The 51653-nt window shown below is 30.8% G+C and overlaps 3 protein-coding genes across 9 annotated transcripts; all 3 read right to left on the bottom strand.

The window, feature by feature from the left end:
* Positions 1-23286: 23286 nt before the first annotated feature.
* On the bottom strand, positions 23287-25108 carry U2B'' (U2 small nuclear ribonucleoprotein B). The gene is made up of 5 exons (XM_079021450.1): positions 24952-25108; positions 24205-24377; positions 24039-24132; positions 23884-23954; positions 23287-23801 (listed from the first exon to the last, which is right to left on the bottom strand). Exons 1-5 carry the CDS (start codon positions 25022-25024, stop codon positions 23523-23525), a joined length of 690 nt encoding a protein of 229 aa, XP_078877576.1. The 5' UTR covers positions 25025-25108; the 3' UTR covers positions 23287-23522.
* A 4926-nt stretch (positions 25109-30034) lies between these two features.
* EMB2735 (embryo defective 2735) lies at positions 30035-32506 on the bottom strand. Of its 3 annotated transcripts, XM_079021411.1 has the most exons (5): positions 32280-32505; positions 31913-32076; positions 30820-31036; positions 30567-30729; positions 30035-30412 (listed from the first exon to the last, which is right to left on the bottom strand). In XM_079021411.1, the coding sequence occupies exons 3-5, from the start codon at positions 30955-30957 to the stop codon at positions 30201-30203; spliced, it is 513 nt and encodes a 170-aa protein (XP_078877537.1). In that variant the 5' UTR covers positions 30958-31036; positions 31913-32076; positions 32280-32505; the 3' UTR covers positions 30035-30200. The 3 variants fall into 3 exon arrangements, with proteins under 3 accessions (XP_078877537.1, XP_078877539.1, XP_078877538.1); XM_079021413.1 differs by lacking the exon at positions 31913-32076 and having other exon boundaries at positions 32280-32506; XM_079021412.1 differs by lacking the exon at positions 32280-32505 and having other exon boundaries at positions 31913-32230.
* A 5808-nt stretch (positions 32507-38314) lies between these two features.
* Positions 38315-41810, bottom strand: LOC145076672 (putative ubiquitin-like-specific protease 2A). Of its 5 annotated transcripts, none has more exons than XM_079022481.1 (7): positions 41688-41810; positions 41048-41227; positions 40664-40831; positions 40426-40560; positions 39866-39926; positions 39667-39780; positions 38315-38619 (listed from the first exon to the last, which is right to left on the bottom strand). In XM_079022481.1, exons 2-7 carry the CDS (start codon positions 41212-41214, stop codon positions 38548-38550), a joined length of 717 nt encoding a protein of 238 aa, XP_078878607.1. In that variant the 5' UTR covers positions 41215-41227; positions 41688-41810; the 3' UTR covers positions 38315-38547. The 5 variants fall into 5 exon arrangements, with proteins under 5 accessions (XP_078878607.1, XP_078878611.1, XP_078878609.1 ...); XM_079022485.1 differs by having other exon boundaries at positions 40664-40816; XM_079022483.1 differs by having other exon boundaries at positions 41048-41222; positions 41688-41793.
* Positions 41811-51653: the final 9843 nt, after the last annotated feature.

Genomic DNA, 51653 nt, shown 5'->3' with positions numbered 1-51653 from the left:
TTGAATAGGCAACAATGGGGCTTAGGGTTCGATGTTCTGGGTGAAAGAGGCAATAAAGGAACCCTAGGGGAGAGAATGAGACGTTTAAATGGGCTCCAAGTCCCGAATTTAGGGCTTTCCTCGCACAGACCAGACTCGCCGAGTCCCCTTGGCCGACTCGCCGAGTCGGTCACTTCCTCATCGACCCGGATCCCGCTCAGACTCGCCGAGTTCCTCCTTGGACTCGCCGAGTCTCCCCTTAAAGTTAGGGTTTTCTTTCCTTTCTTGGCCTTCAAAACTTTGGGTGTTACACGCTTATTTTAGGATGTCAGAGTGTACCATGCGGGAGTGTGTGTACAAGTTCTGCATAGCGATCTGTTTGGTTTATGGGCAACGATATTTGCGCAAACCAACTATGAACGATATCCACCAATTGTACATGGTGCATGAAGGCAAGCATCGATTCCCTGGAATGCTAGGTAGTATCGATTGCATGCATTGGAGTTGATCATTATGCCCCAACGCATGGCGTGGTCAGTACATGAGAGGCGACCACAAAGAGCTGACGATCATTTTAGAGGCTATCGCATCACATGATCTTTAGCTATGACATGCATTCTTTGGTCCAGCTGGGGCAAACAATAACATTAATGTGCTAGACCAATCGCCGATATTCAACGATATCTACCTTGGAAAGTCGCACGATGTACATTTTCAAGCAAATGGGGTAGCATATATAAGAGTGGATACTATCTTACTGACGTTATATATCCTCCCTTATCTGTTTTTGTTAAATCGTTTACATGCCCTAACGACCAGAAAAAGGAAAAAGTTTAAAGAGGTGCAAGAGTCAGCTAGGAAGGATGTGGAGCGAACATTTGGTGTACTTAAGAGATGTTGACAAGTACTAGCAGTCGGGGAAAGATCATATGAAGTGAAAATGTTACATCATGTAATGTATGCATTTATCATATTGCATAACAAGATTTTTGAAGACGAAGGAAGAGTGATATGTCGGTACAACGAAAATGAAGTTTTGTCAAATGTCGAAAGAGTAGCCGTTGGTACACAAGAGTATAGGGCAAATAGAAGAGAAGTACACAATCGCGACATTCATCACGCCCTTCGTGTTGATTTGGTGAAGCACGTTTATATGACTCATATTCAGTCGTCGATAGAGTTTTCTCACGATGATTTGTTTGACGAATCAGACGAGGATTCTGATATGTTCGTCGAGAGCGAATATTCCGATGACGGGAATGACGTTCAAGAGAATGATGAAGACGATGAGGTCGATGACGAGGACGATAATTTCGAGTGACGTATTTTGTTTTTTTTTTTAAATTAGGATATTAATTATGTTTTCTATGTTGTGGTTTGTTTGATTTTTTGTTTGCGTTTTTTTTTAATTATTTACTTATTTAAATATTAGGTTTAATGTAATTTTTATTTTAATTAATGAAATGTTTTTTTTTATTTTTAATTACATTTTATGTTTATTATTAATTTAAAAATTATAATTCATAAAAAAATTAATTTTATTTAAAAAATAAAAAAAACAAAATAGTAAGGGAAACTTTCCACCCATTCCTTGGGTTTAGACGAGAGGAAAATGAAAATGAAGGAAAAAATGTTATGGCCCACACAAAATAAGGAAAGTTTTACACTCAGACCCTCGGTCTAATTGTTTTAGTGAAATATGTGGCATTAAACATATGTTCGGGAGTCCACCTTTGTAAATACGGATATATCATGATCTTTTTTTTTCCAAGATAGATTTTTCTTTGTGCCGGTTGTGCTTTGTATTTCCAACGTACGTTTGTATTTTCTCACACATCAAAAAACAATATTTGTTACGTACGTTCAATCTTTACTAAGCGCAACTCTTCCTATAATTTCTTAGGTTGGTTTCCGCAAATCACAACTTTGTGAAATATTGTTTTTCAAGTGTTTTACATGCAACTACCCACGGACACCACTAGAATTGCGTATTGCACACAACTTTGTGAAGTGTTTTACATGTGCGAAGTGCAACACAACGTAACACACAGTTACACAGCCACATATTCTTCCAGGTTTGATGTTGCAGTGTTGCAATTTCATGTGTAAATTAAAGGACATGACATATGGTAACAACAGATCATATTGTGCAATGTGCATGTTTGGGAATACCTTTGCAACACGAACTAAATGTGTATGAGCATAGATGCATATATCTATTTTGGTGATAGATCCTTTACAATACATATAAGTTATTAATATTAGTTATTATTAATATTAGGTCGGTATACCAGTGACCAAATCAGTGGCGGACGCAGACTGTTTTAGTAGGGGTGTCCATCGTACTTCAAGCCGGTGCACCTAATAAAAAAAACAAAAAAAAAAAAAATTTACACTACGTGCCGGAAATTTAGCAGTGGCCCGGGACCCCAATACTCCACTAAAGTCCGCCACAGGACCAAATGACATGGCCACCATGACACCTCCATGATCGTGGCCTCATGTGGTGTTTACCATGGAAGAGGATGTCCAATCCATTTGCTTTTCTTCTTAATGTGCTCCTATATTCCTCCGTCTTCTTTCTATAGACCATGATGGTGGGCTCATGTTGAAGGTAGCCAGGTAGACCACCAAGGGTATGGAAGCAATGGTGTTGACTGTTGAGGCCTTATTAATAATTTTCGTAAACAAACTTTTCACTGATTTCAAGGACTATGATATATGTATATTTATCTCGATAATTTTATTTTCTTGATATGGGTTCCAGTTTGATAGTATCCCTACTTCAGAATACCACACTTAGATCCATTTTAAAATTTTAAGACTATTCTTTATTAAATTAAAAAACAAAGTAAATAGTCCTTTCTTCATTTCATGTTTGTGACGGATAAATTGTGATTATATTTAACAGAAAATAATGGAATAAGAATAATACTTGATAATTAAGCAGTTGTGTTTTAAAGAAACAATTGGAATCACTTTTTATAAATTTTAAACTTGATTATGATATATTACCAATTTGGAAAAAAGAAACTCTGCATTAACGACTATTTCTTTATATAATTGTGATTTTATTTTATCTTTTCATCTTTCTATGTATTAAAAAAGCTTCTATATTTCTATTACAAAAATAAACAAAAAAAATTCTACTTCAACGTTATCAGGTGGTTTTTTTACTTTTTTAGTTCAAAGGTTCAAATGATATGGTAGACATAGATGAAATTATATTATAGTTTAAAAATAGATTATATATTTATATTTACCTGTTAAAAAAAATAGAAATAGAAAACAAAAAACGTAAACATTGACTTACAGTTTAATTATTATAATCAAACATTTGTATTTAAATTTTACAATGTAATCCTTCAAATCAAATCGCACGCAGTGTAAAGCAAAACGCGTTTTATGAACGCTGTCATTGTCTCGGTGTACGACTTTTCTCCTCACTTTGTTTTTAACAACCGTAAGACAAAAATAATGTTACCTTTTTATTTTATAATAACTATTATATTTTAAAACTTAAAAATACCGACAATCTAATCTTTTTTTTTTCCCGCTATTTAACAGGTTACAAGTTTTTAAACATAACAGTCCGGTTTTTTTTGCCACTTAAAGTGTTGGGTATGGGCAACGCCCTTTGGGAGTTTTTAGGCGTTACAACACACAAACACCGCTCCCTTTCACTGTTTTTGGGCGTTATGCGTCTACCGTTGCTTCCCGTTGCCACCTCCACCTTCGTTTAATGTCCGTTTCTTTGTTTTTAGCTAAAGACGTCAGTGTGGGCGTTGCCCATACCGACCAGCCTTAATAGGTCACAAGTATAACATTTGACTCATTTTCTTTAGAGAAATTAAATATCTTTGTACTTTTTATTCCTATAAAATTCTCCTACCAATTAAATAGTGACATATATAACATTTAATGTCCTATTTTAACATATTAATATGACACATGTCATCATTTAATTAATAGGAAGATTTATAGAAACAAAAGTAAAAGAATATTTAATTTTTATAACGATTTTATTTATTTATTTATTTGACCTGTTTTAAAAAAAAAAAAAAAAAACAACCGGAATTATCTCTTTTTTATACATAACTTGAAATTGTCACACATATTTGATCATCAATAATTCTATTATTATTATTGTTATTGTTATTATTATTATTATTATTATTTTGCATTTTATCCTAATTAAGGGGTAGCTTAAAATGGTAACTCATGCTTGATGCATCCCTGTCGTATCGTATGCACAGAAGATTGAGACGTTTTCAGATTTTGGTGACCAACCAGGCTTTGCCAAGCACCATCATAAACCGCAATTGGGTGCTTCAATGTTGAAAGAACGCTAGCCGCTAGGAGACTTTTTGTCACGATCTCGTGTGAAGATGAAATGCATAATCGATCAAGAATTCAAGATAATGATTGTTTCAGTTTAGTCAAATATGGAGAGCTTCATTTAGTGTGTTTTCATTGTAATCTAAATAGTGCAACATTTTTATCTTTCGCTCGAAACTTCCTTGACACAGAAAATCTCATAATTGGACCTCGTCGTAGTTAATATCAGTACTTTTATTTATTTTATTTGGAATTGCTCGGATTTAAAAATATAAATTCATCACCACTAAAAGTTATATACATTAAACATAAATTGTTTAGGACTTTAGGTTGTGTTTTATATATAGGTTTCCTAATCTTATTTTATTAAAAATTATCTTCTAATTTTAAGAGTTTTAATGGTTAGTTAAATGTTTTAGAGTAAATTACAGTCTTGGTCCCTGTCGTTTGATCATATTCGTACTTTCAGTCTAACCTTTGAAAATTTAAAATAATGCATCCATGTGGTTTAAAGAAAATTGCACTGTACATCCTTAGTCCAATTAAAAAGACAATTTTACCCTTATTTTTATACTTTTCTTTTTCTTATATATATATATATATATATATATATATATATATATATATATATATATATATATATATATAGTTAGGTTATTTTGTTTCTAGTAACTATTGTGTGCCAAAATGCACAGATCTGAACCATTGGATGGAATATAATCAAAGGTCATGATCTGAGGGTCTATGATAATAGAATAAGATAACATATACCATATAATCACATAAATTTGAGCATAAAGGCATTTTAGTTAATTAACCTATATTAAAAAAGGAAATTTTCGAATTTTTAGGAATAATTAATTCATTTATTTTTAAAAATCTGAATGTTTTAAATTAATTTAAAATTGAAAATCCGATTTTATTTTGTCAGAATGATAGAATTTTAACCATAAACTAGTAAATATATTTTTCGATTTTATTCTGTCGGAATGATAGAATGTCAACCATAAACTAGTAAATACATTCTGAAAGAATACACAAAATCGATTCTTAAACTAATAATATACCAAATAATTATATTGTATGATTATGATTCATTGAATAACAACAAACATTCTGAAAGAATAACAAGTATAATTCTTAAAAAATAACAACATTCTTAAACAATGAGCGTGATCATTCTTTAATTTATTCTTCAAGTCTTTCCCATGAGGTCTTCAAGCTATTCTTCAAGCCATTTCTATCATAAATTCATTGTCAAGTAATTTGTAGTGATACACTTGTGTTTGCATTCTGATATGAAAAAAAAAATAAAGAATAAATTCGAGTTCATTCTTAGAGAACAATCATTGTAAAAGAATAAAATTAAAGCTTCCCTGTCTTTTTTGGTTGTCTAGGTCTGATCAACTTGCAGGATTACATGTGAAGAATATTTCCCTTCTTCATTATGAAAGAATAGTAGCCTTCTTCAAACTAAAGCCATCTTTATTCTAAAATAATATTGCCCTCATTCTGAAAGAATTTTCAGGTTAACATTCATTTGGTAAAGCAAACAAGTTATATTACTGTAGGTGAAAATAAAAAATTATAAAGTTTGAAACCATTTAAAGCTAAGGTTTGCAAACCTTTAAGTATTACTCAATTAACTAAAATATTAAAAAAAAAAAAAAAAGAGAGAGAGAGAGAGAGAGAGAGCGAGAGAGCGAGAGAGAGAGAGAGAGAGCATGGAAGGGATTTGCTGCCATATCAGCCAAGCTGAAGATGATATTCACATGCTAACAAACAATAAATCATCACAAATCAAGGAATGTGAATGGAATGGAAATATGGAATGAAGTCAGTCATTACCTTGAGAAGGTGCAGTAACATAATGAGCAAGACCACCAACTGGAACAGATTGACCAAAGTATTCAAATTCCTTCCATTTTCCCAACCTATTAACCAAGAAATTCCCACTGTACTTTTTGTGCAACAACTGAAAAGGAACAACAACAGAATATATAGAATACTCAACACATAACATAAAACATAAGTAAAAGTAGTTAGAATAACTAGTATACAACATACAATAGAATAAGTAGAATAATTTGAATTGAACATTTTATAAAACCAATATACATAGAATAAATAAACGTAAACCACAATGCTTAAAATATTTAAGGTATACATAACTTACAATATCTAGAACAAATCAAAAGAAATAATTATCATATAAGAATATCTAGAATGTTTAAGGAAGAATGATGCAATGTTGGCATTATGTCGAACACCTGGTGAGTGGAAAGTTACACTTTCACATTACACATAGCGGATTAACATGTCAAGATCAACATCAAATTCAACAACAAGGTAAACATCATATGCAATTTCAAAAGACAATTAGATTTAAGGTGTAAAATCGGAAATCAATTTCAAAACCAATCAACCGACTCAAGGTGCAAAATTAGAAAACAATTAACATCATATTCCAAACGCAAAATCGATAAGTAAGACATAGAGGAATCAACTCAGCAAAGCTTAACATCCATTAAAATAGGTTGCTTCATCAATTAGGGTTTAAGAAAAAAGGGTTAACGTCAATAAATTGATGAGATAATAAGAGGAATCAACTATTATTCGAATTATATCACTAGTCTATGAATTTTTTTGCCCAGAATTGTAAAATTTACGTTACTGCTTACCTGGATTTGCAACTTCTCGTTAATTTCTTCAATTAGTTCTTCCTCAGCAACCCTAATGGAGACGGGAGTGATGGTGATGGCTTTTAAACTCACTTATGTCTCGCTTTTTTCTTTTCCGATCATTATCCCAGAAGTTTGTGGATGTTTTTTTGAGTGATTTTGATCAGGTTATAGCTTAAGGCTTTTCCTAAAGAACTGTGAGAAGGTGGAGTGGATCAATACTCGATAGTACAGACAGGGGAAGGGGTTAATGAATTTAGGAGGGAGAGTAGACGAACTTGTTTGTCGGCGGCTATGGTTCTTTAGGGTTGTTCGACGATTCAGGTGTTGGTGAACGCAGACATTGACATACCCATTTTGAGGATGAATGATAACGTAGTGAACGATGCAGAGATTTAAATGATATTTAAGGGAAATTGACCCATTATTTTAGGAATTATAATTTTGGAATATAGTTAATTGTACATACATAATGACTAAACTGTCATTTATTATTTAATTAATGATTTCTTTTTCCCTAAATTCCTATTGGTGCATTCATGCACACAATAGTTGCTAAAAACATTTGAACCTATATATATATATATATATATATATATATATATATATATATATATATACATACATTTTTTTATATATTTTTTCGCTTACATTTTATTTTATTTATTTATATTTTTTATTATTTAGATTTATTCGACATTTTTTTGAATATATTGTTTAATGTTTTTTACATTTAATTCAATTATTTTTTTTTGAGTAATTTTTTCTAATTTTTTGACGTGCTGTTTGAATACAATTAATTCATTTTCACGTTTAGTTTGTTTATATTTTTTTAAAAAAAATTGCAAAAAAATGTAAAAAAGTTCATTAAATGTGAATATTATTAACATAGATTATGTGTAAAATTAATTTTTTAATAGAATTCACAGATATGCTAACCGGAATTCAAACACGGGTTTCAAGTTATATAATTGCTAATTGGAAACCATATAACTCGAAAACGAACAAAATTTCTAAAAATAAAAAATGAACTCGAAAACATTGACACATGTGTTTGAGTTATAAGAATTCTTATTAGCATTTGTTATTCGGAATAAAATGTAAAAAACTTCAAAAATTAAAAAAATTGAACTCGAAGCCATTAATACTCGTTTTAAATTCCGATAAGCCTATACAATAACCCTATTAAAGTAAGTAATTTTATACCTAATATGTGTTAATCATACTCACTTTAACAAACTTTTTATATTCTTTTATACAAAAAATATTTATAAAAATCTTTACAAAATTATTAAAAAATTCAAAAAACCATTAAAAAAATATATTCGAACACAACATCAAAAAATTAAAAGAACTAGATAAATTATTCAAAAACACGCCAAAAAATATAAACGAACAAATATATAGATAACATTAAATTATAAATTCAAATAAATTTTCAAAAAAAATATAAATTATAAAAAAATATAAATTAATAAAACAAAATGTAAGCGACAAAATATAAAAAAATTAAACAATTATATATATATATATATATATATATATATATATATATATATATATATAAAAGTAAAAACAAAAATATAAAAATAAAGTTAAAATGGTTTTTTTTAATGAAGTAAGGATGTGAATTGTATTTTCTTTAAACCATATGGATACATCGTATCAAATTTTTATAGATTTGATAAAAAAAATACGAATCTGAACAAACTATAAGCACCAAAACTGTAATTTACTCAATGTTATATATATATATATATATATATATATATATATATATATATATATATATATATATATATATATATATATATATATATATATATATATATATATATATATATATATATATATATATATATATAGACCAAACTTGTCGTGTGAATGGGTCAAAAAGGCATTTATATATAAACGAATAAAAGATATTAAGGCGAGACGGGTCAAATAGTTGATGCAAATACAATGTGGTGTATTAGTTGATTTTTCTGTCTATTTTTAATGTAAAAATGATAATATAGGGAAAAAAGGGTTATAAGTTTAAATATGTAGTATACGTCATAAAATATCCTAAGACCATTTTTTTTTATGCTTGTTACCGTTTTTGCTTTTTTCGAGTTTTAAAACTGAAAGAATTTTTATATATAATAGTTGTGAAACTCATGTATTACATGAGTTGATTTAAATAATAATTAAATAAGAAAGTCTAAATATTTAAAAACTTTAGATTTATAAGAAAATAAAAAAAATAATAAATTATTAAAATTGAAATATCTTTTATCTTTTAAATCTAAATAAATAAACAAAAGAAACTAATGAATTTTAGTTTGTGAATTTTGAAATTAAAGTAAATCCATTAATGAATTGATATATTTTGTAATTTTTACATTAAAATATTATATAGAATTTAACAAAAAACTGAAAAACCCATAAAATGACATATGGCAAGTTGAATGAGAATGTGACGTGTGACAAAAAAATCTTCATTTATTAGAGTGTGTATATATATATATATATATATATATATATATATATATATATATATATTTCATATTTATTTTCGTCATTTCGTAGCATTCTACCTCATAATTCTTGCATTTAGTTAATTATTTGGGCAATTGCATATTTTATTAAAATAGAGTACTACTTCATTATTTTTGATTTATTTTGTAGGGATTATAGAGCATGGAGCATTTGGAGTATGAAGAGAAGATGAACCGGTCATGCCATAGAAGAAAACATGAAGACATAACCCGAGTCGTTGCATATCATATCAAAGGACTACATTTAAAACCCGGTTCGATAGAGTTGAGATTCGGAGTCGAGACCTCATCAGCTTTTGTCCAGTCTGTGAGATGAGTTTTCCCTCACTGTACTTACGTGTCACACCCCAAAACCAGAATGGCGGAAACGTTCTGGGGTGGAGGACGTCATGTATAGCATCACAACCAAAGTATAATCGCAATCATACCAACGCAACCATTACATTGAAAAAAATGTTTACATCAATTTGGAAATTGTCTGAAACTTGTTTGTATTTCATCATACATATATATATATATATATATATATATATATATATATATATATATATATATATATATATATATAGAATATAAACATTAAACTCTTATTGCTCCAACTCCTCAAAAACCCAACAGGTACCTGTCTACTGATTTCCTGAGAATACAAGCAGTTTTAAAAAAATATCAACATAAAGCTGGTGAGTTCATAAGCAGTAGTTTGTAATGAAACTTATTGATGAGCTAGCAGAAATGTTTGTATAATTTTAAGAAAATCCGATATTTTCTTTAATGAAAATGTAGTGTTATCAGTTCTGTAGTAAACCATGAATATCTGTATGTTTCCAAGAAAATCCGATATTTTCTTTAGTGAAAATCTAGAGTTATCGATTCCGTATAAAACCATGAATGTTTGTTACTGAAAACTATAGTGATATGCGAAAATACTACCTCATGTGACTAGCTAAAGCTAATCATGAAGTATAAGTATTTTGTATGTGAAGCCATTGCATAATTGGTTCTGTTTGAAAACTCTGGCTTTGGCCAGTATACGTAGTGTGTTTTAGTTCTATTTAGTATAAATAAAACCGTTGAAGAGTGTCAGATTGTAAACTAAAGGTGATTTATACATAATGTGAGTCGTATAACCATATTTGATATGACTAGAGACCTTTCCAACATTCTTCAAGCGTCGAGTTAAATGACATTTGTCACCCTGGGCATGCCTACCCAACTGTAGCTAGCAGTTCGGGTGTGGGATTTTCAGTCCCAAATAGATCTATTCACAAATCTCACTCTCTCCCTCCAGGAGACTCTGGTTATACTTTGATAGGATGTATCCCTGTACACCTAAGGTTACAGTAGTGAAGTAGCGCCTCACAGTATTGTATACTCTTGTTTACATGTAGTGTAGTAGCGTTCTACCGTAGTGAAAATCCGAATGTATATCGTTCGTAGAGATAATTACAGTTATGAAAAACATAATAGAGTAGTGGTGCAAATTGTAAACTATTCTTGTTCTTAGTGCATACGTTTAGTAGTGAAAGTTTCTATACTTGTTATGTTTAGAAAAATCCCAAACTATACCGATTATAGTTTGCTTGAGTAACGTAGTGAATAGCGAATCCGGAAAACTATGAAATTTCAGTGAAAAACGACCCTTATGCTCAACACAGTACAAAAGGGTTAAAGTATGAGAATTTCATGAGTTTTGAAAACATTTATGTTTAGCTTGTATTCCCCCTGAAAACATTAAAAATACGAAAAGTGTAGGGGTATGAACTCACCTCGGGTGATTTGAATGAAGGATCGATACGGAATGCGGGATGTTCAAGTGAAGCCTTGAACACGATTTGATCCTAGTCACCATGTAATGACACATAAAGGAGTCAAATGATGGTATTTCACCACTAGATGTGACAAAGAACCATTCTAAGAACTTGGGACTACTTACATTAAGTGTTAGGACCTCAAAGGATTGCATGAGTGAGTTGTATGGCCACTTTAAAGGTGTGTGCGGCCATGGGTGTGCGGTCGTACACTCATGATGGAAGGTGCCTTTGAGGTGTTTTCAAGGTCCATACTTGCATCCATGAAGTGTCCTAGGCCCATACTTGGTTGTAGTACAAGTTTAGGGTCTTAGAAATGGGTTTTGTGGTCCTATGGTGTGTGTGTGTATGGTCGCACAAATGTGTGTGCTGCCGCACACATGAGTGTGTGGCCGCACTCCTTCAACAAGATGAAGAACATGGCGGGACTTTCATGATTCAAGGCCTAGATCAAGAGGTTCTTCATGCACAACAAGTTAAGGGATGGATTACTCACGTTTTTGAAGCTTTGGAAGGTTCAAAGTTGGAGAAACTTGAGAGGAAATGATGTTGTGTGTTGCCAAGATGTTAAAGGAATGAAAGGAAGGGGTCTACCCTTTATATAGGGTGGGTGTCCTGCCTAGAAAGGAGTGTGCTGCCAGGAGGTGTGTGTGCGGCCGCACACCCATGTGTACGACCGTACACTCCCTCTAAGAGTGTGTATGGCCCTGTTTTGACAGTATACGACTTGCTGACTCATTCCTAAACTCACCCTTGGTCATACTCAAGCTTAGAATCGCTTAAACGAACCCTCAAACAGTGCTAGAAGTCAACGAAACATGTTTAACTTTGATTGAAATGGCTAAGTGTGCGATACAGAAGTTTCGGGTTGTCACATTACGAGACTCTCTCAAGGAAAAAATTGGAGGCTGAATGCAATTTCCAAAGAGAAGAAATTGTGCATAAAATGGATGTCATGTCGTGGGCATAACTTGGGAACGAGATGGTGACGTGTCTAGCCTACAAGATTCATGTTTATTTGCATGGAAATCTTACAGCATATGTAAAGAAAATGTCTTCCGTGACGTGGCGAGCTATCTGCCACGACATGGCGACCAATTTATGGCAACTTATAAATACAACTTCTAGGTCAGAATGTGATGGGATGCTGCAACTTTCTGCAACAAAGAGCGACCAAAAACTTCCTAAAAACCCTAAGAATATCATAATTCGACTGGAAATCAAGGATTGAAGATATCTTAATGAAAACACTTGAAATCATTTAGTGTGCCTAGTTAAACATGTTTACTCTATTTTACTTTGTTTTTTTATTATATTTCAGACTTAGTTTTGGGCTAAATACCCTAACTTTCATTTAGCATAGATGAAACCTAATAGTATGCGTTGATTTTGAGTTCTATGAATTTATTTAAGTTGGTTTTTGCTTGTGTGTGTGTAACATTCAAAAAATTCAGGAAAAATTTAAACTTTTAAAACACACTTAAAACCACCATTGTTTACAAATTGTTTTCAAAATAAGTTCAACATCAGAGAGATCCCAAAATCGTGAAATAAAAATATAAGGAGGTGCATGATCACACCTTCGCCTTCCCGCGATCCTTGAAAGTACCTGAAACATAATGAAAACTGTAATCCTAAAGTCCTTTAAATAGCGAGTCCCCCCCCCCCCCCCTAAAATACGAAAACATCACCAAACATAATAGTAACAGAAAACAGCATGCATACAAAGCCTTCAGCCTGACTAGAACGCCCCATTGGCCTTTAGTCTAAATGGTACGCCCTCAGGGCCTTCGGTCTGACCAGTACGCCACCTTCGGCCTTCAGTCTATCCGGGACACCTTGGGTTTGTTGGTCTTCAACACAAAGCAGGACCGCCTCAACCCAACCATACATAAAATAACGACAAATATCATATCAAGTACTAGCTGGCACGCACAGTCAGTCAAACAGATCTAACAGATCACTAAGCATGTCATTATTCTATAATTGAAATACAGATCTAGTAAATCCTTACACATAGCATGAGACAATAACCTTGGTAACAATCCAATGGGCCGGCCTTGGTGCTTGCGACCCGGTAAATATAGTGAGGAAAACTCACCTCACAAGTAATGTTGAACTAGTACGATCAAACTCAAAATCTTAACTCTGGAGTAAAATGCCTACAACCACCATGTGACCATTTCTATCAAAACTACGAAATACCCAAAATGCCCTCAAGGGTCAAACATGGTTAACCATGGTCAAAGTCGAATTCAATAGTCAAGGTCAACAGTCAATGTTGACCCAACTCGTCGAGTTCCTATAGGATTCAGAAAGTCGGGTAAAACCCCAACCAACTCGCCGAGTTGGCTAGAAAACTCACCGAGTTTTACCCTCTTACACATTCAGTCCTTTTTCATCAAGTCCAACGTTTCAAGATGTAGATCTAGCACCCAAGAGTTGGAAAGTCACATAAAGTTTCCAACTTTACGTTCATGCATGCCCCAAAGAGGCTCTAACTCTCAAGGAAAGCTTATTAAGGGATCTTAAGCATGAAAGAGGCCTAGGACTCAATAAAGTTTGCAACTTTAAGCCAAATGAGGCCATCAAAAGTCCTGATCTAAAGTGATAACTCCATGAAATGCTTAACCCCATGAACAATTCGAAAATGAGTCAAATATGACAATAAACTTCTAAGGAAGAGATCTAAGCAAATAGATGAGCAACTTTTCGACTTTTTACCTCAAAATAGTAGCTAAACTCAAGGAGATTCTGGATCTACAGATTTCCCTTCAGGCTTGGCACAACCAACTTCAAGCTCTTTCAAAATAAGACCAAAAGATGCAACTTTTAAGCTCACGTGCTCAACTTGGGGTAAGACGCACAAATTCTAGGGTTTCTGGATAGAGGAGGCTATTAAGGAGGCCATCAATTTGACTTAAGTCCTTTAAATAGGGTGCAACACCCTAAAAGTTAGGGTTTTCATATTCAGCCACTAACTCGTCGAGTTTTCCTCTCCAACTCTTCAAGTTGGTCTAAAAAGATTCGCGACCCGAAAACTTTCAACACGTAAAGTTGAGGTCATCAACTCGACGAGTTCCTAGAAAAATTGAGTTTTTAATAAAAATTCTCATACCTAGGAATCAGGATGTTATAGTGTGATAGATCAATTTCCTAGGATGTTATAGTTCTAATATTTATTGCTTATTCTGCAAGTTTTGTGTAGTCAGATGACCATTCTAGTTGCATAAACTTGATATCTATTTATTTATGATCATTGAATAGCTAGATCTAGAGATTGAACATATACTAGAGTTAGGTGTTAATAGTTAGTAATTTTGATTGTGTTAGAGAGCATTAATTATCAATATTATGTGTTTGAATTGTTACCAACATTAATTATTTTTTGGAATGTCCGGTTAGTGGTTAGAAGTTAGTATTCACTCAAGTTAGTAAAATTCACATATGCATGGATTAGAACTTGAGACCTTCGATGTAAGTGTCAAAGCATCTGCCAAGTGAGTTAGTCTCATATTGGTCAGCAACCAACATTAATAATCTAGTACAAAGGTGATTCGAAACTAAACGGAAATACTTTTTAAATTGTGGTTTAAAGTCGTTTATGTTTGATCATTTTAGATTAAATTAATCGTAGTAATTTGTTAGTTAATTTTTTGATTTAAGTTGCTGATCTTGCAAAATAGTAAACCCCCCCCCCCCCCCCCCCCACTCTCTCCGGTCCACTTTATAGATATTTTATTTAGTTTATTTTGTACTAGCATTTATTTTCTTATTAAAAATTATCCATTCCATAAGTATGACACCTTACTTATTTTTACTATACTATTACGCATACACTGTCATATTAGTGTTTTAACTAGTTAAATTAGTTAGGATTTATAAATATTAAAACTAATAGTGAAAATAAACACATTAGTAAGCAAATCTAATTTTGCCCGCTTGTAAAACAAACACTTATTTTAATTGAGAAAACGATTTGCGAGGGTAATTACTTTTTCGTATTGTTCATGTTTAAGTAACTTTATTTTTTTTTTGTACACATTTGATCATTTAACTTGTTAAATGGTCAAATATATTTAACAAGTTAAATGGTAAAATATATATAAAAAAAGAAAGTTTCCTAAATGTGAATAATTTTTTTTTACAAATTTCTTAAGAATTTTTATAATTTCTTACAACATTTTTATGATATATTTTCCTCTAGGGTTTTCTAATACAATGTTTTAAACTTTACTTATAATTTTTTTTTAAACTTTTTTTTATACTTTCATATAATTTTAATTCAAGTGCTTTTAAAACAAATGTTTTATAAATGTTTTAAATTTTTCTTACAAGTTTTAACTTTTTTTTATTGAATTTTAATATTTTTTTTTATAACTTTCATACATTTATTTCTAAACTTTCTTTTACAACATTTTTAAAGTGTTTCACAGGTTTTGTATGACAATTTAATATTTTTTATAACTTTTTAAAATACTTCTGTTAAAAACTAATTTAAAACGTCGTATTAAAAAAATTAAAAGTTTATAAAATTCTAATTAAAAAGTATTAAAAAGTTGGAATAATTTTAAAATATTTACATTATATACATTTTTTTTGTTTTTTTATTTGCTAAGTATTACTTTCTTTTTATTTGTTTAAAAGACCCTCCATACTTATTGTTATATATTTAATTTATTTAATTTTATTGTTAGATATTATTTACTTAAAAATATTATATATGCTGTGTATATATATATATATATATATATATATATATATATATATATATATATATATATATATATATAAGAAGCTACATAAAATATTTCACATAACAAAAATATATTTATTAATTTAAAAGTAAAGTTTAAAATTAATCAATATTTAATTAATATTTAATAAATTATAAATATTTTAAAAATAACGTTTGAAAAAAATAATACAAACAAATATGAAAAATAAAATCGCTATTAAAAGTGGGGAAAATGACTTATAAGGGTAATTAACTTTTCGTTTTGTTCACATCTAGGCAAATATATATATATATATATATATATATATATATATATATATATATATATATATATATATATATATATATACATTTAACCATTTAACTTGTTAGTTTGTTCACATATTATTATTGTCACCTGCTATAACCGGTGACAATGACAATATGTGAACACTTATAACAAGTTAAATAGTTAAACGTTTACAAAAATAAAGAAGATACATAAATATAAACAAAGCGATTAAGATGATTACCCTGATAAGTTATTTTCTCATTTTAATTGGTTCCGATAATCAAATTAAAAAAATAAAACTTAGGAATTAATAAATAGGAAAATTAGTCATGCAGACTATTATGCAAACATACTATATATGTTTTTCAACAATAATTTTATAAAGAAAGCTACTGAATTATGAAATCCGATTTTACTTACATAAAATCTAGCCAAAAAGATCAAATAATAAATATACTCCGCAATATAATTTTAGATAAATCTGGTCAAATTTATAAATCTACTTAAAATTTTATTTTAGCTTGTGAGAAGTTTAAATGTTTGATTAAATTACAGTTTTGATCCCTGTGGTTTGGTCAAATTCATATATTCAGTCCAATTTTTAAAAATTTGACAAGATGCATCCCTATTGTTTAAAGAAATTGCACTACACATTCTTAATCCACTTAAAAATACTATTTTACCCTTACATATATATATATATATATATATATATATATATATATATATATATATATATATATATATGCAGTGCAATTTTTTTAAACCACAAAGATGCATCTTATCAAAATTTTAATGATTGAATTGAATATGCGAATTTAACCAAACCACAATGACCAAAATTGTAATTTACTCTAAATGTTTTGATTATTTTCATTAACAAATGTATATGATACAAGTTCAAGAATCACCATCATTTAAGCTATGTGTTTATACTTTTATTCACATTTCATCCATTATCTATCATTTTAGAATCATATCATTTCCTCCTCAATCTTTCGATTATTCTTTCAGACAATGTATACCTATCTTTCACTCATTCAAGAACAAAAAATACTGTAGTGCATGTTGCATAACGTGCAAAGGAAAAGAGAGGAAGGGCATGAGATAGGGGAGAGAGGCAACTATCACAAGAAAAGAAAGAAAGAAAGAGAATAAATAATTTGGAGATGAGTCCACAAATCATTGGTACTGCCTTAGGCGGCGCGTTGTGCCAACGGTGCACGTCAAACCTTGTTCCCATTTCATTCATGAGAGGTATAACACATAGTCTTATATATCAGATGGCCATTCATTATTGTTTGTTACTATGTTGCCGTTAGCAACTTCATTCCACCTATATATTTTTTTTATCAAATTGACCGTCTAAGTTTGTATATCTAAACCATTGAAAAAATATAAATATAGGGTTTTTCGATCTTATCATATATTTTAATCGAATTTGACATATATATATATATATATATATATATATATATATATATATATATATATATATATATAAACGCAATTGAGTGACCATTTTATTAACATTATCCTAATTCATATGCAAAAGAAAAATGTTGTCCCCATACACCAAACAATGCTTCATTAAACAAGGCAAAGAAAAGGTCAAATTTGTTATAAGTCCACTATCTATTTTTGACCAGGATAAAGCCAGTCAATAAAGGTGCAATTTGTATGAATGTTGTAATAATATTCTAAATTCTCCATGATCGTACCCCACTTTCATCATATAGTGGTACTAAATATTAAAGACTTATAGAGCTATGTTGAATGCATTAATAAAAAATAAAATACTGTAGATGGTTTAATAACGCTTGTTTTTTTGGATATGCAAACATCATTGTGGATTAAACACATATGTAAAATACTATTCTCGCTTCAAAACAAGAATACTAAATTAATATCTGATAATTTCGGATATGACAAAATAGATATTTAGTTGATTATATGGGTAGCATACTGCATTTCAATTGATATTTTTGGAACAAACTTTATTTCCAAAAAGGCTTTGAATTTGGAACCATGTGTTAGAAATAAGGTAATAAAACAGAATCTTGATATTTTAGGGAACGTATATGGTCGTATTTTATGAAAAAAGAAATCAATTTGTGAGGAAAACAGTCAGTTTTAAGCACTAAAATTGTGAATTCGTTTACGAAGAAAGTATACCGAATGTTAGTTTTCGTAAGACAGTTCCAAACTAGGGAAAATATGAGTATATATACTCATCTATCGGAAAATTGGAATGTTAATTTTCGGAATTGCCTGCAACATCTCCCGCCCAAGTTGCATGTGGCACTTCAAACTGTCTAAATAATTTTTTTCAGAAGCGGTTTTTCAAATGTAAAATTGTGAAACAAGGCAGTTTGAGTTGTCTGCTTGCTTTCGAAAAAACTCATTATTTGTGTTCCATACCAACCTAATGTTAAACCAAAAAAAGAAGTAGATGAAAAGAATCAAAATATTGAATATTTAAAGTTTAAACAATAACATAATTTTAACTTCGGGGTCATATAAAGATTATGATCACTTTCACGAAGCTTAGTGCAATATGGAAAAAAGAAATTCCAATGACAAATTTGCATAATGTGGTAAAAACAATATTGCGTTAAATTGGAATACAATCTCAATCTGTATATATATTTTTTAATTAAGTCAAACTCGAATATGGTTTGTGTCGACAATATTATATACATAATACTAGAGTAGTAAGTAGTAACTACAATTCAAGGTGCACCAATAGTTTTGCAATCAATATAATTTGGTCATACGTTGTCGTGTCTTTTTTTAATTATCAGCTTCTATGTAATATCAAATTTGGATTGTACTATAAATAGCAGAGGAATAAGTGATAAATATTTAACCTTTTAGGATAGTTTCATGCATCTATCTCTTGTCACGTGTTCATGTAGAGACCAACAACTTCTAAAAGATTAAATGGATAGATACCGAGTATCCAAAAACTATATTAACTTTCGCACAACCTCTTCACGTGCAAACCTTGCTACCATATAAATTTAGTTCGACTCTTCACATGCAGCCTCTATTTTATATAATACAATAGGCAACTAGTAAGTATGCAATACTAATATTATTAAACATAGTTAAAAACAACCAAATTAATAAATTATTGTCGTTAAAAATAATTTAATAATAGCCTTTGGCCCAACAGAATTAGATATATTAAAAATGTGTTATTTGATTCACCGTTCAAGTCTCAAGGTGGATAATATATAGGTCTAGAACTATGATTAGAAGCGTATGTCTATTTGATAGTTCAAAAAAACTATGATATAATAATGAGAAAAAAAAAAAAACAAATCTAACAAAATTCATTAATTATTGAATCTGAGTATTTTTTTCTCTAGACGAAATCACAAATGACATTGCCATATGCAATTTCTTATAGTCTATCTATAGCTTTTTTTTCAACCTTTAATATCTTACGCTTATGGGATTGGGTCCTACTAATTGGACCCTAGAATTTCTTAGGGGATTTCTAATAAATGATTTTTTAGGTATAAATTTATGTGATTACTAAAAGCTATTTTTTTTTTAAACTTGTACCTATCATTTAATAACTATTAACTTTTTATTTATTATATATTTTATTTTTTTATAATCAAAAAATAATAAAACATGTCAACGTTTTCTATATATTTCAATATTTTCTATATTTTAATATTTTTATAAACCAATAAATAAAAATAAAAAGATATTAAATATTTAAATGAAAACTAAGTATTATTAATAGAAAATATAGTGACGGTACATATACCTATAGCAACCATTGTTTCAAGTATGTATACAACCATACACCAATCTGAAATAAAAATCTACATACACATCAAAAATCTCATTCTGTTCTTTTATTTAAAAACAAAAAAAATAATTAAATTTTTTATTGAAAATATTTTATTTTATAGATTTGAAAAAATAAATATATTTTTATTTTAATATTTTTTTATAAAATTTTTATATTTTTTTCTATAAACAAATCTTTATATTGAAACATTTTATTATGTAATGATTAGTTTATTTAAAGTAAAATATAAAATAATCATGAGAGATGAAATGATCCTTTAAAAATATAAAAAATTAGAGTAATTAATAGGTCCAGCTTTTGTAATGATTAGTTTATTTTAAGAAAAAAATTAAGATAATTATTAGGAGTCCTTTAAAAATATAAAAATGGTCCAAATAGCTAGCCATATGGGATTGGTCTATGACCAAATTGCAGCCTATATTCTCGAAATTACAGCCTATTAGATAAAATTGTAGGCCATGACCGGTACGCAATTTCAATGGTTAGATTGGTTATTCTTTAAAGGGAAATCTCCAATAAAGTCCTAAAATTTTGGCCCGGTTTATGTTTTAGTCCTAAACAAATTATTGTTTACGAAAAAGTCAAAAAAACCGGCAAAAGTTTGCATTTTGACCCTTTTTGACTGGTTGGAACCGGTAACAAATTAATTTGGGACTATTTCATAAATCGACCCAAAATATTGGGGCTTTTCTGTAAAAATAAAAAATATTAGGGTTTTTCTGCAAACAAAAACCTTACTATTATTATTATTATTATTAATATTATTATATTAAAAATATGAATAAGTAAACTATTTTTTAAATTTGTTATTATTAATATTGTTAATAATACATATAAATACATTTAAATTAGAAAAATATTAAAGACATTTTATAAAGGTGAAGGTTGAGCGGATGGTAATGCTTTAAGCTTTGAAATCATGAATGTCTGTTTGTATATTCTAACTTTGTATATGGTCATTTCATATTTGTTATTATTGTTTTTAATTCAGAATATTAACATTTAATAAGTTAAAAGAAGCTACTGATTTTTTAAATTGTTTACAAATAGTGAGCGTGTGATATGCGTGTTGTCTTGTGTGTAAGTATTTGAATTATCAACATGTGTGTTGCTCTTTTTCATTACTTTATCCTTATGATTTTGGAAAGATAGCAGATATAGTGTGATAAAGCAAAACAAGTCATATTACTTTCTATTAAACAAGATATTTTAATTAATATTTTCGAATTTTGATATGGGCCACCAATGTAAATATTTATTGTGGATCTGTTGGATTTGAAAAGAAATCATTCTACCTTAAGAAATTTTATATACAAAGTGAGAAATCCTTTTATCTTAAACTATTTATACATAATTTTACAAATAGGCAACTTCTTTTAAATTGTTAAGTGTTGATATTTTGAATTGAAAACAATAATAAGAAATGTGAAATGATCATATACAAAGTGAGGACATACAAGCAGCTATTCATGATTTCAATGCTTAAAGCATTACCATCACCACCACCTTCACCTTTAAATAATTTATTTAATAATTTTAAGTGTATTTATATGTATTATTAAAAATATTAATAATAATGAATTTAAAAATTAGTATACTTGTTTATATTTTTGATATAATAATAATAATAATAATAATAATAAGGTTTTTATTTGCAGAAAAGTCCTAATATTTTCTTTTGTAGAAAAGTCCTAATATTTTGGGTCATTTTGTGAAATAGTCTCAATATTTTGAGTCAGTTTATGAAATAGTCCCAAATTAATTTGTTGTCGGTTCCAACCGGTCAAAAAGGGTCAAAATGCATACTTTTACCGGTTTTTAGGACTTTTTCGTAAACAAAAATTAGTTTAGGACTAAAACGTAAACTATACCAAAATTTTAGGACTTCTTTGGAGATTTCCCTTCTTTAAATTTATGGTTATTTTAAAAAAAAATAATAGTTAATGAATTTTACTAGATTTGTTTTTTTTTTTATCTATAATAATACTTATAATAAAGTAAAAAAGATTATATAAAACATTGTCATTGTCATTCTTAGTTAGTTGAAGATGTATACTTAGAGGAAAATTAGAGTATCAAAGGGTACGTTTAGTTACGGAAAAAATTTCCAAAAATAAAAATTGAAAACGTGTATAGTTTACCAATTTTTCTAAATTTTTTTACAGAAAATGAAAATTTTTCGATTCCTAAAAATATAAATAACTTAGAAAATTTTAGAAAGCTGATAATTATGATTTTTCATATTTTTCTAATTCCAATTTTTTTCTAAAAGTTAAACACACATCCACTCACATGGCACTCCTTCCACCCGACCCCACACCCACACACACGCACCCATCATCGCCACTACTGTAATCACCGACCCCCATCGTCACTACCGCAATCACCGACCCATACCCACCCCCACGCAATCAAATATGGTTTTCATGTGTTGTGGGTTATTTAAAAAAAAAAAAAAAAGTTGATATAGAGCTAACCTGGGAAGTGGGTTAAATAAGTTAGAACTTAGAAGTGGTCTACTCCTTCCACCCTAACAATGTATGGATTTCTTGCTATTGATTCCTGATGTTGATTTCCCTATTTTTTTGTTTCTGATTTGGGATTCAGTTTTTCAAAAGATTTGACTCCTTAATTGGTAGTTACATTCCCATGAGATATTTTAATCCCCAAATAACCTATGTTATTAAGTGGATGTTTGGGATGACTTTTAAAAAAAGCTTATTAGTTTTTTAGCTTTTTAAAAAGCTAATAAGCTAAACAAGTGTTTGTCTATTTAAAAAGCATTTTTTAAAACAACTTTTGGGATGAAAAAAACTAAAGCTTTCAAAAAGCTGAAAAATCCTAGTTTTTTTAACCATTTTACTCCTGAAAAAACAACTTTTCGTATCCAAACACTTTTTAAAACCAGTTTTTCCTAAAAGCTATAAGCTAATAAGCACTTTTCTTAAAAATCACTTTTGACATAAAAAAACTAACCCAAACATACCCTAACTAAGACGTCAATCCAAACTTTACAAGATTAATTGTTTACAAAAATGTCTCCTTAATTTTAGTCTTTCATTTTTATTTTTGTTCCATGAAATACAATAGAGTGAGAAGTGATAAAGTGATCATGCCATACAATTTCCCACAAAATACTAATGAGATCTCAAACACACATACGATCGTTTCTCTTATAACTATATCCTGCATAATCCCTAATCAAGTTTGTTGAGAAAAGAGATCACAATTGATCTTAGAATAGTTTCCATAATTTCCTCGCATCAAAGAGTTAAAAAATCTGCCAAAATTCCTTACAAATCATTCATAGAATACAAAACCCAAAAAGGGTGGTTTTACTTCTTGGCATAACTGATAGCCATTGAGTTTTGAGGGGTGATCTTGAAACCTTGCAGGGATTGCATTGCAGTTGAAGATTGATTATCATCATCAAACTCAACAAATGCAATTCCTGGTTTTGCATCAATCATTCTCACCTCTTTAAAACCAGGAAACTGTTTGAACAGAAGCTGCAGCATGTCCTCTGTTGTATCATGTGTCAGATTTTGTACAAACAGAATATTGTTAGGTGGTGTGCTTTCTTCTGTGTTTGATCTCCCATTTCGATACGAAGCCTGCAACAAAAATTCAACAAAATTACCATCCTACCCCTGAGAATAACAAAGTTTCTAGATAGTTTGGTTACAAGAAACTTACAGCAGGGGCACCATTTGTGTCACTTCTTGCACCATTGGTAGTAGCTTGTGGAGCATCTCTCTTCTTCTCAGCTGTCAAAGCATGGGAAAATCTTGTATGTTAGATTTATAGTCAATTTATAAGTAGCAGGGCAAATATGTCATTTTTTAACTTACTTTTTTCCTCTTGCTTCCTTCTCTTATCTTTTGGAACGAATGTATTATCTGCTTTTGCAATACAATCTGATTTGCCTTTGGCGTATTGGATCCTCTGTGTTGTATCAATAAATTGATTAATGATTCTCTTGTTATTAATAGTTTTTATAAAAGTTATGAAACTCACCATAGGCTTTTCATAAAATGGGAAATTTTGCATCTGGCGAACTGCATTGCTGGCAGCAGTGACTTCACTGAAAACAACCCATGCCTGCCCACGAAGTTTTGTTGTCTTCAAAGCAACAACATCCAAAATCCTACCATATTGAGAGAATAAGGCATACAGAGACCTTTTCAACTCTGATAACAAAAAGAACATGTTACTACTGCAGCAATTTTACTAAATATTACACTTCAAAATTCCAAGTCAATTGGTATCCTGTGGAGCTACTAAAAGTGGCAACTTCAATAGCTTTTGTTAGCCTCTAACATGGAACAAAACATAAATCCTTTTTCCCTAATACAGTCCACAATGCACAAATGTATTTGTTAGTTCCAGATCATATCTTCACTCAAAGTTTAGGTGTTCACCAGCATTCTCATTAACAAATGTTTTTAGTTAGCACGAAATAAAATTAACAACAGCATTTCTCAAGTTCCAACGATTTAAGACCGCTAATCAGAAAGAGAAAGTTTTCCCAGCACTTCTCCCCAATTGTAGTCAATTAGTGATGCCATATAATTTGCAAGCAGTCGATAGAATTTTACACACTCGTCTCTTATATCGAGTAAAAAAACCAACATTCACAGCACAAGTGCAAGACTCTCGTTATAATTTTTTTTTTCAAGAAATAGGAATTTAACACTAACAACTTCGAATTCGTGGTATTACAAGTTCATAACAGAAACAGCAGAATAGCGCTGAAACAAATACCTTCTTTCTTGACCTTCTCGTTGAGATTCTTAACGTAAATTGTCTGGTTCGGTGGTATATCGGCCGTCAGCATCGTCAAAGAGAAACTTCGAGATCCTACTGCGATTTTCAATTTGTGTGTTTGCGAATGAAAAGGGGGGAGAACGAATACCAACAAGTTCAAGCCCTAGAAATAGAATTAGACATCTTTCGATAAGTTTTACAAACTACCCTCTATGTTTGGTAAACCTTCAGAAAGAACCATTCAAGTATTAGTAATCTCACAAAACCCCATTAAAGTTGAGATTGAAAAAAATTTGTATTATCTTATATTTGACCAAACTAGTTTTTTTTTTTTTTTAAACGACAAATACTATATAATCCTAAACTACTCCAAAATCCACATATTTCTCCGACGAGACTTGAACCCTCAACCTCAAGGAGTAAAGACAACACCTGAAAATTAGTTGGTAGCTAATAGCCGAAAGTTATCAATTTGATTGATTAAAGTTTTGGATAATTAGTAGAAAAATGCTTATGGAATAATCTCTAATTACCATGTTTTTACTCCTATTTCATTATATGCATTTTCTTTTAACCCAAGATCGTTTTTTATTATTTTACTAGTTGTGAAACTCGTATATTATACGGGTTGATTAAAACAAAATGTTAAATGGAAACAATTAAATGAGAAGTTTATTTGAATTCGAAATTTGAAATAAATAAAAATTATGAGAAAAAAACATGCAAAAAATAAATAAATTAAAATTATTGTTTAGTTATCAAACCCGTATACTAAACAGGTTAATTATAACAAAATGTTAAAAACAAAGGTTTAAACTGTAAATTTATTTGAAATTGAAATTGAAATTTAAAATTTAAAATTTGAAATTAATATCATTATGGTATGTTTAATTTATATAAACTAATTAATAATATATCAGATATGGAAAATAAATAAATGACAAGTGGAAAATAAATATATCTTTAAATTATGACAAAATGACATGTGGCAAATTGAATGAGAGAAAAACATGTGGCAAAATCATTCTTATTTATTAGGGTAGATGTTACTTTAAAATTATTGAAAATTGTCAAATATCCAAACAATTAAATAACTATTGCAATATGTGTTCGTTGTTTGGGTCGGTCGATATTTTTCCATATATCTTGTTATAAACATGTTATCATGCAATAAATATGTTGTCAGTTGCTTAAAATATATTTAAATAATGAAAAAAATTTAAAATCTTTCTGTAAAAAATATACTATTATTATAGAATATTGTACTATAAATAAATATTAAAAACATTATAGGAACTTTTTAAAAAAATAATAATAAAGACGTTTTATTTGCAAAATGTTTTTTGAATGAATAGAATATATCAAGATAATTGGATATTGAAGAAATTTGAATCTTAGAGGGTGTTTGTTTAGCAGGAATGTAATGGAATTTGAGGGAAAAGGATTCCAATTCCCTCAAATTCCGATGTTTGGTTCAGCTTCAAGGGAAGGAAAAGGAATGCTAAATGAATTATTTTCCGTTCAAATGAAGTAAAGTCCATTCCTTCACAATCTCAAAGGAATTAATTCTTTCATAACATGGAAAGCACAAGATTACAATTTTGCCCTTGCTAAACAATACAATACATCAGTTAACCTAGTCGTTCATCCCATTCTCATTGAGTCGACATCCTCTTCGCGTCTTCTCCTCATCGTAACAAGGATCGGCCGATGACTTTCAGGTGATCTCTCTCTCTCTCTCTCTCTCTCTCTCTCTCTCTTCATATTCGAACCAAAAAACACCTGTGAAGCATGTCTTGGTCGATTCATGGTTTCAAGCTATTTGATTTCTGAATTCAAGTGAATCATATCGATTAAATTAAAGTTCTTTTCTGAATTTCATGCTCGATTCATAGTCTACAACAACCGTTAGCTAATCGATTTCTTCACATTCTTTCCATCTTTTTCTAATTTTATGATTTTTCTAATTTCTCCTTCTTTTCACGATTTCAGAAAAACCGAATGTTCTTTCCCTGCTTGTTTTAATTTCGTTTGTCTGTTATAGAACTGGGAAGCTATTCAGGTTATTTGGTTTAATTTTTTTATGAAGTTGTGTAATTCCTTGTCCAACAACTATTACTGAACAGAGAAAACATGTCTTGGTTTCTTGCTAAATTGATAGAACATAAAACATTTTGTGGTTTTGTTGTTTTACTATCAATATATGTCATTTTGCTTTTTTGCTATCAATGGAATATGTATACTGTTTTTCTGTTTTACAAGAAAATGCCTCGACTTAGTTTAACAACACGCAATCGTAGACAAAGGCAAACTTCATTGATTTTAACATGGTGGAACGTGGTTTTACACGTTGTTGTAATCCTTTTCTTAATGATATTCAAAAAGCATAGGGATAAACGACGTATTAAGCATCTTTCTTCAAATGTACATCGATACCCAATACTACATAGATACGTTTATGAGAGTGACACCATGTCTATATCACAAATTAGGATGTCTAGAATGTGTTTTAGTAAATTATGTTGTATGCTTGAAACATTGGGAGGCCTAAAACCAAGTAGGAATATGGAGATTCATGAAAAAGTTGCTATTTTTCTGCATATTCTTGCTCATAATGTTAAGAATCGTGTTATAATATGTCGGTTTCGTCGCTCGGGAGAAACGATTAGTAGGCATTTTATTCGAGTTTGTAATGCAGTCATACGATTACATAGTCATTTGCTTAAGAAACCCGAACCTGTTCCCGATAACTCTACTGATCAAAGATGGAAGTGATTTAAGAATTGTTTAGGAGCTTTAGATGGAACATATATAAAGTGTCTAGTTCCAGTCGAAGATCAGCCCAGATATAGAACAAGAAAGAATGACATTGCAACAAACGTTCTAGGGGTTTGTTCCCAAGATATGCAGTTTATATATGTGTTAACTGGATGGGAGGGGTCGATTGCGGATGGTAGAGTTCTTCGTGATGCTCTTCTTAGACCACATGGATTTAAAGTTCCAAGGCCGGGTATGTTCTTTTTTAACTATACATGTTATTTATAAATTTTTATTAATAAGTTATTAACTACAATTTTTATCTATAGGTTATTATTTGGTTGATGCCGGATACACAAATGGAGAGGGTTTTCTAGCGCCTTATAAAGGACAGAGGTACCATTTAAATGAATGGCGTCATGGATACCAACCAACTACACCAAAGGAATTCTTTAACATGAAACATTCATCGGCAAGAAATGTTATTGAACGATGTTTTGGCCTTTTGAAGAAAGATTGACAATGTGTTTATGATATGGTAAACGGTTCAAACACAAGCAGTTTTGGTTATGACCCCGAAAAGCATTGTATTACTTCTGAGGATCCGGTCTGGGAGGCGTACCTACAAGTACATTTTAATAATTAAGTGACTACATGGAAATATTTTGCTTTTTGTTTTTTATATGAATCATAATGTTGGTAAATATGTACATAAAGAAGCGACTAGATGGAAACACAAAACATTTCCTTATTATGAAGATCTTTGCATTATTTTTAGAAAAGACCGAGCTCAAGGAAATAGAGCTAGAGATTTCATGGAGATGGAACAAGAGGTGAATTTAGAAGAAGAAATGCAAGATTCAGATGACGATTTTCTAGATTCAGAGGAAGTTAGTCGTACTACAGCCATGCAACATGATGAAACTTCACCGAGTGTTCGTTCCAAGAAGAGGAAAAATCGAAGCGACGAGGGGTTTAACAAGGCAGTTGGCTTAATTACAGAAAGTCTTAAAGAAATATCAAAGGATTTGAGTGAAGGTATTAAATTTGACATGAAGATTAACGAGTTAAGTGAGAAGATCCCTCCGGCGATTTTAAAGATGAATTCAATAAGTCAACTTGAAAAGTTCAAAGCTTTGACCAAGATAAAAAGTGATCTCATTAATGTTCAAAATTTTTGGGAAATTGAAGAAGGTGATAGAGAAGCTTGGGTAAAATACATTTTGGAAGGGTAGTATTACCAGTTGGGATGTGCATTGGATATTGATCGATATTTTGCATATGAAAGTTTTTGATGCCTTCGATTTGGATGTAACGAAATAATTTAGGTTAACTTTTTTTTTGGTAACAATATTAAGATATCTAGTGAAGAAGGTGATAGCTTTTAAGTTATGTTTTTTGTGGTAACATTATTGGGATGTGTATTTAAAGAATTTTATATGAAGTCATTTGCATGATTTTCACATTATATTGACACAAACACTCAATCAATTAAATTAAATTTATTATTTTTATAATTTATGTAATGTATCTTTACATATAAATTAAAAAAGAAAGTAAAATTAAGCAATTTAGACAAAAAGGGCAATTCTATCATTTTACATAGATTCTAATTCCAATTCCAATTCCTGCGAACCAAACAAAATATGAAATTAATTCCAATTTCATTTCCTGCCTGCCAACCAAACAGGACATACATGGAATTGGATTCAAATTCCTGACAGATTCCTTTTCCAATTCCAAATACAATTCCTTCAGCAACATTCTGCGAACCAAACAGGCCCTTAAATAATATTATAGAGTGGTTTAACAAATCTCAAGGTTTTGTCATTTCATTGACCAATTATCAGCTTTATGAACATTATTTTTGGTTTTTTTTGTACGACAGTTAAAGGAAGATTTACATGCTTACAACACAGACTATTTTCTTTACCAATAAAACCAATAAACTAACATGTTTATTCGCAGTATGTCACTATACTGTAACTGATCATTTAACAAGTGATGATGACATAGCACCGGTTTTATGTGATGTGTGTGCCTAGTCAACATATCACCGGTTTTAACAAATCTCAAGGTTTTGTCATTTCATTGACCAATTATCAGCTTTATGAACATTATTTTTGGTTTTTTTTGTACGACAGTTAAAGGAAGATTTACATGCTTACAACACAGACTATTTTCTTTACCAATAAAACCAATAAACTAACATGTTTATTCGCAGTATGTCACTATACTGTAACTGATCATTTAACAAGTGATGATGACATAGCACCGGTTTTATGTGATGTGTGTGCCTAGTCAACATATACGAGTAGAGTCCTTATGTTCAATGTGCTACAAAAATTTAATAAACATGGAGGATATTTTACAAAAACAGTATCTATAATCCATATAATCTATACCTAAAAAGTCATTTTCTGTTTGCAACATCACTAAATCTGAATATACTATTATTACAAAATTTGAGGGTGTCTTAAAAAGACAGATCAAGTAGTCTTTTTTGGGTCGTTATTTTCTTCTTGGTGTTGAGGAGGAGGTTCAAGGGTGGTGGTGTCTTTCTTCTCCATGACTTGTTGTATGCCTTCTTGGTAACCTTGTATGAAGCTCTTTAATGCATCCCTGTAAGCAGATGCTCTAATCATATAAACCCGTTGCAAAGCCGGCCTAAGTGTCTCCATTCCACCTCGAGCAGCAACAGCTATCATCATTATCACAAAAAAAAAAAAAAAAAAAAAAAAAAAAGTAAATTCAACTTCACTGCTGTAATTGGGTAAAAATTTCAACGTATAATTTCTAAAAAGAATGTAAGCAGGATGCATAAATAGTAGAAAAAAGATTTTTGTGAGATTTACCAAGATCCTCCAATGTTGAAGGTTCAGATTCTGTGTTGGAACCTGTTTTCCCATCATTTTCATCTCCTGATTTTTCCTTGTTTTTGTATTCATTTGGTCGAAGCTCTGGACCTATATCTCTTACCCAGCTTGCAGCATAAAGTCTAGTTGCTTCCTTCATCACCTGAAAAATAATGATTATAAAACACATAGTAGTTTTATAATAATGAAACTAATAGATACATAAGAAGAAGAAGAAGAAGAAAATACTCACCAAATATCGTTCTTTCCAAGTTAATTTTCTACGTTTTTTGAAATGAGGAGGGTCGGGCAAAGATGAGGGGAATGCAATTTCTTTCAAATCATAGCGGACATAATCACCAACTTTCCTCCAAACTATTTTCACCTTCATTTTGATCTTTGAATTACCTCAATGTTTTTCTTTTTACAATTTACGGGTTCACTTGAGATGTTGATGCCCATAAAGAAACCTAAAGGGGGAGATGAAATACATGATCTCAATTGAATAGCTTCTGTTGGAATTATAATTTAATCAACGACGCTTGAAATTGAATGTAGCAGGACTAATTAAACTAAACCAACATGAAACATCAAGACATAAGATCAAGTCAAATGCATTTTTCCTTTAACACTCTCCACTCCGAACAGAAAGGTCTTAGACAAAATTTTATTTTATACCAGAAAAACACAAACACCAGCATCATGGAGCAAATTATCAGACACCTAGACGAAATTTAACAAATGTCACCTTATTTAATCAATCTGTAATAAACACATTAGAATCAGATAAAGACCAAATTCTGATAACAGCGTCCCAAATAGGTGATGTAACTTAATACACTAATCTAAGTCGCCAATAACTAATAGTATGGGATAGCTAATTCAATAGACCTAAAACTTTTAGCAACAGCATAAAGCTTGCAAGGTACAGATTTTCCTTTATATGGGTTGAATTCGATAAAGATAAAAAATTGCCAAGTTTTACCACAAACCCTTATTCTAGTTATGCTGGATGATTCTTCTAGAATGCTGGCCAATCAAAACCTATTCACAATGATGAAGCTACACTTCACTCCAGATGGATGAACAAAACCTACATGACTATTTAGAAAGAACAAAAACAAATTACCCAATACAAGTTACAACCGATTTCACATGAAAAAAAAAATCAAATTTCTCAATAATTAAAAAAATAAACGGAAAGGCTCGGAGATATGGAGAAGTCGATAGATACTGGAATGAAAATTAGGGATTTTGTGGGCAAATTAGAACCCTAGAAAGAGGGATAACATGTTATTGGTTCGATATGCAACGTGATCCAGATCAGCGAAGAGACTAGAGAGTACCTCGGTGGATGATGCCATGATGGAATCGAGAACTCTACAATCGATGAGACGACGAAAACCACTAAACCCGTTCCGTTTTGTGTTTGGGCCAATTTTGATTAAATAGGGCTTTTCGAATCAGGATAGAATCGGAAATTGCAAAATGTGTGATTATGCAACTATGTCTGAAAAGAAGAAAGCACGCATAAAATTAATGACGAGATCAACTATGGTTTGGAAATAACCATATCAGAAGTAGTCATTAGAGAATTGCCCTCGTTATGAAATGTATGGAAACATATGTTTGACGTGAATTATAGATTCATCAACTGAATGACTTTTAAACTGAAATGTAGAACCCTAATTCTGCGATTTAAGAATGGCATACCTGAATGAATCTCGTCTCACTCACTTGTGCGCAACGTGGAGCGATCGGATGGGTCGAAGCAAAAAATAGAAAGAAAAAAATATACTGATTTATGTAACAAAAACCTCTACGTTGTACTATGGGGGACGTTGGAAGCGGGAGATGAAAAGAAATAGAGACATTAATTTGGGGGCACAAAGGGCAAATGTTTTATATTTGGGTCAGACCTTTAAACATGCAAATCAAACAAATTGGGCTGGCCGAATCAGAGAAAAAACTCTGACTTGACTCAGTCAGATTGAAATCAAACGACCCCTTAATTGTTTTGATGCTGCCACTGAATAATTGATGGAAAGACGGTTTTACCCTTAACCTATTTAATTGTAAAATACTGAAAAACAAAACAGAAGACCACACTCTGAACCACAAACGACGCCGGAATAGAAACCAAGTACTCCAATGGTCTTTGACATATATGTTGTCTGTTATTATTATTAATTTTTTTTTTTTTTTTGCTTCAGACGTGTATCCAAAGTCCATTATCTCAATTCTCAGGTTAAGACCACCTGCACATTTGATATTTGAAGCTATAATTACAAATTCCATCGGCCTTGAGTGTGGATAATATATATGCAGCCCCTTCTTTTCCTTGTGCTGATCCAGAGATGGGACAAACTTCGGATTTATTTGGATTTCTGCAGCTAGCCCAATGTGAGACTTCACCTCACCATAAGTATACAAGGATCACATATCAGCTAGACAGCCACCACATTATTGAGCTTGAATTTAATTTAAGAAAAGGATATATATATATATATATATATATATATATATATATATATATATATATATATATATATATATATATATAGTTTTAAATTCTTTAAATTTTTTAAAAGAGAAAGAAAGTATAGATTTCCCATTGTAAGTTTAAGTTTTTTCCATAAAAAAAGGGATATATGGTTTAGATCTTTCTCTCTTCAAAATCATAAAAGGAAGTATAAAAGGGTTAAGGGACATAATTGTCCACATATTAACTATTATGTGGAACTGTCAATAAATTCCTTGGAAAAATCATCGCCCATATTCACCGGTCAGCTGTATATTTTTGCTTACTCAGTAGGAGGCTACGGACCGATTAAGGGAATTAATTTTTACACTTCAAAGGGTCTGACCCAAACCGAGTCAGCCCTTGCTTCTTACTGGACCCAGTAAGAGACGAAACAAACAAGCCCTTAGTCATCTAGGTTAATATTTTATTTTTTGTTTTTATGTTTTCTCCTAAACTATACAGTCCATCGACACTACCTACTCTCCATGATCTTGCCCTTCTGCCTCCCCAACTTCTATTATTTCAATTTTGTCCTCTAAACTTTACTATGAATGTAGTCATTTGTCTCCTAACTATTATTTCTCCAATTTTTATCTTTTCCTTTTGGTTTATACATTCCTACTATGTTTAGTGTTTCAACATCAATTGACAACACAATTTTCAAGGTCCATCCTAACCTGAAACCCGACAAACTCAACAATAAAATAAAATAGGTGACGTGACATGACACAACACGATAATTGAATGGGTCAGGTTAGAGTCAAGCTCTCAACCCGTTTATTGTTTCGACACGACACATTTATTAAGTTTAATACAAGGTGTTTAATATTTGCCAAAACTAGCGACAAATTAAGCAGGAATGCAATGATTTTTCCACACGTTGTGGCGGATTTATTAATCACATATTTTCGATCTTATTTTTGTAATGTTCTATAACACACATATTATTTTAACAATTTCACTATTACATTAGGACCATTGCGGTAATTTGTCTTATACAATACTATTTCTATGAATTTTGTAAGGGACCATTTCTCTAATGGACCATTTCAGTAATATCACTATTATACAAGGACAAATCATATAACTGTCTTAACATGAATTGCTACTATAATTTTATCTTATACACGAACCAAGTCTGTAATTTCGTTATTACATAGGGACCGTTTCTGATTATTTTTGTAATTTTATCAAATATAGGGACTATTAGATAACATTGTAAGAACCACTTCTATAAATTTCTCAAAGGGGCATTAGATATCTATATATCTATTATAATAGATGCCAAAATATTCTAACCATTTTCATTTGAAACCTACAAATTTTTATCTTCTTTTTTAATTAATAATAATTAATGACTATAACTTAAAAGCTTTATAATATATGATACTTATGATCACGTTTTGTCTATATAAGACCATTATTTCTACCATTGTGTTACCCATATTTGTTTATATTCTCTTTCTGATATTTGATTCTCTACTAACATAATGTTTAATTGTCCCTATTTGTGGTTTTAATTATTTTTTTATTGGTCCATTATGTTATTAGGTGTTTCAGTTGCAAGTTAATTCGAAAAAAGATGTGGAGAAGGTAGAAGCAATATGAGAAATTTTATTTTAAATGGTGGCATGGGTGGGTTGTTTCTTAAGGTTGGTGTTTAATTAAAAATATTAATTCTTATTATATTGTGCATTATTCTTTACACATTTACTCTTAGGGCGTGTTCGGAAAAACCAGATGGTAGCGGGTAGCTAGTAACTGATAGTTAGATGGTAGTTGGTAGCGGGTAGCTAGTAACTGATAGTTAGATGGTAGTTGGTAGCGGGTAGCCGGTAACTATTGATTTTATTTGTGACATAAATGTTCGACAAAAATAGCTGGAAGCTTTTAAAACAGGTAAAATTATATAAAAGAGCATCTCTTAACATATAAAATAGAAACATAATAATAAAAAATTTATTGTCTAAACTATTCTTTTTCAAAACTAGGAAATATTCGATAATTATGTACTACAATACTATTACAAAATCAAAAGTCATACGACAACATAAAAAATATAGTAATAAAATCATCGACGTCGAGCATTCCATATTAAGTCAGATCACCCAAATATATTAACAACAAGGACTAAATAACAGTAGGATATGGCTAGAAGGATACTACATGTCAAGTGGTTAATGTTGGATTAGGTGTCTATATTTCTGTAATTTTCTCAAATAAGGATCATGTTGAAGTTTTCTCAAACAGATGGATCATTACAAACTATTATAAAAATATTTTTGTAAACTTCTAAAAGATAAGGACTAATTGATAATTTTATAAAAAAAAATAGTAATAAGACGAAAAATTCACTACTTCCTAAACATATGGACCATTGAATAAAACATAAATTGTAACATCCCGTTTAAAATAGAATAATTAAATAATAAACCCGTAACTCCGAGAAGTAATATTATTATTATTATTATATTATTGTAGCCCAAAAATCAAATAATAAATATCGGGATGTTAGTTTCGGGGGGCTAAAGTGTAATTAAGGGACTTATTATGAAAGGATTTTGAGGGCAAGGGCTAAAAGGGTAACATATGGAGCTGGATCGTAAAGATTTCAGAAGACAGGGGTTGAATGGTAACTTTTGGGATTTAATTTGTCAGAAAAGGGGAAGGAAGGACTAAAATCGTCATTATGGAACAATGTCTCTATGGAGCGGGTATATAGCCTAACTGTTCCATTGTCTCTAACCCTAACACCCCGCTCCCGAGTTCAACTTAAAGAGAGAAAAGAAAGGAAATGGGAGGAAATGAGAGGAAATCAAGAGAGAATGGTGCTCCCGAGTTTCATTAAAGGAAGGAAGTGGAAGGAAATGGAAGGAAAACTTTCCCTTCTATCTTTCCTCCCGATTTGGGAGGATTTGAAAAGAAAGAACAAAATGTTTAACTTTCCTTCCATTTCTCTCCAACTCAGGAGTACAAATGACAATTTCTTTTTTCTTTCTTTTCTCTTCTTTTCTCTCCTTACTTTCTTTTCTCTTCTCTTATTTTCTTTGCTACAACTCAGGAGCGGGGTGTAACCCTAATAGCATACATCGGCCGCCACCCCACTTCCTCTTCATCCTCTAGCCGCCACTTCCTTTTCTTCGTCTCCGACGCCGCCGCAACCAATCACGTCGCTCGTTTTCCGACCGCCTAGCACTGTCGGGTAGCCCTTGTCACCGGCAGCATTGAAGACCAACAGAGGATGGAGGTGAAGCTGCACCGAACCGCCGGGAAATCAAAGTTGCTTGCGTTGTTGCCGCAGTTATCCTATTAGACTGCCCTACAAACGTCGACACCACTTCCCCGTTGTACCTTCCTTCTGCTCCGTTGTCTCTCGTCACCTCCGCTCCGAGTCACAAGTGTCACTCCTCTAATGGCTTACAAACACCAAGAGCAAATGGAGAAGGTATAAGGAAAGAGGGGAGGTATTGAATTCGTTCCTAAGAAGCCTTAGGGAAGGTCTGGCCGAATTCATGAGTCAAGGGGTGTTTATATAGGTGTAGAGATAGGGTTTCAGTCATTATCCTTATCTAGTTGCTTGTCCACCAAGCAACCCATAAGATAATCCTTGAATCCTCATCATAGTCGAATTCTAAGGCCTTATCACCTTAAATTCGTCCAACCTATTAATAAGATAATCCTTACCTTATTTTGTAACTATCACATAATTACAATTCAGCCCCTTTAGTTTAATTAATTACACTTGATCACAAAATTAATTCTTAATTAATTATTGACCAATATTAATTAAACAAATATGATTTCTCCTTTAATATATTATTCTTATAACATATTAATAAATCATAATAACCTCTCTCTTTATTTATTTCTCCAATCAAGTTGCTTTAGTGAAGGCAACCCAAAAGGACTATGCACCATCGGGTCAAGTACATACCAAAATAGTTATGGACTTAGACACTAATCCAACAAGATCATAGCAGGAAAGACTACAATGGTAATGTAGCAACAGAAGTAGAGTACGACTATGATGTCATCATAACATTCACATGAGTATGTGGTATTTTGGGGAGCTCATTAAGTTTTATGTTTACTAGTTAAAATTTAGATATTACAGGTTGCTCTAGTAGCAAGGGGTAGAGTGTGACTTGATTGCATAACATCTTTGGATATGTTTTAAGACTTCTGTATGTTTGATTTCACTATCTTTTTATTACTCTGATTTTGATTTTGGTTGTTAAACTTGAACAAATGATTATTTATCTATCTTTTAGGAATGGAATCAGGATGAATGCTTTTATTTAAAAATAAAAAATTTAGTTTAAAATTTAGGATGTTACACTTCATTGGGTTTGCTGGCCCAAAACTATACACATTGTACGCGGTGCAAATACACAAGAATATTGAATGTTTGAAAGTGTGGATAATGGAAATATGAGGATGTTGTTCTCATAAGAAAATATTTGCAACATCAGTAGTTACAACCTTTTGGAATCTGACTTTGATCAAAACATACATTTTTGCTGGCAATTTTATTGAACCATCTTACTGTTGCATAATGTTGTTGTATCATGTGATGGTGGTGTTTATGGACAACGATTATGTGTGGTGATCTTTAGACGCTACAAACAGCAATTGTCATGGAAACATATGGAATTGTTGGATGATCTGATCATGTGTCGTGATAAAAATCAGATGTCAAAATTAATTATAGACAAATCTTCATAAATAGTCCATGTGGTTTGTTAAAATTGATTTTGCCCTCACATGTCTAACATGTGTTGTGACTTAACAAATCAAAACTAATGGAGTTAGTCAAAAGGACTATCTGTAAAAAGTTTTTAAACCATATCAACCATCCATGAGACCAAAAAAAGTTAGGGACTTAACTTGATATTCTGAAAAACCACATGGACCATTTATGAACATGTGTCTTATTAATGAGTGTTTTGTTTCTAACTTTTCATGTATTTTTAGAGAAAAAATAATGGCAAGTCAACTTTAATCTTTGATCTTGCATGTCAATATGGTTACATTATAAAATTATTTTACCTTGTTTTATGTCAAAACCACAACATTTTTTGTATGTTAAACATCAAATACTGAGGTTACTTGTTAAATTAATACTTTTTGCATATTAGGGGTTTGGTTTTTCATTTTCAAACACTGAATTATCCTTCAATCAAGGAAAATCAAATACTTAATTTGTTCTACATTCCTTCATCAATGAAGACAAACATGCTCAATTTTGATATAGGCTTTGCTGGTTCATCTCTTTTTTTTCATAGAAAAGTCAAAAAATGTCTCTATACACGTAGAAATAGTCCAACTATAAAACCAGTTTCAATAGTTGCAACCAGCTCAAGTCATGTTAGTCTTTGAGGTTTAACAGAAAAAACAAAAATACAACTGCTTTTTGTTTATTTACATAAATAAATAAAAGTCGCAAGTGAATGAATGCTATTTGTGAGAAGAATCAAGAGTTTTGCAAAACCCATCCAAACCTTCGGAACTAAACCAGTCTTTCTTCATCTACAAACACATAAACATACAAACGAAACAAATCCAAAATCAAAATCAATCAAGCAAAAGATTATTAGTTGGTTCATTCAAATGTATATTAGAATTTTTGTTTTTTTACAACTTACTTTTTTTTTTTATAAATTCGGTTGTACAGAAATAGTGTTTTTTTTAATAGAAATACTATTTACAACTTTTTGCCTTAATTTTTTTTTACAAATTTGCAAAAACAAATATGTAAAAAAAACGAATTTTTACCACCTTACATACATGAAAATGAATATGCAAAAAAGTTAGAAAACGAAGTTGTAAAAAAAAATAAAAAATAAATAAATAAACTAATTTCTTAAAAAAAAAAAAATCTTACAAAACATGCATAAATACGAATATGTAAAAAAGTAACTTTTACATGTTTTTCACAACCTTACATGCAGAAAAACAAATATGTAAAAAAACTCGTGAAACTAAAGTTGTAATAAAAGTAATTTTGTAAAAAATAATTTGTAAAAAAGAAATAAAAGAGGTTGTATAAATAGTTATTTTGTAAAAATAACTTAGTTTTAAAAACATGTAAAACAAAGTTGTAAAAAAAGTTGTCAAATTTGTAAAAAGAAATGTTTGGACCAAATTCATAACAAAAATTTAAAAACTTGAGCTAAAATTGTAGAAAATAAAAGTTTATAACCTTTAAAGCTTCTTGATATAATTGTGTGTGTAAAACGGTGTTTTAGAGACATTTGGAATATGGTGTAAAAGTTACTTTTTATTTTTTATTATTTTTATAGCTTATTTGGGGTTCAATAACCTTCCATTACATTTTTTTGTAAGTAAAAAAATTCTTAACTACAATTAAAACAATGTATAAAATAAAGTTAAAATTACACATTGTATTGACATATAATATACAAAATTCATTCCATTCTACAAGCCAACCAAACGTATGATCATAGAATGTAATGCTTCATTCCATTCCTTTGTCATTTGTGATTCCATTCCATCATATACCAAACATACCCTTTATGTATTTTCAAGAAAAGAAATGTGGCAAAAGGAACTTACAAAATAAGGGTACCCATTTGATATGCTATAACTTTCAGGAGCACTTTCAACAAAAAGCTTTATATAATAAAGAGCAAAAAAACCACATTCCTGATTATCTCTCTGCTGTGGAACCTGATAATTCAAAACTCTTTGTTTCAATATTATCATTCAATAAATCAAATAAATAAATAAAAATCAAGAAATTCTATCAAGTCACCTTAGGAACTAAAAATGGCATTTTACGCAACAATTTTTTATCCTCTATCCTCTCTAAATTCCTGTAGATATCAGAAACAAATCTGATGTTATGCATCAACTTCTGCTATATATGATAGATAAGGGCAATATGGGAAATTCAACAAATAAAATGACAGTAGGGGCAGTTTAGGTATTTTATATTACTTAGTTTGTTATGTCAGATAGTATAAGAAGAGGGTAGTGGGCAGGGAGTGAGGTATCTATCTTTTGTGTGAAATTTGGAATTCGTTCCTTAGGAGATTGGCTATCTCGAATCAGCTATCTTATCTTCAACCTTGTAATCAATTGGTATTATAGATTGTTTCACAATCAATATTAGAATCTTTTGATTGTTTTATGTTATTGAATCTGGTTTTAGAATCCAGTTCATAACATCTGACATGGCCAAAGTCAGCAATCTGTCATGTGTTTTGTTGGCAGGAATGGAATGAAATGGAATGGAATCTCGGATTCCAGTTCCACCATAATTAATGAACCAAACAAACCATAAAAAGACAGCATTACAAAATCAAACATTACTTTCTTATTACAGGTTCCAGTTGCTTGGAATGATCAGCTTTTGCTAGTGAATCCAGCAATAAAATGCATGGAGTTTTGAATTTTGATCCTAAACTTTCACCAAAGTGACAGAATATCAACACACTCCAATGACCCCTGACAAAATCACATTCTTTTTATATCATTCCCTTTCCAATAAAAAAAAAACATATGAGAATATGCTAAAATTGATCTATTTTAGTTTTTAAGGATTACTCACCACTGAACAATGGGAAAAACCACATATTTTCTAGAAAATATGTCCTTTTTCTTGATCCAGTTCAACACCTTTTCTTTGTTGGAGTCACTAGAGTACAAAGTATACCACAATGGATCAAGATGTGTGAATGAACTCTTTTTATCCTCTGGAATGCTGAGCCATAAATTCCTACATGATATACAAAAACACGTAAAATTAAGGGTTTGTTTAGTATGATGGAATGGACCATTACATTCCATTATCATGTTTGGTTGGCTTGAGGGAATGGAATGAGCCATTCTAATGATTCCTGTTTGTTATGTTTAATTAAAAAACTTAATGAAAGTAAATACTATTGGTTATTGAAAATTATATACATAAATAAAAATAAAAGGTTTAGCTTACTCTAGGTAACTATGAACTTTATCAGAGTTCAACTTCTTAGCTTGATTTACCATATTGCCACGGTTCCCTCTTCTTTGACGAGTAATGGTGGTTGGATGATGGTCATCCTGAGAGTCGCTAAGCTCTTCAATTGCTCTTTTTTTACTTGTTTCTGGAGATGGATGCATCAGGTAATCTATTCTGCGAGTAATTTGTAACGTAAATATATGCAATCTACCCCTTATCCCATTCTCATTACATTAATTCTGCAAAAGGAATTTTCTCAAAAGTAGTCCAAATTCGTTCGAATGATCATAAAGTAATTTCGCAAAACTAAAGGGATTTTTGCAAAATGTGTGGTTATTTTAGGAAATTTATGAAAATGGTAGTCATTGTTCCCTCTGTATCAAATCAGGATAGAATCGGAAATTGCAAAATGTGTGATTATGCAACTATGTCTGAAAAGAAGAAAGCACGCATAAAATTAATGACGAGATCAACTATGGTTTGGAAATAACCATATCAGAAGTAGTCATTAGAGAATTGCCCTCGTTATGAAATGTATAGAAACATATGTTTGACGTGAATTATAGATTCATCGACCGAATGACTTTTAAACTGAAATGTAGAACCCTAATTCTGCGATTTAAGAATGGCGTACCTGAATGAATCTCGTCTCACTCACTTGTGCGCAACGTGGAGCGATCGGATGGGTCGAAGCAAAAAATAGAGAAGAAAAAAGTATACTGATTTATGTAACAAAAACCTCTACGTTGTACTATGTGCAACACACGCTAAACAGACGCCAAAAGAAAAAAGAATTTAAATCAAATATTTTAACCCATCTATCTAATAATATGAAAATAATAATATGAAAATAACTACGTCACATGTCATTTTATCATAATTTTTAAATATTTATTTTCTACTTGTCATTTACTTCATTATTCATTTTTACTATATCATTAATTTAGTTTCCATAAATTAAACCTACTATAATAACTATTAATTTCAATTTTGAAATTTGAAATTTCAATTTCAATTTCAAATAAATTTACACTTTAAACCATTGTATTTAACATTTTATTATAATAACTCGTTTAGTACACGGGTCTAACAATTAAACACATAATTTTAATTAATTTATTTTTTGCATGTTTTTTTTCATCATTTTCACTTATTTCATACTTCAAATTCAAATAAACTTCTCATTTAATCGCTCTTATTTAACATTATGTTTTAATTAACCTGTATAATATACGGGTTTCACAACTAGTTTAGTTAATAGATTTTCTAATATGTGCCATATAAGAAGTGGGTGATATATATTACCATAACTAGTTTATAATTTGTGAGAATCACAATTATAAAATTAATTAAACTTTAATAGTAAAAACTCAAAATTATTTATCATTTGTTTTAAATAAATTATTAATTAAGTGATTATTTTTAGTTATATAAAATTATAATTATTGATTTAAATAAATATGTAAAATTATATCAATTTATAATTTGTATTAACTTTATTTTAATTTTTATTCTGATGTTATTAATTTAATGTAATTAGAGTGAGAAATTTAAAATTTGAAATTTGAAATGGAGAATTAATAGGTTGACAAATGACATGCATTAATTAGGAAACATAATAAGGTGACACATGACAAAAGAAAAATAAAATATGCATTAATTATGATGTCTAATATGGTGACATGTGTCAAAAGGAGAATACAACTATTCTTTTATTAGAATAGGGATTAAATTCAAAATACATTTATTATTGAGATTATTAATTCACTTCATATTTAATTATGGTAATATTTCTTATAATTAATGTACTTTATAATTAATTATGATAATATATACCATCATTAATGCTTCTTAATTCTTATATCTTTCCTTAGGGCACATATTGGAAAATCCCGTTAGGTAAATGGATTTATGAATATTAAATGCCTAAGTTTACGGTTAAAATTTTTAACTCCAACTATTCATTTTGTGAATTCTTTAGATAGTCCTAGAACACTCAAACCCAAAACCATACTTAAAAGAAAAAAAATGTGGGTTTAGTTATTTTATAATGGAAAATTGTCAAAAAATTCTCAACGTTTTCAAGAAAGTTATACTTTACTCTCAATATTTTTTTTAACATTAAAGTCTCGATTATTTGTAAAAACATGATAATATGTCATTTCATGTTTAAAAAAAATGATTTTTTTGTAAACTTGAGCCAAAATGAAATAATCGAGACTTTTATCAGTTTATGTTCAAAAAAAATCTTTGCGCTAAAGTATAATGTTCTTGAAAATATTGAGACTTTTCTGACAATTTCTCTTTTATAATACGGAAACAAGTTAGAGGTTATTTGATAGTTATTGATTGGGTAAGACCTGACTGGGTCAGAATCTGATTGAGTCTGAAGCTCTGACTATATCTATCTCTGATTGAAACTATGTTGTTTGATTAGACATCTGACTGAGTTTGCTGACTGCTGAAAATGATCATTTTACCCTTGTATTATGTTTTGTGCCGATTAAAATGTATTTGTTTGTTTGATAAAATATCTTTAAATAAAATTGATGATTAGTTATAAAAAAAATATACAAAATATCATGCAAAATCTAGATTGAACAACAATAATTACAAGGTTTATAAACAACAATAATTGTAAAGATGAAACAAAAACATAAAGGATTCCATATATGCTAAAACCCCATTTTAATTATTACATGAAACAATGATATAAAACTTCTTGGGTATATGAGCAATAAGACACAATACTATAGGCTTCAATTTCCCAAACTAACAGATCACATCAAAGTCGTACAAAAATCTGGAAGCATAAGAAAGCAACCTACATAATACACAAAGAATCAAATTTTCCCTTTAGTTAGAATAGAAAAATACTTTGAACATAACCAACCAAGTTGGGATTCGACACAAAAATGACGAAATTAACAACCACAACACCAATCTCAAAAACACAAAATTCGAAATCAATTCAGTAAAGCTAAGCACAACATCGCCATAGAAGTTGTAATCAAATCCCTAATATAGTACTAAACAGATACACATAGATATGTCAAACACAAAAACCAAACAATTTAGATCTAGATAATTAACCTAAATCGATGGAACAAGATAGGAAGAGGTCGATGGTCGACGACTCTGATGTGGTCGGTGAAGCTGCTCTACTCGACGGCACTGCTACCTGCGGTGACCATAGAAGTCGACGGACGTAGGCAATTGAAGTCACCAGTCAGCTGTATTTTTTTGCTTACCCAGTAGGAGGCTACGGACCGAGTAAGGGAATTAATTTTTGCAGTTCAAACGGACTGACCCAAACCGAGTCAGCCCTTGCCTCTTACTAGACTACTAAGAGACGAAACAAACAAGCCCTTAGTCATCTAGGTTAATATTTTATTTTTTGTTTTTATGTTTTCTCCCAAACTATACAGTCCATCGACACTACCTAATATCCATGATCTTGCCCTTCTGCCTCCCCAACTTCTATTATTTCAATTATGTCCTCTAAACTTTACTATGAATGTAGTCATTTGTCTCCTAACTATTATTTCTCCAATTTTTATCTTTTCCTTTTGGTTTATACATTCCTACTATGTTTAGTGTTTCAACATCAATTGACAACACAATTTTCAAGGTCCATCCTAACCTGAAACCCGACAAACTCGACAATAAAATAAAATAGGTGACATGACATGACATAACACGATAATTGAATGGGTCAGGTTAGAGTCAAGCTCTCAACCGGTTTATTGTTTCGACACGACACATTTGTTAAGTTTAATACAAGGTGTTTAATATTTGCCAAAACTAACGACAAATTAAGCAGGAATGCAATGATTTTTCCACACGTTGTGGCGGATTTATTAATCACATATTTTCGATCTTAGTTTTGTAATGTTCTATAACACACATATTATTTTAACAATTTCACTATTACATTAGGACCATTGTGGTAATTTGTCTTATACAATACTATTTCTATGAATTTTGTAAGGGACCATTTCTCTAATGGACCATTTCAGTAATATCACTATTATACAAGGACAATTCATATAATTGTCTTAACATGAATTGCTACTGTAATTTTATCTTACACACAAACCAAGTCTGTAATTTCGTTATTACATAGGGACCGTTTCTGATTATTTTTGTAATTTTATCAAATATAGGGACTATTAGATAACATTGTAAGAACCACTTCTGTAAATTTCTCAAAGGGGCATTAGATATATATATATATATATATATATATATATATATATATATCTATTATAATAGATGCCAAAATATTCGAACCATTTTCATTTGAAACCTACAAATTTTCATCTTCTTTTTTAATTAATAATAATTAATGACTATAACTCAAAAGCTTTATAATATATGATACTTATGATCATGTTTTGTCTATATAAGACCATTATTTATACCATTGTGTTACCCATATTTGTTTATATTCTCTTTTTGATTCTCTACTAGCATAGTGTTTAATTGTCCCTATTTGTGGTTTTAATTATTTTTTATTGGTCCATTATGTTATTAGGTGTTTCAGTTGCGAGTTAATTCGAAAAAAGGTGTGGAGAAGGTATAAGCAATATGAGAAATTTTATTTTAAATAGTGGCATGGGCGGGTTGTTTCTTAAGGTTGGTGTTTAATTAAAAATATTAATTCTTATTATAATGTGCATTATTCTTTACACCTTTACTCTTAGGGCGTGTTTGGCAAACCAGATGGTAGCGGGTAGCTAGTAACTGATAGTTGGTAGATGGTAGTTGGTAGCGGGTAGCCGGTAACTATTGATTTTATTTGTTACATAAATGTTCGACAAAAATAGCTGGAAGCTTTTAAAACAGGTAAAATTATATAAAAGAGCATCTCTTAACATATAAAATAGAAACATAATAATAAAAAATTTATTGTCTAAACTATTCTTTTTCAAAACTAGGAAATATTCGATAATTATGTACTACAATACTATTACAAAATCAAAAGTCATACGACAACATAAAAAATATAGTAATAAAATCATCGACGTTGAGCATTCCATATTAAGTCAGATCACCCAAATACATTAACAACAAGGACTAAATAACACTAGGATATGGATAGAAGGATACTACATGTTAAGTGGTTAATGTTGGATTAGGTGTCTATATTTCTGTAATTTTCTCAAAATAAGGATCATGTTGAAGTTTTCTCATACAGATGGATCATTACAAACTATTATAATGTTGGATTAGGTTGTGAGGAAACGCTTTCACTAAGAGAGATTTTGAAGATAGCATTATGTAATTTGGGTTTCTCAAATTCAACTATGATTACGGCATACCTCTTCATAGTTCGAATTGTGGGAAATGGCAAATGGCTCTAAACATTTTAGACTTGTTGATATGAGTCCTAGAATCGTTTAGACATATACATATGAGTTGTCCAAGGAAAAGTGTATGAGTTTGAGAAGCTTAGATAGAGTCTTATCGAAGCATCTAGTATTAGAAATATGAACTTAAGAAATTGTTTTCTAGAAGTTTAGCTGATTTCTGAATACATGTCGAAGCTAGTTGGAGCATAAGTGTTATGCTGGTAAAGAAATAATCATCATGTAAGTGGGAGCATGATCATTATGGTAATTATTGCTAGTTAGCAATATTAATTATAGAAAACAAGAGTTATACTTTGCAAAGTTGTAAGAGTTGAAAAGTTGTTTTACTATAATTAAGGGAGAGAATATTGTACTTCGTTCAAAATCTAAAGCTTAGATTGAGAAATTTTAATAAATTTAGTCAAAGGATACATAGTGTCTTCTTAAATTTCGATTATGATTATGGTATCCTTCTTCAAATTGTAAGAACGTGACACATAAAATATTATGGCAGAAGATTGATAAAGTATCGTATCTTTATGTAAGACATTATGCATTGTGTCCCATACGCTTCGGGTAAAGGATCGATTGCAAGTGCTATAATATTTGACCATTCTAAAATTTTTCCAAATGTCTAGCGCATTAAGAGGGAAAAATGACAAGAATCGGTTTTGACTAAAATAATTAAACAACTATCAAAGGACGATCCAAAGTTCGCTGAGGATTGGTCGCTTGTGAGTAGTTGGAAGTATGGTATTGAATGGACCATATCGACATTATTATGAATAGATAAGATTCTATTAAGAATGAGTTGTCATATGGTAAATATGGAAATGTTTCCATAATTGGGAGTTGGAAATTAAGAATTTATGTCTAGATTAGAAAATTTTATGCAAAAGGATGTTCAAAGGAATGTACTTTGAGTGAGAGACATCACATCTATAGAATTGTTCTGTAATAGTTTTTGATAGAGTACCTTGTGATTTCGTTGGCCAAGTCTTTGTGAATTTTGTGTCGTGACTTCACAAGAGGATCATTGCATAAAATATTAGAATTTGACATATTCTAAAAGGTGGCAAGAATTTGGTATTCTTACACTAATTATAAGGATTGGGGATTGTGAAATGAGTTGCATTTGAAAAGTTTCAATTGATCTATATCACAAAGTATGGATCATAGGAAACCAAAGTGTGCATGCTTGGAGCATGGGACAATTATGGTTATGATTCGAGTTATAAAGTTGATTATCTGAAACGTTAAACAATTGATAATGAGTAATCAATGTGGTGATTAAATAAAGGTGTTTTACTTATACTCACAAGTTTGGGGTAATATAAGATTAAGTATTATCATTGTGTTTCTCTTTGCATGTTTTGACTTCCAGAATAATTAAGTTTATTAAGAATAATCGAATTATTCAAACGGTCCAAAGTCGGTCATACGTTGGAAGTAGGTATGAAAGAAGACTGTCATGAATTGGTTTGTAGATTGTCTAAAGTGTATTGGACATAGAAAAGGTTTGTTGCAACGTTCATGAGTGCTTATGAATATGATTTTGAGCATTGGATTAACCCCACGCTCACTTGGATCGCTTCATGGATTTTATCACGAGCGATTGGTGAGACGATAATATCTTGTATTCTTGAAATCGAGATGTGTGAGTTGTATCTTGCGAATTGGTTACACATTGGTAATATGTAAACGCACCGGTAACTTGGTGTTATAAAACTTATTGTTGTGTGTGATTTGGTGAGTGAGTGCAAGCAAACATTGAGTCGAAGTTTATTCGTTCCTTTTACCCAAAGTAGGATAAAAGCGATATCTATGGGCCCCTCGATGATTTAGTGATGACAAACGTAAATGCTCGACCGGGCTAGGGCTAATTTGATTTGTTCAATTAGTCAGTCGTCGTAAATCGGAAATCGGGAAACAACATATAAACTGAGAGAATGATTTCAATCCATGTCTTACGTTTGTACGATATCTAAAATGGAGTAATATATGATCCCTTATCTAAAGGACAGGTTCCTGATAAGATCAGAGTTTGACAACATCTTTGAGAGCTACGATTGCTAATCGGGTTGTAATTACTATTATAGTTACTAAACTTATCCAAGTGGGAGACTGTTGGATTAGTGTCTAAGCCCGTAACCATATTTGTCAAGTACTTGACCCGATTGTGCATGGTCCTTTTGGGTTGCCTTCACCAGAGCAACTTGACTGGAGAAATAATAGAGAAAGAGGTTATTATGATTTATTAATATGTTATAAGAATAATATATTAAAGGAGAAATCATATTTGTTTAATTAATATTGGTCAATATTAACTAAGAATTAATTTAGTGATCAAGTGTAATTAATTAAACTAGAGGGGCTGAATTGTAATTATGTGATAGTTACAAAATATGGTAATGGTTATCCTTGATATGGGTTGGAAGAATTCAAGGGATAAGATATCCTTGAAATCGTCCAAAGGATAAGGATAAGGGTTTTCAAGGCTTATCTCATGGTTACTTGGTGGGCAAGCAATTAGATAAGGATAAAGAGTGAAACCCTAATCTCTACATCTATATAAAGACCCCTAAGGCCATAAGAATTCGTCCATGCCTTTCTAAAGGGTTCTTAGGGCCGATTTCATACCTCCTCCCTTTCTCTACTGCCTCTCCAATTGCTTGTGGTGTTTGTGAGCCATTAGAGGTACTACACTTGTGGTACTTGCTTTCAAGACATTGGGGTTTGAAGATTTGAGTTGTTATTGCAATATAACAACAAGAGGTATGTAATCTAAACTACTATATGAATTTCGAAAATACTAGGGCATATTAGGGTTTCTTTATGTGTTCATAATGTTGTGTATCTAATAGTCCAAACATAGATCCAATTCTAGGGTTGCATGCACACATAGGATTGTTTGTACAAAACCCATCAATTAGATTTAGTAGTTAGATAACCTTTGAAATTTGTAAAGTGTAATTGACATTAGATGATGAATAAAAAGTGTTTTATTTATGAGTAAAGTGTTGCTATCTCTTTTCGATCGTTTACTATATTTCTTTTGCATGTTTTGACTTCCATAATAATTATGTTTGGTATATTATATTATTCGAACCTCCACAATCGGTCATATGTCAGAAGTAGGTATGAATCAAGACTATCATGACTGGTTGCAAAGGTCTAAGTTGTTGGACATGGCTACAATACTCATGAGTGCTCATAAGTTCTGAGCATTAGACTCAACCCACGCTCACTGGAATCACTTCATGGAATTTATCTTGAGTGGTCGTGAGACGGTAATATCATATAAGTCTTCAAACCTAGATATATAATTTGTTACTTATGATTTGGTTATGCATTGATTGTATGAAAATGCATTGGTAACTCGATGTTATAAAACGTGCTCTTGTGTATAATTCAATGAGTAGTAGAACAAACATATGAGTCGAAGTATATCTGTTCCTTCTTGGATTAGAAGCTGATATTTGGGCCCCTCGATGATTTTGTTTTGACCTATGTACCGGGCCCGGTCAAAACTAAGTTGATGTGTTCAATTAAGTTCTTTGTCAAAGAAATCGGAAATCGGGAAACAAACTGTTGGACAATAAGTAAGACATTGTTCCATGTATTTGTCCGGCTGGTATCTAGAACAGAGGATTATATGATCACTTATCTTAAATGGCGTATCATCATCTTCTCAGTTTTGAAAGACCTTGAAAGAGCTACGATTGCTGATCGGTTCCTGAAGTCGTACTTGCAATTATAGTTATTAGACTTATCCAAGTGGAAGACCGTTGGATAAGGTGTCTAAGTCCATAACTATTTATGGTATGTACTTGACCCGACCCGACATGGTCCATTTGGGTTGCATGGCACCATGCATTTGGATAGACTAAATGAGAGAAATAACACTTGTGGTTTATTAATATATTATAAGTTCCAATATATTGATAGTATTATTTAATTAGTATTGATCAAAAATTAATTTGGAATTAATCAAGTGATCAAAAGATAACTAATTAAATATATGGGTTGATTATGTAAATCATCCATAACTTGTATAGTGGGCTAAGAGGCTCCATGGATTATCAAGTTGGGTTAAACCCATAGGATGCTCCATGGATGCTCCACGGGAGTTACAAACCCATAGGTCATGGAAATGAAGAGCCATGACACATTAAGGTTTACATGGTGTAACCTTGTATGTGTCACACTATATAAGGATCATTTCCTCCACCAAAATCGGCTACACAAAGAGAAGTGAGGGCTAGGTCATTTTTTAGAGTGTGTGCATTCTCTCTAAATTCATTCCAAAAACATTTAGTGTTGTGTGAAGCGTTTGAGGCATCACACTTGGGGTGCTAGGCTCACAAGGTTTCAAGGAATCAAAATCAACTACAAGGTATGTATTTCTAGCTATCCTTTTAGGATTAAAGTTCCCCATGGATGCTAGATAGGATTATGAACCTTGGAAACCAAATTTTGCATGTATTTAGACAAACATAGATCCAAGGTTATTAGGGTTGCATGTACACTTAGGAAGTGTTAGAATGCTCAAAACCCATCACTTATTGTGCAAGGTCTTCGTCTCCCGGTCCAAGATCGCCACTATTCTCTCAACATAATTCAGGCGATCATCAACCTGTATATCATCCAAAGAAATAACTGATGGATATTATGCAAAACATATAAATATATGTCCATGCAGCCCTAAACAATTGATCTGCGTTTTCTCTAATTGAGCATACAACTTGAACAACAAAATAGAAACCCTAAAACACTAACATATATTCGAAAATGCATATAGGGTTATAAGAGTCATACCTTCATTGTTATATAGTAATAAAAATGCAAATCCTTGTGTTGATAGAGCCTTGAGAGCAAGCGTCACAAATATCATGCATCTAATGGTTTACAACCAACACTAGCAGTCAGGAAACCCTAGATAAGCCTAAATCCAATATCAACTTAAACCAGGTGATTATCCATTTTCCTGTTTATCCACATATGACAATTCTAGAAGCCCTTAGGCTTAAAGAAACCATCCAACCCATATCAAGGATTCTAGAATGCCTCTTGCTTAACTATTGAACAATTACATTTCAATCCTTGCACCTTTAATTAATTATTTTAATCCTAAAATTAATCCAATTAATTTTTGATTAAATATTACTATTTCTAATTAATATATTATTTTCATGATATATTAACGAATTATTTATTTCAATTGATTAATCAAATAATAATCCAAG

The sequence above is a fragment of the Lactuca serriola genome, chromosome 9 (genome assembly GCF_051521515.1).
Source record: "Lactuca serriola cultivar US96UC23 chromosome 9, Lser_US96UC23_V15, whole genome shotgun sequence".
NCBI lineage: Eukaryota > Viridiplantae > Streptophyta > Magnoliopsida > Asterales > Asteraceae > Lactuca > Lactuca serriola.
Note: the sequence above shows the minus strand (reverse complement) of the source record. Positions and strands in the feature narration are given on the sequence as shown.

Bases quoted from the DNA above. Each gene is read 5' to 3' on its own strand.
- U2B'' (XM_079021450.1), bottom strand. From the start codon at position 25,024: ATGCTGACGGCCGATATACCACCGAACCAGACAATTTACGTTAAGAAT. The intron at 24,133-24,204 runs GTGAGTTTCATA...GATACAACACAG, and splicing joins CATTTTATGAAAAGCCTATG to AGGATCCAATACGCCAAAGG. The intron at 23,802-23,883 runs GTAAGTTTCTTG...TTTTTGTTGCAG, and splicing joins ACACAAATGGTGCCCCTGCT to GCTTCGTATCGAAATGGGAG.
- EMB2735 (XM_079021413.1), bottom strand. From the start codon at position 30,957: ATGAAGGTGAAAATAGTTTGGAGGAAAGTTGGTGATTATGTCCGCTAT. The intron at 30,730-30,819 runs GTGAGTATTTTC...ATTATTTTTCAG, and splicing joins CTTGGAAAGAACGATATTTG to GTGATGAAGGAAGCAACTAG. The intron at 30,413-30,566 runs GTAAATCTCACA...TAATGATGATAG, and splicing joins TTCAACATTGGAGGATCTTG to CTGTTGCTGCTCGAGGTGGA.
- LOC145076672 (XM_079022481.1), bottom strand. From the start codon at position 41,214: ATGCATCCATCTCCAGAAACAAGTAAAAAAAGAGCAATTGAAGAGCTT. The intron at 40,832-41,047 runs GTAAGCTAAACC...TATATCATGTAG, and splicing joins AAAGTTCATAGTTACCTAGA to GAATTTATGGCTCAGCATTC. The intron at 40,561-40,663 runs GTGAGTAATCCT...TGATTTTGTCAG, and splicing joins GTTTTTCCCATTGTTCAGTG to GGGTCATTGGAGTGTGTTGA.